At 52.6% G+C, this 55,327-nt stretch overlaps 6 protein-coding genes across 7 annotated transcripts; 3 read left to right on the top strand and 3 right to left on the bottom strand.

The window, feature by feature from the left end:
- The first annotated feature begins 3,464 nt into the window (after positions 1–3,464).
- Gpr62 (G protein-coupled receptor 62) lies at positions 3,465–5,149 on the top strand. The gene has a single exon (XM_051140781.1). The coding sequence runs from the start codon at positions 3,954–3,956 to the stop codon at positions 5,022–5,024; it is 1,071 nt and encodes a 356-aa protein (XP_050996738.1). The 5' UTR covers positions 3,465–3,953; the 3' UTR covers positions 5,025–5,149.
- Positions 5,150–5,170: 21 nt separating this feature from the next.
- Positions 5,171–13,263, bottom strand: Pcbp4 (poly(rC) binding protein 4). Its single transcript, XM_051140782.1, has 13 exons — positions 13,248–13,263; positions 9,293–9,444; positions 9,181–9,204; positions 9,050–9,082; positions 8,714–8,830; positions 8,350–8,481; positions 8,077–8,205; positions 7,758–7,832; positions 7,535–7,579; positions 7,381–7,444; positions 7,218–7,270; positions 6,961–7,130; positions 5,171–6,533 (listed from the first exon to the last, which is right to left on the bottom strand). The coding sequence occupies exons 2-13, from the start codon at positions 9,371–9,373 to the stop codon at positions 6,245–6,247; spliced, it is 1,212 nt and encodes a 403-aa protein (XP_050996739.1). The 5' UTR covers positions 9,374–9,444; positions 13,248–13,263; the 3' UTR covers positions 5,171–6,244.
- Positions 13,264–17,235: 3,972 nt separating this feature from the next.
- On the bottom strand, positions 17,236–21,339 carry Abhd14b (abhydrolase domain containing 14B). 2 transcript variants are annotated; one of them, XM_051140778.1, is made up of 4 exons: positions 21,326–21,339; positions 19,608–19,836; positions 18,197–18,438; positions 17,236–17,716 (listed from the first exon to the last, which is right to left on the bottom strand). In XM_051140778.1, exons 2-4 carry the CDS (start codon positions 19,816–19,818, stop codon positions 17,537–17,539), a joined length of 633 nt encoding a protein of 210 aa, XP_050996735.1. In that variant the 5' UTR covers positions 19,819–19,836; positions 21,326–21,339; the 3' UTR covers positions 17,236–17,536. The 2 variants fall into 2 exon arrangements, with proteins under 2 accessions (XP_050996735.1, XP_050996734.1); XM_051140777.1 differs by lacking the exon at positions 21,326–21,339 and adding an exon at positions 20,842–20,929.
- Positions 21,340–22,303: 964 nt separating this feature from the next.
- Abhd14a (abhydrolase domain containing 14A) lies at positions 22,304–31,254 on the top strand. The gene is given in 6 exon segments (XM_051140780.1): positions 22,304–22,463; positions 27,849–28,062; positions 28,211–28,326; positions 30,521–30,597; positions 30,599–30,757; positions 30,959–31,254. Coding segments are annotated over 5 exon segments (729 nt in total). The 5' UTR covers positions 22,304–22,463; positions 27,849–27,868; the 3' UTR covers positions 31,142–31,254.
- Positions 31,255–32,508: 1,254 nt separating this feature from the next.
- On the top strand, positions 32,509–38,097 carry Acy1 (aminoacylase 1). Its single transcript, XM_051140776.1, has 15 exons — positions 32,509–32,769; positions 33,179–33,283; positions 33,880–33,944; positions 34,035–34,139; positions 34,753–34,847; positions 35,115–35,191; positions 35,275–35,364; positions 35,453–35,509; positions 35,961–36,034; positions 36,123–36,172; positions 36,314–36,458; positions 36,545–36,613; positions 37,531–37,610; positions 37,733–37,793; positions 37,879–38,097. The coding sequence occupies exons 2-15, from the start codon at positions 33,190–33,192 to the stop codon at positions 38,041–38,043; spliced, it is 1,227 nt and encodes a 408-aa protein (XP_050996733.1). The 5' UTR covers positions 32,509–32,769; positions 33,179–33,189; the 3' UTR covers positions 38,044–38,097.
- Positions 38,098–39,489: 1,392 nt separating this feature from the next.
- On the bottom strand, positions 39,490–41,511 carry Rpl29 (ribosomal protein L29). The gene is made up of 3 exons (XM_051140779.1): positions 41,451–41,511; positions 41,053–41,117; positions 39,490–39,977 (listed from the first exon to the last, which is right to left on the bottom strand). The coding sequence occupies exons 1-3, from the start codon at positions 41,485–41,487 to the stop codon at positions 39,615–39,617; spliced, it is 465 nt and encodes a 154-aa protein (XP_050996736.1). The 5' UTR covers positions 41,488–41,511; the 3' UTR covers positions 39,490–39,614.
- Positions 41,512–55,327: the final 13,816 nt, after the last annotated feature.

Genomic DNA, 55,327 nt, shown 5'->3' with positions numbered 1-55,327 from the left:
GTCCTGGACTTGCTTTGTAGACCAGGCTGGCCTGGAACTCAGCGATCCACCTGCCTCTGCCTCCCGAGTGCTGGGATTAAAGGCGGGCTCCACCACACCCAGCCTGTTGTATCTCTTTTAATCAGATCATCTTTCTCAACCATTTTTTTTTCTTTCATAACTTCAACTTTTTCTTCCTATATAGCCTAGGCTGCCCTTGAACTCTCATCCTTCTAAGCGCTGCGGCTACAAGTGTGTGTCAACACTCCCAGCCTATTTTGACATTCGGAAGACTGGGGGCCGTTGTTTCATACAGTGACTCTTTAGATTTTATTTTTTGTGTATGGGTGTCTTGCCTGCGTTTTATGTCTATGTGTCACTTGTGTGCCTGGTGCCCACAGAGACCAGAAGAGGACATCAGATCTCCTGGTACTGGAGTTACAGATGGTTGTGAGGGGCCTAGTAGGAAGCTTGGCATCCTGAGTTTGAACCCACATAAAGGTGAATAGCCTCCACACATGTGCCACAGCACCCCAACATATCTAATAATAATAATAATAATAATAATAATAACAACAACAACAACAATAATAAAGAGCCTTTCTGTCCCTCCCTCACTCCCCCTCAGCTGCTGCATTCAGTTTTGGTTTTTGTCCTCCTTGCATTCCTCTGCAGATTTACATAGCCAACTGGTTACACTCGCTACAAAGAGTTCTATTTTTGGTTTTGGTGGGTTTTTGTTGTTGTCATCTTGGTTTTTCCAGGCTGGGTTTCTCTGTGTAACTCTGGCTGTTCTGAAACTAGCAAAGATCCGCCAGCCTCTGCCTTCTCAGTCCTGGCCTTCAAGGTGTGCTGCAGCACCACTGCTGGGCCGAATTCTATTGCTCTTAATAGAATCTCACTATATGGCCATTATGGCTATTATGTAGATCAGGGCAGCCTTGCACTCACAGAAATCTGCCTGCCTCTGCCTCCCAAGTGCGTGGATTAAAGGCATGCATGCGCCACCACACCTGACTTCTTTTTTTTTTTTTTTTTTTTAATTAAGTATAATGATTTGGGGCCAGGCGTGGTGGCACACGCTTTTAATCATCGGTATAGGTAGGAAGATCTCTGAGTTTGAGGCCAGCCTGGTCTACAAAGAGATTCCAGACCAACCAAGGCTACATAGAGAAACCCTGTCTTAGAAAAATAAAAAAATAAAGTCTAGTGACTTGGGAGGGAGTATGTTCCCACCCCTCCCCCAACAGATCCTGTCCCTTCATTGCCTTCTCTAGACTCCTTTTCTCATTGGCTGTTCCAATGGGCTCTGCTGAGCTTCCTCTGGGCTGTGGAGGCTTGAGATGCTGTCCCACGCCTGCAGGCTTGGCAGAGCAGAGAGAAGAGGGATGAGGACTGGCTCTCCCCCCCCCCAACCCCCCCACTCTGAATGAAAACCTCAAAGATCCAGCTGCACCCTCTGGAGGATGCAAACACCACATCCAAGGATGGGAAAGGGATGTCGGTGTGGAACGAGCTGGAGGAGGGAGGTGACCAGAGCCCTGGCTGTATGAGCTAAAGCGCAGGCCACCCTTCTCTGGACCCCCAACCTTCTCGCCTGAACGGTGGAAAAACTGGGCTGTGACCTATCAGATTCCAGGGTGGAGTGAGTCACACCGAGAGGCTGGAGCCTGATCTCTAGAGAGGAAGTGATGCTGAGCTTGTTCTTCTGATGACCTTGGAGGCACTGCTCCAGGCAAGAGGCAGACAAGGGCCCTGCTCTTCCAGCCCAAATGATATGGCGCACACGTCTATGAAACAGAATATCGGGACAGTGCCTGCAAGAGCACTAAAGCAGGGTAAACGGATTAATGTGAGCCGAATCTGGGATGCTTTTAGAATAGATGGTCAAGGCAGGCCTCTCTTGTGAGTAGAAAACTGAAGTAAAGGACAGATCAAAAATTAGATTCAGTAGCATATGTCTGAAGTCCTAGCACTCAGGGGAGGAAGGCAGTAGGGCTAGAAACTTAGTATCATCCTTAGCTACAAGATGAGTTTGAGGCCAGCCTAGACTATATTAGTTCCTGCCTCAAAAATGATAAACAAATAAACTACAGCAAAGCAGGGAGCGAGGCCCGGGCAGGCAGAGGGAGCAGCAATGCAAAGACCCGGGAGAGCAGTTTGCCAGGTGAGAGACACAGACCAGTAAGTAGCTACTGTGCCCGGAAGCATGCAGGGCAAGGAGGAGGAGGAGAGGTGGGAGGCGAGCCGAAGAGAGCTGATGGAGGCTGCCTCGCTGCAGGGAGGAGCTCGGATGCTTTGGGACAGAAGGAACAGGTTCCATGATGCCACCTGGTTTTTTGTTTGTTTGTTTGTTTGTTTGTTTTTTAAACCTGGTTTATTTTTTAAAGGATCCACTTCAGCCACTGCTAAGAGTGGACTGTAGGGAACAAGTCAGTGAAAAATCCAGTGAGCAAGACAGGAAATCGCACTAGATAATGGAAAACCAGGGGAACTAGACACAGAACAGAAACTACCCAACAGGAGACAGTGAGGCAACCCAGAGATGAGCAACAGCAGGGAAGCCATCTCCACCCACCACCCAGAGGGAGTATGGGGCCAGGTTCATCTTGCAGGAATAAGAGCACAGATGGCTGGGCGTGGTGGCGCACGCCTTTAATCCCAGCACTGGGGAGGCAGAGGCAGGCAGATCGCTGTGAGTTCGAGGCCAGCCTGGTCTACAGAGCGAGTCCAGGACAGCTAAGGCTACACAGAGAAACTCTGTCTTGAAAAAAAAAGAAAGAATAAGAGCACAGAAAAGACACCCCCCCCCCCCCCCGTGAAGGAAGCCATAGCTACAGGGCAAGAGGCTGTCTTCCACAGAGGGCTGGAGAGGTCCAGGTTTCCTTCTTCCTCCCACTCTCCAGTCTTCTGCTGCTAACTCCCATTGGCTGACTATCCCCCCACAGAGAAGCCTGGGAAGGACAGTGCCAGAAATCAGGAAAGCAGCCTGAGGTGAAGGAGCCAAGGCCAGGCCACTTAGAAGGCTGCTGTGACATTCTGGGTGGGCAGCAGTGCTGGCAGGGAGGCAGCAATGGTCTTGGTGATACGAAATGACTGGATTCCCAGGACCTTGACAAATCGGATTGGGTGTAGGAGAAAGAAAAGCTAGAGAGATAGGAAACTCTATTCTGAGGAGTTTGCCAAAATCTGCAAGGAGCCACCTCCTTGGTATGTCTATTGGGGTGGGGGTGGGGTTGGGGCCAGCGGCAGGAATGACACATACTGACTGGCCAGGACTGACTGGCTGCGGTCTGGGATCGGGAAGGAGTGATTTCCTAATGCATATGCAGAGTACATTTTAGAAGAGAGATGGTTTGCCAGCAGTGAAAATGCAAGACCAACCAAGCATCTGTTTCTCTGCTAGGGCCTCCTCCTCCTTCTCCTCCTCCTTCCATTTACTCCACAAGGTAAGGGGCCAAGGTAGCATTGGCTGAGCAGTCACTCCTTGCCATGCCAAGATTTTTTTTCCCCTTTCCTTCCTCAGACCTCCCCTGAGCAAGATGTCCCACCCTTGAGCAAGTCAAGGAACCATCTAGGCTCAGTAAGCTGTACCCTCAGGCAGTTTCACAGAAGGGCCTCCAGTCTCTAGCTGGCAGCTGCTAGGACCAAGGGGGCTGGCACCAGGCCCTGCCCCTCCCTTTCTAGCTGTGTGTGTCTCCAAAGGGAAGCATCAGAGTGACAGCCGGTACCATCTCCACAGAGGCTGAGCTGCTGGAGCTGGGCTAGGGCAGGGGGAGAAAGCCGAGCCAAGCTCAGCCTTGCATCCACCCGTAGGGCCCACTAAACCTCATAAGAAGATGGCAGCCTGGGCATCGGAGTCACCTCCTGGGCAGCCTACGAGGTGAGGGGCCCTGAGGAGCATGGGACAGGTGATGGGAATCTTGGAGTCGGAGGCTCCATTTCGCTCTCCCCAGTGAAGCCTGAGCGCTCAGATGGCCAGCAGCTCGGGTGCCACCGAACTCGCGGGCTCAGTGGGGTTTATCCTGGCGGTTCTCGTAGAGGTGGGGGCCGTGCTGGGCAACGGCGCGCTGCTCGTGGTGGTGCTGCGCACGCCGGGGCTGCAAGATGCCTTCTACCTGGCGCACCTGTGCGTTGTAGACCTGCTTGCGGCCGCCTCCATCATGCCTCTGGGCCTGCTAGCCGCGCCGCCCGGGCTGGGCAGTATGCCCCTGGACCCTTCCTCGTGCCGGGCGGCGCGATTTCTCTCGGCCGCGCTGCTTCCAGCCTGCACGCTCGGCGTGGCCGCGCTCGGCCTGGCGCGCTACCGCCTCATAGTCCACCCGCTGCGGCCAGGCGCGCGGCCGGCGCCGGCGCTGGTGCTCACCGCGGTGTGGTCGGCGGCCGCGCTCCTGGGCGCGCTCTCCTTGCTCGGGCCACCCCCCGCGCCACCTCCGGCTCCCGCTCGTTGCTCGGTCCTGGCCGGGGGTCTCGGGCCCTTCCGGCCACTCTGGGCGCTGCTGGCCTTCGCGCTGCCCGCCCTCCTGCTGCTGGCCGCCTACGGTAGCATCTTCCTGGTGGCGCGGCGAGCCGCCCTGCGGCCCCCGCGCGGAACCAGGCTCCGCTCTGACTCTCTGGACAGCCGCCTCTCCTTCTTGCCATCCCTCCGGCCACGTCTGCCCGGGGGCAAGGCGGCCCTAGCCCCAGCCCTGGCAGTGGGCCAGTTTGCAGCCTGCTGGCTGCCTTATGGCTGCGCGTGCTTGGCGCCCGCAGCGCGCGCCGCAGCGGCGGAGGCGGCTGTCACCTGGGTAGCCTACTCCGCCTTCGCGGCTCATCCCTTCCTCTACGGCCTGCTGCAGCGCCCAGTGCGCTTGGCGCTGGGCCGCCTCACCCGCCGAGCGCTGGCTCGGCCCCCGAAAACCTGCCCGCCGCAGGCCTGGCACCCTCGGACACTCATTCAGCGCCTCCAAGGACTCCGCAAGGACCCTTCCCTAGGCCCTTCGGAGGCACCAGAACAGCCCGGAGAATTCGCAGGACAGAGCTCGAGTGTATCAGAGGCCACCTGAGAGATTTCTCCCAAATTGGGGAACGGAGGTTGGGATCAGTGGGGCACATCTATCCCCTACTCAAGTTGTGGCAAGTACTCTGCCGGGACTGCTGGCTCTGAAACAGGAGAGAGTGTGGTACTCAGCCTGGGAAGGTTTCTCGGGTGCCTGATTCTGGGCCCAGCACTACCTGTGTGGTCTTGTACTCAATCCTACCTTTCCTTGGGCTCAGTTTTCCCATCTGTACCCTGTGCCTTCATCTCCTAAGGACCCCTCCCTGGTCCAGATAGGGAAAAGGCAGACATGGTCACAGAGAAGAGGGTCCTACGAGCTCACGGCCAAAAGGATGAGCCAAGCTGGACAGGGTCTGGGTCACAGCACATCAGGACGACTCTGGAGAGACATGCAGAAGATTTCCCTGCCATCTGTGCCATGGAGAAGCTGGACAGTCATCATGCAGGCTCCTCACAAAGCAGCCCGACTGGCTTGGTGCTAAAGGCTAGAGACTAACACGTGTCCTCCAAAGGGTCCTGTGATTTCACCCCAGAGCTGCCATGAGGACTAGGGCTGGTGGATTCACAGACTGGGGCTCTTTGGGGTTTCGGCTACACCCTTCCCGCCAGCACTTTTGTCACCCCAACACCAGTATTATTTCACGGTTTTCTGGTCGCTGAGAATATTTATTCAAAAACAGGGATTGAAAAACTGTACAGAGTGTCTGCTGCTGAGAACCAGGCCCCTGCCCCCAGGCCACTCCCCCGGCTACAGGCAGAGCCCTTTCTTTGGGTTGCCCCCTGACAAGCCCAGCCAGTCTATTCCAGTCAAAAGGGTAAAGCAGCAGGATCTGCAAGGGATGGAGAGAAGCTTGGCCCCAGCCACCCCTCACTCTCCTCCAATTCCCACTGGGGCAGCAGGCAGAAAGCCCAAAGGGATGGAAAGGACACGAGTGGCCCCCCCATGGCAGAGCACTGAGGAAGCCCCAGCCTTGCCCTGCGTCCAAGCATAGGTCTGAAGGGGTGGAGCCCTGCCCTGGGACTGCCATAGCTCCTAGAACCCTGGGCCAGAAACTGTCCCCTCTCTGAGGAGGAAACTCCAAAGACGGGGCAGGGTGAGGGGGTGCATCCATGCGTCTGGCATTACTGGCGCTTAAGACCCCATGGTGGAGTCTCCTTGGGCAGGAAGGATGTGGAGGCAGCCCCTGCTGGCGGTCCTGCCTGCCCCCGCCTGTGCCTCAGCCGGCCTCAGTAGGGGGAGAATTTCTGCCGTTCAGCTTTCTTGCTCCCATTGGCCGCTGCCATCTTGGCAGTGTAGGCCGCCAAGCCCGGCGGTGGCCCTGGGGAAGCAGGTGGCAGAGCCAAGAAGGGCACAGGCTTGAGGCCGATGAAGCTGGAGAGGGAGATGGCACAAGGCGTGCCCAGCAGGCCCGGGGGAGCTGTGGGCAGGGCCGTCAGGGGTGGCGAGAAAGGGGTGGGCAGGTCTGCGGGGGCTGAGCCAGGCGTCCCCCCAGAGGTAGACTTGGCCGTCTCTAGACTGGAGAGAGGGGTACGGGGGAGGGGGGGAGATGAAGGGAAAGGTGGGGGTAAGACAGGGGCCATGAAGTCAGCCAAAGGATAGGAGGGTAGATTGGAGAACAGCGGTATGGGGTGGGTGTGGTATGGGGTGGGTGTGTTTGGGGGGAAGGACAGGAAAGTCACAAGGGGAGGGAGGGCAGAAAACACAAGCAGACATATTGGGTTAAGAGGACAGATAGGAGAGAAGACCCAGGTAAAACCAACAATGGTGAGATAGGGTATGAGAGATGGATACAGAAGTAAATGAGGCAGCAGAGATGACTTGGGTAGAGTAACACCACAGGAAAAGACGAAGGGCTGAGGAGCAGCAGGGGACTGGTCCAGAGAGACAGGAGGTTATCCCTTCCTCCCCGCCTGTGTCTGCCCACTGCCCACTCCATGCTCACCAGGCAGTGATGAGGTACTGAGCCAGGGCAATGGAGACCGGTGAGCCGGTGATGGTCACATGCCGTTCCCCAGCACCCTCTGCTTGGTTCCCAATCTTAATATGTGCCCCTGACATCTGGCGGATCTCACTGATCTTGCTGCCCTGGCGTCCGATCACACAGCCAATCAGCTGGAAGGAAGGCAGAATTTAAACCTGAGCAAGGTCTAGACCCCTGGATCCCTTCACCAAGCCTCCAGCCCCTCAGCTTCTACTCACATCATTGGGAACCAGGAACTCCTGCGAGCTGGTCTGTGTGCTGGGATCCAGTCCTGAGGCAGAAGGAAAGAACTGAACGTGGTTCTGGGTTTCTATGGGCCTCCCACATCCACCGCCAGGGCTGCCCAGCTCCTGGCTGTCTCCTTCCGCAGGAACGGCTTACCTGGCACCACACTGGGAGAGGCAAAGGGAATTGCATGGCCTGAGAGCTGCTGGAGCTTGGTGACCTGGGCCAGAGAACAGGGTCAGAGGTTAGCAGGGGTGGGGGGGGGGGGGAGCAGTTCAGGATGGGGTGTCTCAAGCTGTGGGTCACTCACTTCTGCAGGGGTCACTGCTCCATACTGACCCTGGACAGAGAAACCCTATGGTGACAAAGCGGTTGAAAAGGGGGGGTCACTATAACAGGTCAGGACAGTTTAGTCAGGTCATCTTCGTTCCCCCCTCAGATCCCCCCGCCCCAATTCTTTATTCCACTCCCTCCCCCACCTTGGTTCCCCTTCTCTAGCGAGGCTTTCAAGCCTGTCATGATGTTTCCCTCACCTGGTTCGCAGAGAGGAGGACAGTACCTAGGGAGAGGCTTGGATGATATGGGATAGTGGCTCCTTTGGGTGGGGACTGGAAGGCACAAATTGAGAAGCTTTGTCAGGGTCCTCTCGGGCATCCCCAAGAACCCAACAGCCTTAAGGTATACCCATGGCTCTCAAGGGAATGTATTCCAGAAGGCCCTAAGGCTTAGAATCAACCCACGCCTGTAGCTCTGCCTGCCCCACCCAACTCCATGTTACAGCCATAACGTCTGAATGGGTTGGACAAGCACCCTGGGCCTTGGCTGCCCTCCTCACCCCACCCCAGGAAGCACCTCCAGGATAACAGCACAGATCTGGCGCACACACAGGATGATGGCATCAGGCACCCCAGACACGGTGACGGCACGCTCTGTGGAATTAGGTAGCAGGTCCCCTGCCACCTGCACCTGGGCCCCTGTAGTCTACAAACAGAAAACAGTAACCACTTCTGTGGACTCCAATAACCAAGAGAAAGGGTACAAGAGCCTAGAGCACCCTGGGAGCCCGAGTTCTCCCTCCTACTGAAGGATAGAAGACATACCCTGATGAGTGTTATCTCTGCTCACCTCTCGGATCTCCTTGATTTTTGTGCCTGCCTTCCCAATCAGTGATCCACACTGGCTGGCAGGGATGACGAGGCGCAAGGTCACTGGAGGCCTGGAGACACTGCCACCATTTGCAGGAGCAGCACAAAGGTCCTGAGGCAGGGGGACAGTGAGTCACCCAGGAATGCCCTCACTACTACCTGCCCTCCCTCAAGTACTTTCCTGAGGAAGGATAAGGAGACCACCTCCTCCCTAGACCTCCTACAGGAGAACACTGGCCTTGGACTTGACCTTCCCTCCCCCGTGGCCACGATCTGGAGACAAGACAGAGTCGGGTTTCTCACAGGCAGCCACCCTCAGACTCCCACCGCAGCTAGGCGCGAACCTCATCCAGCTTGAAGGCAATCATGGAGACCGCGTGGAAGACAGCAGCTGTCGAGCCGGTGATGGTTGTGATTCGCTCAGGGCAGGAGCCCTCGGAGATGGTGATCCGGGCACTGCTCTGCGGGTGTGGGACAAGCACTGGGCAGCAGGCATCTTCCCCACTGTGGTGGCAGGGATCTGTCTGCCCGCCCCTCTCACCAGGCCCCAGCCAAGAGTAGAAGCTGGCATCCTTCTGGACCCGTTTATCGCATAGTTGGAGTGATTCAGAGGAAAACGCTCCCCCCTCCCCTCCCATCCGCATCAGAGCCATGGGCTCCTCCCCGCGCCCCAGCTTTACCTGCTCCCGGATTCGCTTTACAGTCTCTCCCTTCTGTGGGAGACAAAACCAAGATTCCTAAGTGGTCACCTCTTTCCCAGGGATAAGACCCAAATTGAGGGAGAATATACAGAGCAGAACTTGACACCTACCTTCCCAATGATGCTGCCCACTTCCTGCAAAGACAAGCGTGGACTCAGATGGGTGCAAATGCCCCAGGCCAGTAAAGCAGGACTGAGACCTGTACCAGCCCCATCCACTCACCTTCCCATGCATCAGCATCCGCAGCGTGAGGGTGATGCTAAGCTCTGGCTCCTCCTCCAGCCCCGCATCTGAGCTGCTCATCCTGTCGGGTGGGCGGGGCTGGGGCCACAGCGGCAGCCTGGGAGTGTGTCCACGCTGTGGCTCAGCTGGCTCTGGACAGGGCGGCAGAAAGGAGCATCTGAGAGAAGCCCTATTTCCATGCTGCCACTTACATGGGAACTCCCAAGCCAGGCTAGCCAAACTCAGAGAGAAGGGAGATAGCATGGGCTTTGAGTTCCAAACGTCCCTCTGACCAGTGTATTTGTGTGCATCTTCCTGGCTGTGTAATCCTGGTCATTTAACCCTTCTTGGCCTTAGTCACCCAACCCAGAAAATAATTACTGACAGCCAGGCGTGGTGGCACATGCCTTTTAATCCCAGCACTCCCAGAAGCTGAGGGAGGCAAAGGCAGGCAGAGCTCTGTGAGTCGGGGCCAGCCTGGATTACAGAGTGAGTCCAGGACAGCCAGGGCTACAAAGAGAAACCTTGTCTCAAGAAACAAAACAAAGCAAACAAAACAAAACAAAAAATAAACACTGAATCCTACACTCGAAATTTCTGAGAGTTAGAATAAGACAGTCACATGATAGACACCCAATTTCCCTGAATGGTGTTCCTTATGCCCACCTATTAGAAGGATGGTAGGCCTGAGCACTAGAACAGGAGGAGAAACAGGTGAATGAAGAGGTCTGGATGTTTGTGAGAAACCACAGGACAGCTTCCTCCCTGACTTGGAAGAAAGGATCCCTGTGGATACTGTGGAATTAAGGTTGAAAGTTTACTCTGAGTCGGGAGGCAGAGGCAGGTGGATCATTGTGAGTTCGAGGCCAACCTGGTCTACAAAGTGAGTCCAGGACAGCCAAGGCTACACAGAGAAACCCTGTCTCGAAAAACTAAAAAGAGAAAAAAGAAAGAAAGAAATTAAGTTATTTTACTCTGGGCCAGGCATAGTAGCACAGGCCTATAAACCCAGGATGCACCCAAGCAAAGGCAGGAGGCTCTCATTCAGGACTAGCCTGGGCTATGTAGTAAGCCCTTCATCTTCAAAAATTAGAAAGAGACGTTTATTCTAAACATTTGAGGCCCCTGCTTCCAGAGGCCAGGGCTTAACAAGTCTAGAGAAGAGGCCAAAGAGGAAACTAGAGCCTGGCAAAGGTTTGGGGCAGGAGCCCTTGAGGCGATTTCCCATGGACCAGGAGTCCTTAGAGGAGAGGGTCACTGCAGACAGCTCTGGGCCTGATCTACACAACACTGACATGAGGGTAAAGCTCCACAATGCTACTTCTGATCCATTTCCTCTGTGCTCAGAATGGCCCCCTGTGCACTGGAGGTAAGAAGTGTAGACACTGGCCACTCTTCCCACCTCGAACACACCGCTATACCAGAAACGTGTCACTGGGTCTCTGGGGACTCAATTTCAATTTCCACATAGAGCAGAGGATCTGTCTCCTTGGGACTGGGTAATGGGCAAGAGGAGGATTTGGTGGGCTGCAGGAATGCCAAGGCCATTAGCTGATGGAACACGGCCTGCCGAGCCTGAGATTAGCTACCAGGATTAGCCCAGTCGCCAACCCTCCCCACCCGACCCCTTTTCATGCCTCAACTTAATCCTGAAACCTTAATCCTCCTCAGAAATCCTTCAGCGGGCCGACTGTCTCCCACCAAGGACCAGCCTTGATGGTGAGCTCACTGGGGACCAGAACTCAAGGAGGACAGACAACAGACAGGAACCAACTGGGGCCAAGAAAGGGTCTGGGCCCAGACATCACTAACAAAAGAAATTCCTTCTGCCCAGAAGGGTGTTGGGGCAGAGGATAAGTGTTCCCAATGGGAGCATTTGGAGAACTCAGAACACCTTAGCCAGCCCCTCTGACCTGTCCTGACATGAGGGCCAAGGTTTCAGAGCCCTGTCCAAAGACCTCCTCTCAAATGTCTCATGCTAGCCAGAGTTTGGGTATGGCATGGATAGGGCATTCCCAACCTTGCTTCTCTCGGATACCTGAGTGAGCCACTGTACCGAACCGCGGTCACCTTTCCTCCTTGCAGTGGGGACAATCGGGATGGCGACCTTGTTCCTAAGTGCCTTTTCCTGGATGCCCACTTCTTCTACTTGAATTCGGCCATAGACTCAGCACTGAGGGTGGAGCCCAGCAATAGATTCAGGGCCTGTGTTCTTTGGGCATCCTGGCCAACCTCACGCTGGCTGCCCTTGCTGGACATTCCCCTGGCTGCCTGCACTTCCCCCATCAAAGCGCCTGTGATGACGTGAGTTGTTTCTGTCTCCCTGGACAGCCAAGCCTGGGAGCCCCTTAGAACTGGAGCCAAAGCTGCCACCTTCTCTCCTTGTGTCCCCAGGGCTCAGTTCAGAGCCGGGCTAGAGAGGGTGCTCGGACATGCCAGTGACGGGAGCAGATGAACCTGCCCAAGGTCCCAAGAAAGAAGAAGTACAGAGGGAAGAACAGGGTCCAAGCTAGTGCAGGACTGGCCAAGGTTCCATCTGTGTCCCAACTGTACCTGTTCTAGTCTGGGTCTGCTAGTCCCTTTCTGAAGTGGAGTTTAGGCTTTGGTGGCCCAGGGGAGGCCCTGCCTGACCTGTGGATGTTTGGAAGACTGGTGGCTTTTCTGGGGCCATAGAATCTTAAGTGCCAGAATTTCGTGGACTCTAACTGAGTGATCGGAAAGCAATCCCGGTCATCTTCTCACTTCTTGTGGACCCCCCCGCCCCCAGGGAAAGCGCAATGTGGGCGGAATTGCTAGTCTTGTCACGGAGATGCCTGGGTCCGCAGCAGAAACCCACTACCCCAAACTCAATAGGTAACCCTGGCCTAGTTCTTCCCAGGCCTGGATCTGGAGTTACCCACCTGCACTGTTTGGGGGGTTGGAGTTAAGGGAGAGATGTTGGTATCTCTGTGACCCTGTTCCGAGAGATGCTCGAGTCTTTCCTATCTTTTGGAAAGAATAAAGCTTCTGCCTGTCCTCCCAGAACCCCAGGCTTAAGTGGCACCACTGGACATTCATTACCAGAGGCCCCCACCCCACCCCACTTTCCCTGCAGTTTGAAGGAGCATCTTGCTGTTTCAGTATGGTGGGCCCCAGGTCTCTGCTGGGCCACCCACGTGGCAGCCACACACATCATGCCACACTGACCTCCAGCTCACCTCTGAGGGTGCCCAGCCCCCTCTGGTCAGCAGAGCTCCCTGGCAGAACATCCCACACTCAGACCAAGCCTCTGACCTAGGGGGCAGGAGGGGGGAGGCCTTCCGTCATGCTTCCCAGCCCCCCTCCCCAGACCAAGTACCTACTCCTTCTGAGCCTGGCTTCCTGCCACTCAGGCTGGAGGGGTTAGGGAGGGTGGGGGTGACAGCTGTGTAAGCGATGGTGGCTACCCCCTTCCTGCCCCTCCCCCCCAGCTGTCTCTCTCCCATGACAGCTGCCCAATCAAAGGGCCGGGGGGCTTAGCCAGCTCCCCCCACATGCAGGGATCAAGTGTCCTCCCTGGCTTTTGTTCTAGTGCAAGAACAATCCAGGGCAGGGGAGGGCTCCTGGTGCCAGTTGAACCAAGTAGACTGGCCCGCCCCTTGGGGGATTCCCTCTGCTCTATTGCCCTGTGTGTCTGGACCACTAGATTTTGTGGACCCACCTGGGCTGCGGAAAGCTGGACGACTCCAGTCTCCAACTTCACCCCATCCTGCATGCTCACCACATTCCCCTTAGCAACCCTAACCTATAGCAGAGTCTCCTCCGATCCTTACTCCAAAAACAGTCGTACTGGCCACACCCGATGATGTTGGGGAATGGGTAAGCATCAGGCGTGGCAGGGTGTGGCAGGATGTCGGCCACTGGGCCTTGGGGAGGCGGTTGACAGCCATGAGAGCTCCCGACTCCCTTGTCCATCCCCTACCCTGGGCATGCTCACCCTTGCTGATTAGCCTGGCCTCCTCAAAACTGCCCAGCATCCTCAGACCCGTAGGCCCCAGCCTTAGCCTTTCTGCCTCCCAGGATGGCCAATCATCCTTAGTTTGGAAGCGGAGGGGGGGAGGGGGGGAATGCAAGGACTAAGGGTGCAATTCCAGGCTCTGGTTTCTTGATTCCAGCCTGTCTTATAAAACGGCAGGGAAGAGGAAAATGGACGAATTAGAAGCTGCTAAACCAGTGGGTGCCAGCAATGCTATCCCCTCCTTAGAGCCTCCCAAGAATTTCCATAGCCGAGGGAAACCAAGGCAGGCTCAGGACCCGCTCGCTGGTACTGTCTCTCCAAGTTGAAAGAGCTCTCTAATTGCTATTCTCCATGCTGAAGCCTGTAATGCTCACTGCTATTTAACAACCATCCACCCATGATCCCTAGGACCCAGAGGATAAAGCTGACCTCCACGTGCCAGCAATGGAGGCCTCCATGGTCTCTTGCCCCTGCACAAAGTCTCTTGTCGCATCCCTACCCTATCCCTCATACAAACCAGGCCACCAAAGAGGCCTAGCACCTCCAGGCCTCAGACAGAGCCTTTGCCTTGCCAGCTGACAATTCCAGCTTGAAATCCTTATCCCCTTCCCTCTCTGGCAAAATTCTCCTCAAATGCCTCCTCCTCCATGGAGCCCACCCCAATCCTTCAAATCAAATGAAATTCTTCTGGCCTCTGTGCTTCTCAAAGACATGGCTGCAAGTCAAAGGAGGCCCACTGGACATTTCTGAGCCTATCTTTCTGCTACAGGAGAATAGGAAATTTGAGACAGGATGTGGCTCTGGGAGATTCGGGGAGGAGTTAGGGCTTACAGGCCTTGGAACGTTGGAGACCATCACACCTCAGAATCCTGGGGCTGAGGGACTAAACATATTGGTAGAGTCAGGACATGCCTGGTCAGAATTGCAAGGTCCGTCTCAGCATCCCAGCCCCTGTTTTCTGGGTTTCCCAGGCCCAGAGGCTTCGGGGCACGTTGGTGAAAGTGAGGGATCTGAGAGACCAGAGAGAAACCAGAGTGGGTCCCTTAGCAGGAAGAGGAGCTGGTAGAAGAAATGCTGGAATGCTGAGATCCGTTTCACAGCACTAGGTGGGCTCAGCCAATCACAACTGGAAAAAACCTCACCAATCAAGAGAGGAACCTGGGGCCTAAGGAGGAAGGGAGTTGTTTGGAAGACTGACCGCATGGGAGGCAGAGGGCAGGTCAGCAGACCCTGTGGGTCTACCTGCACAGCTCACAGCCCCTTCCCTCAAGGGCTAAGCAATGGTGATGGAGGCTGGAGGAGATCAGTGAAGCGAGGAGGAGGGTGGACATAGGGTGGGGCAAGCCAGCGCCTCTGCGGCCTGGGCCTGCCAGGGTGTGTGGGCCGAGCTCCCAGCCCCCCACCCTGGGCATGCAAAGAGAACAATCCCCTTGTGTTTGGGCAGCCTGAGCCTGCATGCTGATGAAGGCTGGGGGTGGGGGCTGGGACAGGGGTTCTTTGAAAGTTGAGGGGGTTTCCAGGACCCAGAGGATGATAACGGTTCTCAAGTGGAGAAACAATAGACCCCCCCCCAGGTGTTGACCCCACTGAAGAGTGAAGAGCCAGAGATCAACTCCAGACCAAAGCCTGGGCTCTAAAGAGCTCTTTATATGAGCAAGACAGGACCCTGGGGGACACATGTCTTACTGGTCCAGCAAAAAGGTAACCATCCTTGGCTTGGTGGGGACTCACAGCCACCCATTCTGAGAGAAGGGGTGTGAACGGACCAAGGTACATCCCCTTGAAGACCATTCCCTTGGGGGCCAGGGTGGGGCGGGGCCTCGGGGTGCCACAGGTCTCAAGATGGCGGGCCTGGTTTAGGAGAGTGAGGAGGTGGGCACCTCCCTCTCCTGGCCATGTACGCATGAGGGCCAGGTTAAAGTTAAGTGGCAGAGCCTCTCACCTTCCCCCCCACAGAACCCCAGACAAGAAGCTAGGTCAGAGGTGGAGATAAAGAGACACAGGAGAGGGGAGAACACTTTGTGCTCTCAACTATCATCTCCATCCACCCTAGGCCTGGAGGTTTGTGTCTGGCTCCTGCAAGGACTGCAGAAAACGGTAAGGGGTGTGTGTGAGCCAGGAGCTGCAGAGGACCCGGGACATGAGGTCCAGAACTAAGAGCAAGCTCAAAGGACAGAAACTGCAAATAGGATGGGAGCCTCAAACCTGGTACCTAAGGTCCAAAAAACCCCTCCCTGAAGTGAGGTGCTCCCCTGGAAAACCAACGCCCCCCACCTGTGCAGGCCTCGGCCGTATTGGACAGGGAACGTGTTCCTCGTGGTGCCCCCAGGACCGCGGTCGGGTGCACACTGGAGCGGATTTCCCGCGCCGTCCCCCACCCCCACCCTCCGCGCCAAGCGAACCCCCAAACTTCATGGGCCGCGGTGCCCCGCCCGGCCCCGCGCCTTACCTCGCTGGGGTTGTTCTGCGGCGGCGGCGGCAGCGGCGGCTGGGCCGCTCAGTCCCACATTGTCCCCGGGAAAGGCGGCCGCTCACAACTGCGAGTGACATCAGCTGCGAACAATGAGGGGTTTGACAGACGCGGAGCCCGGCCGGCCCGGAGCCCGGCTCCGCGCCCCCCCCCCCCCCACCCCCCCGGCCCGCCTGGCCCGGCCCCGCCCCGCCCCCTCCCCGGATCCGATTACAGCGCGGCGGGCCCGCCCCAGCAGCCCTAGTGCCGCAGCCGCCCGCCCCGCCCCGCTCCGCGCGGTCCGGCGCCCCGAGCGGCCACCGCTTCCGGGAGGGAGCGTTGGACCCTTCCCCTGCGGCTCACCGGGGCCCCGGGATCCTCCCCGTGCGGCTCTCGCCTGGCCCGTTCTTCCCGCCCAGCGCTTCTACCCAGCTCCCCGTAGCCTTCATTTCAACCCAGGCTGCGCCTCCCGGCTTCTGTCCCACGGCCCTCCGCCCTGTGCCGACTCTCGCTTTCTTAGCCATCCTTTACTCCGGGGTCCAGCCCACCAAGACCGGCCACCTACGGCTTCCGCACATCCGCCCAGGACAGGTTACCCTACCGGCCGGAGGAGGGGCCTGAGAGCTGTGTGTGGCCCTTTAGCACCCAGTCCCGTGATCCCTCAAATCTACTGGCCAAATTCCTTTTGGAGCAAGGGTTGTAAGGGATGGAGCGCCATTAAATCCTTTACTAGGAAAGAGATAGGAGTTGGGAGGGGAGTAATTGAGGCTTCCCCTCCCCCATCCTAGAGCAGATAGTCTCCCCTTTTCAGTAATCGGCTCATGCGGGTCCCACTGACCTCCACCTCCCCCCTCAGCTGAGTCTCTTGGCACCTGGATGTGTGTGGGTGGGGAGGGGAATCCAATCTTCCTTTCCCTCCATCTGGCCTAGTGGACAAAGGGCAGGGGGACCATCTGGTCCCGCCAGGGTGGGGGAGGAGCCCACAGTGGCAGTCCCAAGGGGAAGGGGGAGGGGCGGCGCTCCGGAGACAGCAAAAGCATGTGAGGGTCTAATTGCATCACTTTATTTCAGGGGCCTCCACAGTCGGTCTCCCCATCCCACTCCCAAACCTCATAGCAGGAAACAAGCTTGGCTGAGAAGATTCATGCTTGATGACCCGGGGAGACGTGCAGGCACCCCCCAAAAAAGAAGGGAAAGAGAAAACTGGGGAGAACTGAAAGGCAGAGGGGTGCACCTCCTCTTCTGAGGAAGTAATTCTGGTCTGGGACCAGTTGCAACTTGTAGGTAGGAGAAATCTAGGGCTGGCCACATCTTTATCTCGGCAAGTCCAGTCTCTTACAAACCCAGAGACTGCACAGGTACCCATAGCAAGCATGTGATGCAAAGCTGCATAGCAAAGTGAGTGTCAGCCCAGTAAGGTGGACCTTGTGTGCTGCTTTCAAGGGAAGGGGTCTGTTTGGGTATGGGACGGATCTAAACAAGCATTCATACATGTATGTGTGTGTGTGTCATCTGTGGCCTGTGAGGGGTCGGGGAGCGCCTGAAGAAGGAGGCGCAGTGGAAAGAAAGGCAGAAGTGAAAAACCCAAGCAAAGGAACCTGTAGAAGTGCATGCATTACCCTACCTACAATCAGATTTCTTCCCTTGAATCCGAGGCCTTACCATTTGATTTTCAACTCCTTAATCCGATCTGCCAGTGCAAGAGAAAAGCAGAAACCACAGGAACCCCGGACAGATGTATAGACAGACCTGTTCCAGGTGATGCACAAGCCAGAGACCAGAAGACAGCGAGAGATCCCAGAGCAGGCAGGATTACGTCTCATGCTAGCCCCTGCAGGAAATCCAGCAGCCCTGTATGCCACTGGTCTGGCTTGTCCAGGTAACAGGGATGCCCCGCCTTTTCCAAGACCAGCACTCTGTGGTTGGGCAGTTGCTTCAGGTGCTGAAAGCTGGAGGAGCCCATGGGGTCCTGGTCTCCATACACAATCAGAGCTGGGGTCTGCGAGGGAGGAAAGGAGGAAAGAATCAAGGGGCTTGCCACACCAGCCCAGCTCCAACGCTCATCAGCACTTCGTGCCCACCTGAGGAGGAGAGACAAGCCAACCTAGCAGATGGGAACATGGGTTTGTACCTTCCCTGGTACAGTTTTGGTTTGGTTTGGTTTTATGAGACAGGGTTTTTCTGTGTACCCTTGGCTGTCCTGGACTCACTTTGTAGACCAGGGCTGGCCTCGAACTCAAAGCGATCCACCTGCCTCTGCCTCCCGAGTGCTGGGATTACAGGCGTGCGCCACCACACACAGCCCTGGTACAGTTTTATACAAGGATTGGCCTAGTAACAGGCTAAGTCAGCCAAAACGAGTCAGGTGGTCAGATCTCCCCAGAAACCACCCAGTTGGTTACCCAGCTCCCAGATGAAGAAGACCCAGAGATGGACCCTGCCTTGCTCCTGACGTGCCATCTCACTGACACACACAAACCTTAACACTGGCATAGTCAGCGGCACTGATCTTGTCTGTGCAGATGGGAGCCACTGGTACATAGCCCCGGAGTTGGGATCCAGGGGCCACAAGGAAGGGCAGTGCATACATGCCACTTAATGATGGGCTGATCACAACTGGGGGTCCCAGCTGCAAGGCATCCACTACAGCTGCTAGGAAGCCGCCAGGAGCCAGTTCTCCAATAGGGGCAGGAGCTGCTGCTTCCTTGGAACGCCCAAGACCTGAGGGGGATTCAGTGTAGGAGAGAGACAAAGGCAGTGAGTGGGAAGGGTTCCTTCTTCTAGCAAGTGCCCCTAAGTCAGTCTCTCCGTGCCAAAGTTCATGGAACACCCAGTGGGCGGAATTCACTCACTCCCACAGGCCATTGTATCTGTGGCAAGAATGTGACAATACTTTGTAGGACTAACAGTGTCCTGAAAAGCTCTGAAGTCTATCAGGCCTAGACCTGAGTCCCAGTTCTCCATTGGTCCTATGAAGATGACCAGAGGTAATGGCCTCCTGGCCCTCCTCAGCTGTTTAAAACGGGGACAAGGAATGCACCTGCCATTTAAACTTGTGAAAATTAAGGTAACAGTTTAAAAGGCACCTAGTCCTGAATTGACAACAACAGTGCTGCTCCACTGGGACCAGTCAGCCCCCAGCCGCCGCTGCAGCTGCCCACCCCACCCCTGCGCAAGCAACATTAGTGTAGACTTCACCCTGAAGCTCAGCCCAACCCACTGTTGGAAGCAAGCCTGGCCAGGCCGTAAACCTGAAACCATATCGGCTTTGGCCACGTGAGGGAATTAGATCCTGTCAGATAGGCTATGCCTCCAATTCCTCACGTGACACTATAAGGGGTGGGGCCTGGTGATCCAGGTTATGACAGGCAATCTGGGAGCAGTTTCCACCTCCTTCAGTGCCCAGCTCAAGGACTCTGCTTGGAAATAAGTGACCAAGTATTTAGCCATCCGTCAGGCCCTACCCATGTCTTCCAAGGCTCTGGAAGACTCAATTGTCACTGTTCCCACCAGCCTGTGAGTATGGCTCTGTCAAGGTACTTCCAATCAGCTCAGCAACCTTTACTACCTGTCCAGTGCTAGCTAATGCATCCACACAGATAACCTCGTTCCGTGCCCATCAGAGACAGTCAGCAGCAGGAGTGTGGTACCTACCGTTACAATAAGGGAAGTGAAACCCAGAGACATCGAAAGACAGGCCCAGCAACAGTGTAAAGCAGCTGAGCAGTGTATCGACCCTGCTAGAGCAAGACTAAACGAGTTCAAAGGTCTGTGCACTGTGTCCCTAACTCGGTCAAACTCAGGGCCCAGGCTGGCTAAATCTTTTCAGTCCTCCTCCATCTTCAAGTTTTGCCCCCAACCCTGGCCCAGAAGCCTACCCCGAGAAGTACCTGGCAGATCAATGGCCACGGCCCTGTAGCCAGCCTCGGCCAGCTTATGCAGAGTACCCAGGTTGTGCCAGGTTTCAGAGGAGAAGCGGATGCCGTGCAACAACAGCACAGAGAAGCGAGCGGTCTGCCCGCTGCCAGGCTTTGCCTCTCTGAAGAAGAGGCCCTGGCCCTGCACCTGGATGGTGCCCTCACGCCGATCCACACTGGCCATGCCCGATGGTGATGGTGCCTGCAGTTCAAAGGCAGGCTGATGAGGAATAAAAGAACATCCTGCCCGAGGGCAGCAGGGACCGCTTAGGTAGCTAAAGGTCTCTAGGATCGGAACTGGGGTAGGAAGAAGCAGGTGTTACTTCTGTCTTTTCCCTTCAGTGGTGTGATGATGAACTTCAACTGTCTTAACAGAAACATGGCAGACTTAGGAATGTCACTTAAGAACTTTAAGAAAAACTGCCCAGCGGTGGTGGTGCACGCCTTTAGTTCTGGCACTCGGGAGGCAGAGGCAGGTGCAGATCAAGGCCACCTATCTGCAGAGTGAGTTTCCAGCGAGCCAGGGTTTCACAGAGAAACCCTGTCTTGAAACAACAACAATAAAGGAAAAAAAAAAAAAAAAGAAAAGAAAAGAAAAGAAAGGACTATGCAAAAAAGTGAAGAATCCAGGTAGATGTCTCCACCAGTTAAGGTATCTGCTGGTATTAAAAACTAGAATCTGTGACTATTCAATACTAGTTCATAGACAGTGGGTAGGATTAAACCAGGTTATCCATGAAAAAAAAATAAGCCTGATACATGCCTAGAACATAGTAAGTGTCCAATCGAGGGTAAATACTGTCTTTCTTAGCCTCATCTACACCAGCACTATCTTACCGTGGCTGAACTAGCAATACAGGTTAAGAATGAGACCAAGTTTGTTTGGGATGAAGGCCCTTTTTCCAGAGGCAGGAACACATGCGCCAGTCGGTCGGCAAGGACTTTGGCGTTCCCGACTGCCAGGAACGCCGGGTGCTCGGCAGCGCGCTGGCCACTGGAGCGCAACCAGTTGACGCTGCGGTCATCCGCGCTGCTAAGGCTCCCTCGGTCCTCTGGCGCACCACAGTACCGAATCCCTGGGTCTGTCTGGAGGAAGCCCGGGAATAAGGGGCAGCCCAGAGAGAGGTGACCGGGAGAGCCAGAGAGGAGAAGACTTGGGGCAGGTGGGTTCTGAGTGGAGATGCAAAGAAAGAGCGCTGGGTGGTACCTGGGAATGTGCGCGGTCTTCCGCAGGGAAATGGCGCGTGCGGTTGGCGAGTGGGGGAAGAGAAGTAGGAAAGGAGCTGGGCAGGGAGGTGGGGACAGGCGTGGGCGTTCTGGGCGCCCTCTCTTGGTCACAGCTACCACTAGGCTCGTGCACGCCTTAACCCTTCGTTCTTTGATAGAACTCGTTTCCCCAAGCCCACCCCTATCCCCATGTGCCCAAGAGCAGGGTTGAAGGAGACCTTGACATCCTCAGCGATCTGCCCCACACGGAAGTGGCCTGCCTTGAGCGTGAAAGCTATTTCTGGTATCTCTGCTGTCCGGCTCCCACCCCCGCCCTCACCCCGAGTCAGGACAGTTCAGGACGAGTTGTGCACCTGTCATGAAGCTGACATCCTACACATCTGAGCATAAGGTTCTGCCAAAGTTCAGCCAGGTGGCATGGGAGTCTGTTCCGTGCCTATAGAATGAGTCCGGTTAATGCCAACCTTGGCAGGGTACCAATCAGGCTCCGGGGCCTGGTCGCAATACAGAGGCCTGAACCTGGGGCAGAGCAGACGGTGGATCACAGGTTGCCAAACAATAACAGGCATCCTGATCAGACTAGGCTCAGAGGTCACCTCCGGCTCTGACCGGGCAGGGGAATGGGCAAGTAACGGAAGTGCTTGGGGGGCCGGGCGGTGGTGGCACGCGCCTTTAATCCCAGCACTCAGGAGACAGAGGTAGGCAGGTTTCTGTGAGTTCGAGGCCAGCCTGGTCTACAAAAGAGTCCAGGACAGCCAAGGCTACAAAGAGAAACCCTGTCTCGAAAAACAAAACAAAGCTGGATGGTGGTGGTGGTGCACGCCTTTAATCCCAGCCCTCGGGAGGCAGAGGCAAGTGGATGGCTGTGAGTTTGAGCCCAGCCTGGTCTACAAAGTGAGTCCAGGACAGCCAAGGCTACACAGAGAAACCCTGTCTCAAAAAACCCAAAAAACCAAAAGGAAAAAACAAGAAAAGAAAAAAAAAGTGCTTGGGCAGAAGCCTGGAGCTGCTCGGTAACAATAACATCACCTGGCATTTACACTAGGAGACTTCTGGTGCCAGGAATTCTTCTGAGGCTTGACCCGTCCTTAAGTCCTATGCAGCGAGTCCTTTCCTAAACATTTTGAAACAAACACCTGCAAAAAGTAAGGAACCCAGTGGTTCTCGGCTCGCAGGCCTCAGGCCAACAACAATTCCGATAATCTGGGCCTAACGGGGGCGGGCCTCTGTGCTTTGGGGCACCGCCCCAAATCCTCCCTTGGTAACCAGGCAGGGCCTGCAGCTGCGTACTGCGCAAGCGCGCCTGGGTGGCCCGACTTCGGCCCTTTGATTGCTAAACTGGGGCCAGTGCCACAGCCACTGGGCCTTTTGGCTGTTGGTTCCGCCTAGGCCAGGCCCCGCCTCACCGGAGCCCTCCTGGTCACCCTGTCGACTCGGTGAGTGTCGCCGGGGAAGGAGGCCTGCAGGTGGTTCGGGGATCCGTCAACCTTGACCCCGCCGTTTGGGGCGGAGTCCTTCGGAAGGCGCAAGCGCTGAGTAACACGTGTGCAGTGTTCCTGTGCTGTGTGCGCGCCAAGTGTGTTCTTGAAGGTCTGGGTATAGGTGCTTCTCTTCGCTTTAGCGGGACGGGTGCGGGGAGGGCCGGGAATTAGGGGATGGGGTTAGTGGGGGCAGGTGTTCTCCTGTCTGCCCGCCTGCTTGCATGTCTCTTTTCTGTGTTTATCTCTGTGTATTTCTTTTGAGCATTGATGTGTGTCCCTCACCTAGTGCGTTCCTTCCCCATTTGCCCCCAGGTCCTTGCTTGCTAGTAGTTTGTCTTTCGCTGGGCTTTTTTTTTTTTTTTTTTTTTTTTTTTAACATTTATTTATTTATACTGGGGTGGGGGGCACATGGGAGTTCAAAGAGAACAAGTTGCTGGAGTCCGTTCATCCTTTTCATCACGTAAATTAAGCCAGATTGTCAGGCTTAGCAGCAGATGCCTTTACCTGTAACTCTGCCCCGTTAGTACTTTATTTACGGAGGGGGGAGGGGGCGTGGCAAACACATACAATGCAGCATGTGTGGACGTCAGAGGACAGTCTTGGGAACTGTTTCTTTCCTTTCATCCTATGGGTCCTGAATATGGCCCTTAGGATGTTAGACCTTGTCTGCAAGTGCCTTTATCCACTGAGTCGTCACACAGGCCACTTAAGTATTTTGGTTCAGAGTCTAATACATATATGTGTGTGTGTGTGTGTCTTGACCATCCAATACTCCTGCCTCAGCAGTATCACAGTTTGGGCACTTGTCTTTGTTGTTATTGTTGTTGCTGGGTTTTTGTTGTTTGTGACAGGGCCAGAGCTCTCAGGTTTGCATCTATCCCTCTCCCAACTCCACCCAGTGCTATCTCTGAGGTCAGAGCCGTGTGTGTGTGTGTGTGTGTGTGTGTGTGTGTGTGTGTCTTAAGGGTTCGGTGTGGTTTTTGTGTTTGAATACTCTGAGGGTCTGCCTGTGGTTTTGTGGGCGTTGGTTCTACCCCTCTTACTTCATTCAACCTGTAATGCCCCTGTCTCAGTCTCTGTAGCTTCCATGCCTCTGGATCGGTTGGTTTTGTTTTTTTGAAACAGTGTTTCTCGGGTTGGAGAGGTCGAGGTTAAGAGCACTGGCTACTCTTCCAGAGGTCCTGAGTTCAATTCCCAGCAACCACATGGTGGCTCACAACCATCTATAATGAGGTCTGGTGCCCTCTTCTGGTGTGCAGGCACATGTATAGGCAGAATACAGTATAAATAAGAAACAAATATTTTTAAAAAGAGAAAAGAAACAGTGTCTCTCTATATAACCCTAGCTGACCCAGAACTCCTTATGTAGACCAGGCTAGCCTCAAACTCACAGAGATCCTCCTGCCTCTGTCTCCTGGTGCTGTGATTAAAGCCATGGGCCATGATGTGTGGCTTATATATGATTTTGAACTCACATATGTCCAGTTATCTCTGCCTTCCTGATAACTGACTGTTGTGTGACAAAACTTTTCCTGGGGCAACAAAGCACACTTCTCTACTCACCTTCAGATAGGAAGCCCATGACAGACGAAGTACGGATACCACCAAAGTCCAACTTAGTGAACCACTTTTTATTGGTGTTACTTACAGCAGAAGCAGAAATGACTCAAAGACATCACAAAGCCCACCCCAGCATGGGTGACGTAATGATTAAAAATGAAATGCCACGAAACCTATATGAATGTGAAGAGATTTATTTGGGGGAGGGAGGTGGGAAGAGGAGTTAGGTTCTGAGTGGGCCATGAGGGCAGAGAAACAGTGGGAGAGAGAGAAAGGGAAAGAGAACACTCCTTAGAAAGGGCAAGAGACTAGGCACTGGGGAGGCAGAGATAGACAGATCGCTGTGAGTTCGAGGCCAGCCTGGTCTACAGAGTGAGTCCAGGAAAGCCAAGGCTACACAGAGAGACCCTGTCTCGAAAAACAAAAAACCAAAAGAAAAACCCAAAACCTAAAAACTAAAAAAGAAAGGGAAGTGCAAGAGAGTGAGAGAGGTAAGAGAAAGAAACACAAGATGCATTTACCCTTTTATATCCAGGGCAGGGGCACACATCTGGTGGTGGGTGGCCTGTGATGATGTCAGAGGTTGCTAGGCAGCCGAGAGGCAGGCCACTAATATGCCAGCCAACGGATATCAGTTCACATGAAAGCTGGGAACTTGAAGCACACTGCACAGCCTGCCTGCAGTTCAACAAGTTGGAGAGCGTCCTTAGTTGGTTTAAACCCCTTCCAGGCAGCCCCGCTGGTTTCTCTTCTTCAGGGAGCTGGTCTGCTCTCTGGGTCTTTGCAGCTTAGCTTTATCTGGTCTGAGAGGGACTCTCAGCTTTTTTTTTTTTTTTTTTAAAGATTTATTTATTTATTTATTATGTATACAGTGTTCTGCTTGCATGTACTCCTGCAAGCCAGAAGAGGGCGCCATATCACATTACAGATGGTTGTGAGCCACCATGTGGTTGCTGGGAATTGAACTCAGGACCTTTAGGAAGAGCAGGCGGCGCTCTTAACCACTGAGCCATCTCTCCAGCCCCGACTCTCAGCTTTTACTTACAGGGAAGTGTCTGCTGAATCTTGTCTGTTTTAGGGAGTTCTTAAAGCTAATTTTTGGTTCACCTGTAGTGAGAAGTCTGGAACTTTTGGTTTCTTTAAAAAACACAGAGCCGGGCATGGCCTTTAATCCCAACACTCGGGAGGCAGAGGCAGGTGGATCTCTGTGAGTTCAAGGGCAGCATAGTCTACAAAGCAAGTCCAGGACAGCCAAGGCTACACACAAATACCCTGTCTCGAAAAACCAAAATAAAAAATAAAAAATAAAAATAAATAAAAACACAGAAATGTCAAAAAACAAACAAACAAACAAAACCCACAGAAATGGGCCAGGTGGTGGTGGTGGCACAGGCCTTTAATTCCAACACTGGAAGCAGAGGCAGGCAGATCTCTGTGAGTTGGAGGCCAGCTTGGTCTACAAAGCAAGTCCAGGACAGCCAGGACTATAGAAGAAACCCTGTCTTGAAAAACCAAACACACACACACACACACACACACACACACACACACACACACAGAGAGAGAGAGAGAGAGAGAGAGAGAGAAATGGGGCTGGAGAGATGGCTCAGTGGTTAAGAGCACTGTCTGCTCTTACAAATGGACCCAGCATCTACATGCCAGCTCACAAACTCAACCAATGCACATAAAATAATTTTTTTAAAAAAACCACAGAAATGTTATAAGAAAAAGTTTTCATGTTGATCCCAGGTGTGGGGATTTGGGGCTGCTTTGAACTGACCACAGCAGCTGACTATGATTTGCCTTGTGTTCTAGCAGAGGCATGGTTTTGCCAGCTGTAGATAGTTTTTTGATTGTATGACCTTTGGAATTCTGGGAAGTTTTCAGAGGGTATTTAAATACTAGCACCCCAATAGGTGGGGTTGGTTGTGCTTTGTTAGTAGTCATGCTAAGGGGGGGGGGGGAAGAAATTAGATTCAGGGCATTCAGGGATCTCTCCCCCTCCCCTCTTACCTATCCTCCTTTCTCTCCTATCTAGTGATAGGGGGTGAAAGGGGGAATAAAGGGTGAGAAAAAGAAGAACCCACAAAGTAGCAAAGACCAGTCATATTCACCTCCCTGCTTAAGGAGCTCCCCTGCACCAAAAATATTTTGATCTCAGAGGAGATTGTTAACATAACAGGGCATGGGATTCTGTGAATGTTATTATTATAAGAGACTGACTATGCATAGGCCAGTGCGTGTGCAGAGAGGCGGCTGTACATTTAGGGGATAGTTTTGTTTTGTTTAAGATTTATTTATTATGTATACAATGTTGTGCCTGCATGTACACCTACAGGCCAGAAGAGGGCACCAGATCTCATTATAGATGGTTGTGAGCCACCCGTGTTGTTGCTTGGAGGTGGGGGGTGGGGGGAAATAATAGCTTCTTGAAAAGTGTTGGAAGCAAGACTCTTCGGTCTGTAGGAGTGTGCATACACCTGTGTGTTGTGGTTGAGGGGCATTCCAGTAACCAGAGCAAGACAGCTTAACTCCTTACCCTCCTCCACCTGCAGAGCAATCTGCATCAGAACTCCTACCATTGTCTAGTCTTGGGCACCCTGGGTTGCCATGGCAACGAATGACCATCCCCCCCCCCCTTCCTGAAAGCAACACTGGTTCACCTCTGGTAGACCACTAAGAGTGGTCTGTCCTGGATGCTCCACCCCTTGGGAACCTGAGCTAAAGGTGCGCTGGAGGCAGGCATCCTCCTCGGCTGCTCCAGGTTAGGAAGAAAAGCGTGCTCTCTCTCCGCCTGCCTCCTGATTTTCCATCAGCACTGGAGGATCTGCAGCTGCCCACATACTGCCTGCCCTCGGAGCTAGAGAGTGAGGCCTCCAGAGGAGCTCCACAGAGTCCACCAAGGTGGGTGTGGCCCAAGGCGGGGCCCCAGCTCCTTGCCCTACCTACCATACACTCAGTGTACACTCAATAAAAATGCACCCAGAATCCCAGAACAAGACAGGCATGTTCACTGTAGGCGCGATAAATGATGATAGGGACATCCCATCCCCACCGGCACAGGAAGCTCAAACAGGCACCAGGAAGTTATCTCAAGTTACAGACTCATGGCAGAGGGGAACCCTCCAACCAAGACCACCGGCCCGGCTAAGAAAGGCCCCACACTGGAGGAGACCACAAAGAAGATCCGTTAGCAGAAGGGAGGTGGGAGGTGGCAGGTTGGGGAATATTCTTCCTGGCCTTCGAGCTCCCCTCCTGTTTCTAGGAGCTCCTTCCTCCCAGCCCCCGACTCTCTCACACCTTTGCCTCAGCCTCAGCCTTCTCTGTGAACTATCCCATAGTGGTCGGCGGACCGTGACCTGTCCCCTCCTATTGCACAGCACATTCTGGTTTTAGCAGTAGTTTATTCATTGTGAGGAAAGAGAATCATTTGCAGGCACGCCCTCAGTGGGGGTCTCTTTGCGCACTTTGACCTTTTAGCAGCCTTCCCTCCTCCATCCACCACTGAGAACCCAGCCCATCCATCTCCTGCCAATACACTGTTTTCTTCCAAAAACACATGTGGCCTGGTGTTTGAGGAACTAGCCCCGGGTCCCAGTTCCCTTACTGTTGCTGCAGCGGCAGAGAATTCACCCAGAGCCTGAAATCCTTCATGTCAGAGAACTTATTTTCTGTGGCCTCTGAGTGGTTAATGTAGAGAGCCAAGCCCAGAGGCCATGGCTAGAAGAGCTAGTTTAGCTAACACAGAGATGATGGTGGCCACTAAATATGGCTATGCCAGATGGACCTCTCGTGCACTTCTTTCCATAGTGGGGTGTCCCAGACCTTTGCCCTGGCCTAAGACTTAGCTGGGGATGAGGATATAGACACTCTCACAGGGCAAGAGAAAGGGGAGTGGGGGGGGGTGAGGTCTTTCTCGGCCTATCTCTTCCTTTTTCTCCTCCAGGCTCTGCGGTACAGATCTTCATGAGCCGGTACCGGGCTGCCCTGGCGGGGCTAGGCCTGATACTCATTGTCCTACTGTATGTGGGGCTGCCTGGCCCACCTGAGCAGACTTCCCAGCTCCAGAGAGGCCTCAACGTCACAGTCCTAGCAGGACTCACCAGAGGCAACTCTCAAATCTTTTACCGTGAGGTGCTGCCGATCCAGCAGGCACGTAGGTGAGGGATCACCCAAGGGCTCGACGGAAGGGACCCTTGGTCTACCTCCCGAGGCTGAGAGCCTAGGAGGGCAGTGACAGACGCCTGGGAAGAAAGGATGGTGGCTGCTCAGGATCTCATACCACGTGTTCTCCCATGTGGTCTGCAGGGCACAAGTCGTGTTGCTCCATGGAAAGGCATTTAATTCGCGCACATGGGAGCAGCTGGGCACACTGCAGCTACTGTCAAAGAGGGGCTACCGGGCTGTGGCCATTGATCTTCCAGGTAAGTACTCCTACATTCAAGTTTAGAGGGGGTAGGCAGCCAGCAAGAACAGTCACCCGAAGGGAGAATTGGAAGAGTGGCAAAGCAGGGGCATGTGGCTCTCATGTCCAGACAGACCAGTTGCAGGTCACAGGAAGGCACCACAGTAAAAACCTGTTTGTATTTTCTACCTTGAAAACTACAGTGTGAGTTATTGCATGTCACAGAGAAAACAGAAAAGTGATTCGTTTTATGAGCAACCATCAGAGGGCATTTCACTGTGCTTTTTGTGACTATAATTCTTTTTTTTTTTTTTAAGATTTATTTATTTATTACATATACAATGCTCAGCCTGCATGTACACCTGCACTCCAGAAGAGGGCATCAGATCCCATTGTAGATGGTTGTGAGCCACCATGTGGGTGCTGGGAATTGAACTCACGACCTCTGGAAGAGTAGCCAGTGCTCTTAACCTCTGAGCCATCTTTCCAGCCCGTGACTATAATTCTTGTGGCTTTTTTTTTCCCCATTTGGGGGGTACACCTGCGGAAGTCGGCAGATAACTTGTGAAAGTTGGTTCCCTCCTTCCACCTTGTGGGTTCCAGGAATCAACCTCAGATCGTCAGGCTTGGCAGTGACCCCCATTACCCACTCACTAAACCGCCTCCCAGCCTCTTTCCCCTTTACCTGTACACACGGGCTATGCAACCCTCTGGGTTTGTTATTTCTAGTACTGTGGATTGAACCCAGGGCCTCAAGAATACTAGGCAGGCACTCAACCACTGAGCTGCACTCCTGGCCCCCGTGCTATCATTCTTCTAATTAAAACTGAAAAGTGGGAGCTAGAGCGGGTGGTGGTGCACACGCCTTTAATCCCAGCACTTGGGAGGCAGAGGCAGGTGGATCTCTGTGAGTTCAAGATCAGCCTGATCTACATACGAGTCCAGGACAGCCAAGGCTACACAGAATAACCCTGTCTCAAAAAAACACACACACAAAAAGTGGGGGTTGGGAGGGAGGTCTGTGGGTGGGTGAGTAGGGAGTGCCCAGGGACTAGAGAGATGACTCAGCAGTTGAGCATGAGCTTTCTTGCAGAGAATTTGAGTTTGTTTTCCAATACCCCTGCCAGGCAGCTCACAACAGGCTGTGATTCCAGCTCCAGAGGACCCAATGCCCTCTTCTGGCCTCGGAGGGAACCTGAATTCATATACATAAACTCTATACATGCAGGAATACACATATAAATTAAAAATAATCAAAACAAGTTTAAAGTGATGTCCTTAGACAGCAATGGCTCCCCTCTTTCCTCTCTAAACAGCTGAGAGTGACAGCCCCACTTCCGAGCCTTTCCATGTACACATGGGCCTGGTACTACAGACCTGTAATTGCAGCTACTCAGGAGGCTGAGGCAGGAGGATCCCAGATTTAAGGCCCGCCTAGACTACAGAGTAAGTTCAAGGAAGGCCTGGTAACTTAGTAGAGACCCTGTCTCAAGATAAAAAGGGGGGAAAAAAAGGCCTGGGAATATAATTCAGTGGTAGAGCTTCTGGCCTAGCATATGCAAGGCCCAGGCTCTTACAGAGGCTGGCCTATAAAAAGACAGACAGACAGAGACAACATTCCGGTTGTGTAATGGGGTTGGGAGTATTAGTGTCCTGTCTCCTTAATGAATAGATTTACACCTTAACTTCCCTGGCTAACATCATGGCTTGTGGATCAAGCCAGGTCCTGCAAACCTTCTTCTCTGCTGTTAATGCTGCAGAATGGACCATGGGAGGCATGGGCAGGCTTTGCCTGCTCATTAAGGACAATTGATGGGTCAGGGGCTATACTCTATATAAATACTATCTTACCTTTCGGAAGGCTCCATGGACTTACTCGTCCATGAGTCACTTAGGTGTCCATTCCTCGCATCTTTCTAACACTGGTTGTTAGCAGCTTAAAAGGTCAAGTGAGTCAGGTGGGTTCCAGGGACCAGATCCCGGTCATCCAGGTAAGTGCAGCAGGTGTTTCTTATCCACTGAGCCAAGTCACTTGCTGGAAAGACGGTTTTTCTAATGGGCCTATTATATTATAAAACCTTGCTTCTGGGAGTAGCTGGAATAGAATGTGCTATGTCTTCATCTCCCCCCCCCCCAAGCCCCCCCACTGTGGTAGGCAGGAAGTCCTGAGCACTTCCTAGCTCCTCTCAGGTAGTGCCTGCTGCTGTCCCCAGGTTTTGGGAACTCAGCACCTTCAAAGGAGGCGAGGACAGAGGCAGGGCGAGCAGAGTTGCTGGAGCGAGTGCTGCGGGGACCTACATGTGCAGAACGCTGTATTGGTGAGCCCCTCGCTGAGTGGCAGCTACGCCCTACCCTTCTTGATGCGAAGCCACCACCAGCTACGTGGATTTGTGCCCATCGCACCCACCTCCACCCGGAATTACACACAGGAACAGTTCTGGGCTGTGAAGGTACTTAGACAATGATCTGCAAAGTTCCTGGCATCCTGCCCCTGGCTTGTGTCATGTGGGGGTGGGGGTGGTCTTAGAGGGCTGGTCCCTGCAGTTGGATGGAAGAGGTAGAGTGTGGAGACAGGGCTCCACAAACGAATAGCTTGTGGGTCGGGTCCTCACCAAGCCCCTGGATCAGCAAGTTCTGGCCTTGCCCTGCAGACCCCAACTCTTATCCTGTATGGGGAATTGGACCACACCTTGGCACGGGAGTCACTTCAGCAGCTCCACCACCTGCCCAACCACTCTGTGGTAAAGCTACCCAATGCGGGGCACGCCTGCTACCTGCACAAGCCGGAAGCCTTCCACCTCGCCCTTCTTTCTTTCCTTGACCATTTGCCTTGAATGGACTCACTTCCCAGGACTGACCTTGAAGGGTCTAGACCCTCTCTTTCCTCTTCCAGGGTGGCAGTCCCTGGCCGGCGGTTGGGGGACGACAGAAGATCAAGGCCAGCCAGGACTTTGGATTTCATCCCACAGGCACAATAAAGAAAGGCCTTTTTTTGTCTTGCCTGGAAAGCGACATTGTTCCTGACTTGTATGGGGAAGCTGGGAGTGAGAGCCAAGTCTGTATAAATGCGAGTGTACTGCTTCCTCGTAATCTGTGCTCCCTTCTCTGTGACAGTATCTGCAGGGGAAATGGTTTTGGGTTTAGATGCGATTAAGTGTAATGCCTGGTGACATAGGACTGAGGGTGCTAAGAGGTGAGTGTTAGAGAGGAAAGCAGAGTACGTGAAGGTGGAGATAGGGTGTGGTTTAAGAATTAAAACAGTATCTGTTGTTGAACCATCAAACCAGTTTGTTTCCTTGTTCCCCTAATAATAAGGACTTCAACCCCAGGAGGGTGGGATGGACCCCTCCTTCATCCTCCCCGACTGCTCCCTTGGTCCCAGGGTTGAAGTCTTCTGCCCCTTCCCCTCCCCAAGCTGGCTCAGCCTCTGGAACAGAGGGCAAGTCTTGCCAGGAGTACAAAGCGCAGCTAGGTGCACAAGTGGGCAGCTACAGTTACAAACTGCTTGCTGGTGGCCAGAGGAACAGCAATGCCTCTGTTTCTCTCTTTGCTGGAGGCCGAGGAGATTAGGGTTCGGCGTAGGGTCAGCCAAGGGTGCTCTTTCCCCATCTCCCATACCGAGAGATGTCACAATTATACTTGATTCATCCGGTAGGACATGGCGCCCGGCACCTTCACCATCTCAGACTCTTAAGTCACACACATGGTTGTATCCACCGTTACACAGATTTGGCCACACCGAATCACGTTCACAGAGTCACACATTCTCCCATCCAGGCAGTTATCTTTCATTTATGGTTATGGCACCTTGCCGAGATGTCCACTCTCCTGGCCAGGGTTAGAACCCCATTGGCACACTGGCATCCTGGAACTCACAGGGTGGGAAGAGCAGACATTAAACAAAACCTCACTACAGGAGGAATGAGGCAGCCTGGGAGGGCCTCCCATAGGAGTGGAGGCAAGAAGAAGACGGAGGGGACAGGATGCATTTTACAGCTCGACACCTAGAGAGCACATGAATATCAACGCAGCTGCGGCGGCGACTTTTAGCGCCAGGCCCCGCCCTCGTTTTTCGCCCTATCCGGAGGCTTCAGGGGAAGGCGGGTCCTCTGGGGGCGGGACTATCCTGGGCTTGCTGTCCAGGTTGCAGGGCGGGGCGTGCGGAGGGAGGAGCTGGCCTCAGCAAGGAGGACCCAGGAGGTGGATCCCAGATCCAAGCTTCCAGTTACCCAGCACAGGCCCCACGCAGAGCCAGGCAGGGACAACGGCGCCGACTCCGCCTCGGGAACTGGGACAGCCCTTACAATCCTCAGTCTCCGCCCCTCCACCCTGCCCTGACCACGTGGTGGGTGGCCCCGGGTGGTTTTGAGATTGCGACCTCGGTGGACTCTAGAGTCCCGGCCACAGTTTCGAGAGGGCCCTGAGAGAGGACAGCACAGGACCGAGACCTGGAGAGAGCAAGGTTAGGGGACGTTAGGGGAGGGGTTGTTGGGTCTGGGGCTCAGTGACTCTGTGGCATGAAAGCCCGGCCTTTGGGAGAAATATTTTGAGGAGGTGTAGGGAGTCAATGTCTCGTTCAAATCGAGTTCTACTTCCTTAGCTGGCTCTGAGCCTTAGCTTTGTCTCATACCAAGTGGGCACTCAGAGGCACAAACTTACTTCCTGGCACTCTTTTGGGCATTACATGAGGAAATGTTTAGAAAGCAACCAGCACAGCGCCTGGCACAGAATAGGGGAGTCAAACTAAGGGATCATCCTCCTATTAGGAACAACATTGCAAAAGCCAGGGTGCAGGCACAGTCCACTGGGCCCCAGCTGCTAGGAGGCGGGAGAGGAGAGTAGTAATTAGCTATTCACTTTGCCCATGCCAGCACGCGGCGCCATGACCACCAAGGGTCCCGAGTCCGAGCACCCCTCCGTGACGCTCTTCCGCCAGTACCTGCGCATCTGCACTGTGCAGCCCAATCCTGACTATGGTGAGAATGCAGGGGCTTGTGATGGGGCCTCACAGGCTGGGAGGATGCTATGCACTGTCTTTAACAGCTGCCACCCTCCACTCTACTGTTTCTTCTGCCTCCCTTCCCATAGCTGCAATGGGTTCCACTGTTCACCACCAACACCCCTTATCCTATGCTGTGGAGCTTAGCTTTCTCATGGTTACTCCTGGCAGCTGGTTAAGGAAGGAATGGCTTTACCTCACCCCTCAAAGGCCAGAGTGGTGTAGGGAGACTGAGGCAACCAAAAAGAGATACCTCATTCCACCCTCCGCCCAATCTACCAAAGTTAGACAAAGGCCACAGGCTTAGGGAATCGAGCTTGGTGGCTGGGAACCTTGTGCTGTATGTGCATGGGTCGCAATCCTGTTCTACGATTTTACAAGCTGAGGCACTTTGGGTGAGCCTCTTTATCTCTGAGTTCTCTATCTTTAAGGGAGATAGCACCCGCCCTTCCCGGAGTATCACTGCCAGGCCAAGAACACCGCGTTCCTTGGGGACACAGATGTCTTTGGGGCTAACATCTCTGGGCTGGCAGGTACCAGCAAACGCTGTACCAAGGCTCTTTGTTTTCCCAGGAGCTGCCATCGCCTTCTTTGAGGAACAAGCTCAAAAGCTGGGGCTGAGCTGTCAGAAAATAGAGGTGAGTCTGGGGCCATGAACAGAGTGGGGTCACCGGCTGGGGCCACCTGGCCACCTGGTGCTGACTGCTTCCTGCCCTGACTCTCTGCAGGTGGTGCCTGGCTATGTGATCACTGTGCTGACCTGGCCTGGCACCAACCCTTCACTCCCCTCCATCTTGCTAAACTCCCACACGGATGTGGTACCCGTCTTCAAGGTATGCATGGAGGCTTGTGTGCAGGCCTGGAAGACAGACACAGTGTAGATGCATGATTTCCCGGGGACCCATGGTGCCGATTCCACCACTCTTTTTTGGCTTTTTTTTTTTTTTTTTTTTTTTTTTTTCTCCTTCCCCTGAGACAGAGACAAGATCTCACTATGTAGCCCTGGCTGTCCTGGAACTCACTCAGAGATCCCACCTGCCTCTCGAGTGCTGAGTGCTCTGCCATGCCTGGTTTATCCACCAGTAACTTAACACTCCTATGGCATGGTTCCTTACAAACAGCCTTTGTCCAGTAAAGGTTCTGTGCTAGGAAGCGGGTAAAGGCAGGAGGCAAATAGGGGGTGGAAATCAGGTAGCTGTTTTCTTTCTTTCTTTTTTTTTTTCTGAGATAGGGTTTCTCTGTATAATAGCCCTGGCTGTCCTAGAATTCTCATTGTAGACCAGGCTGGCCTTGAACTCACAGGGATCTGCCTGCCTCTTCCTCCCAAGTGCTGGGAGTAAAGGTGTGTGCCACCACACCCAGCCAAGTAGCTATTTTCTTTAGCCTTCTATCTCTCTCACCATTTCAATTCTATGGCGGGTCCCCTCTTCCCACCTCTGCCCCCAGGAACATTGGCATCATGACCCCTTTGAAGCCTTCAAGGATTCTGAGGGCTACATCTATGCCAGGGGCGCCCAGGACATGAAGAGTGTTAGCATCCAGTGAGTATCCTGTATCCCCAGACCCCTGCTGGCCTTCTGGGCTCAGCGAGAGCATGGAGATAAGTTGAAAATAATCCCAAGCCAAGCAGCAATCATCATGACTTATATCTAAAGCAGAAAGTACTGTCATGACTATTTATGGATGGGGAAACAGGCCCAGAAAAGGGCAGGGAATTCTCTGGGGGCCCTGAAATACATGGCAGGAAAGGGTCTAGGCCATAAGACTACACCATGCGCAGCCTTAGCACTTGGCCTCTGCTCCCTTAGGTACCTGGAGGCTGTGAGGAGGCTGAAGAGTGAGGGCCGCCGCTTCCCTAGAACCATCCACATGACCTTTGTGCCTGGTAGGAGTGGTTTGGGGAGGGGCGTCTTTGAGAAGGAAGCTGTGTTGTGCAGCATCTCACCTAACCATCCCTGGCTTTTACAGATGAGGAGGTCGGAGGTCACAAAGGGATGGAGCTGTTTGTGAAGCGGCCTGAGTTCCAGGCTCTGCGGCCAGGCTTTGCCCTGGATGAGGGTGAGCAGGTTGGCAAGCCTCCCAGGTGTAGGGAGGCTGCAGGGGGAAGCTGAGTCACTCCACCCTGTGTACCTACTTTCTCCCTCAGGCCTGGCCAACCCCACAGATGCCTTCACTGTCTTTTATAGTGAGCGGAGCCCTTGGTGTAAGTATGGGTTTGGTGTGTGGGTGTGGGTGCAGGGGGTAGGGGTGGGTCACTTGCTGCCTCTGTCCCTATAGCCATCCCCTAGGTCAGCTGACCAAAGCAACGAGTCCCACTGTGCAGCACCCTTTCCCTATGATATGTAGCTTTCACATGGTCACTCCTAGTTAATGGCTTCATCTCACCCATCAACAGCCACTTCTAGCCAGGTGGAAACTCAGCCAGTAAGACCCTGGCACAGCACAGGGTCTCTTAGAAGTTGATGCCTGAGGCATCGAGACTTTTGCCTCCCAGCTCTGTCCTTCCTGGGTTCTGAGGGCAAGCTTTTAACTGTTGCCAGGATCCTGCTCTCTGCCATGGGCTCGAGAGTTCAGAATCTGGAAAAGACCTAGGCCCACTGGAGGGCTGACGGTGTCTCCAGCTCTCTCTTGCTGAAAAACTCTCTCCCTCCCAGGGATACGGGTTACCAGCACTGGGAAGCCAGGCCATGGCTCACGCTTCATTGAGGATACAGCAGCAGAGAAATTGGTGTGTAGCCCCTGGGGAGTCTGGGCATTCAGGGGAGGGGGTATTCCGTCCCAGGGCCACTCTCACATGTCACCTCATACCCTCCCAGCATAAGGTTATAAGCTCCATCTTGGCATTCCGGGAGAAAGAAAAGCAGAGGTAAGGCAGCCCAGGAGGGGGGCGGTGTGTGTGGGTAGCTCCCGAAGGCTGTGTGAGCCAGGAGGGAGCCTTGCCTTGTGCTACCTACCTTCTCTTATCTGCCTGTCCTCTGCCTCCCCGCTCCCCGCTGCACCAATGCAGGCTGCAGGCAAACCCTCACCTGAAGGAAGGGGCTGTGACTTCAGTGAATCTGACTAAGCTAGAAGGTGGCGTGGCCTATAATGTGGTACCTGCTACTATGAGTGCCAGCTTTGACTTCCGAGTGGCACCGGATGTAGACATGAAGGTACCACCGCCTCCACCCTGGTTTGAGGGAGAGGGCCTGGGTTCTCAGACCTGTCCTAGAGGCTCAGCTCATGTCCCTTCCATCAGGCCTTCGAGAAGCAGCTGCAGAGCTGGTGCCAAGAAGCGGGCGAGGGGGTCACCTTTGAGTTTGCTCAGGTATTGACTTGGGACCTATGGTGAGGGAGCATCGGGGCCACAGGTGTCTGGGTTTACTGAGGATGGCAACAAGTATGTGCCTGGTGCTGCTACATACATGTGGCTCTTTCCTTAGCTGTAAGAGATATTTTGTGAGGGATAAAATGGGGGTCTTGCCTCATGTTCCCTATAGCGTGGAGTGGGGGAGGCACAAATGTTTGTGTGCTTTGTTGGGAGATTTGGAGTGTGGCTCCATTGGTTCGGTATTTGCCTAGCGTGCCTGAAGCCCTAGGTTTGATTCCCAGCACCTCATAAAGCAGGAAATGTGGCACGTGCCTATAATCAATCCTAGCACTCAGGTGGAGGTGGGAGGATCAAGGCCAGCAAGGCTACAATACAGTACAAAGGCAAGGGGTTGGGGATTTAGCTCAGTGGTAGAGCGCTTGCGGGCAAGCGCCAGGCCCTGGGTTCGGTCCTCAGCTGGGGGGTGGGGGCTGGGGGGAGGACAATACAAATGCAAGGTGGAGGGAGATGCACTTTTAATCCCAGCACTCTAGAGGCAGAAGCAGGCGGATCTCTGTGAGTTTGAGGCCAGCTTGGTCTATATAGTGAATTTGAGCACTGATAAGATTATGCGATTATGCACACATGTGGCCTAGGAAATTGGATCTTGTATTCCGAGAAGAGATATTCTGCCTCTCTGAGGCCCAGGGCACCTGAGTAACAAGCATTTGGGCTAGGATCTGAAGCAAGAGTTGAAGCAAAAGACCCAGACCTAGGGCATTTGAAAGACTGGAAGAGGACCCGGGGCTGTGCTGGCCACTGGGAAGCCTGGCAGGTGGGTGGGTGGGTGGGTGTGCCGTGTGCCAAACACAGCACATTCTACAAGTAGAGCCTCATGCCCTAGTCCTTACCCTGCCATTTCCTCCCCTCTGCAGAAGTTTACAGAGCCCCGAATCACACACACCGACGATACAGATCCCTGGTGGGCAGCTTTCAGTGGGGCCTGCAAGGAGATGTGAGCATCGACCAGTAGCCCAGATCCCAGACCCCTCTTCCTCCTGTCGTCTCCCCGCTTTCCCACCATCCTGTGTGCCCTCCTCTGGCTTCCTCCCCATTTACCAGGCTCTTCCCCTGCAGGAACCTCACTCTGGAGCCAGAGATCTTTCCTGCTGCCACTGACAGCCGCTATATCCGAGCGGTGAGCTACTCACCCACAGGGCAGTGCCAGCAGCGGGGAGTCTGAAGGTTGCCTTTCCCCTAACAGTGCCTTATCACCCGTGCAGGTGGGGATCCCAGCGCTGGGCTTCTCACCCATGAACCACACCCCCGTACTGCTGCACGACCACAACGAGCGGCTGCACGAGGCGGTGTTCCTACGCGGGGTTGACATATACACACGCCTACTCTCTGTGCTGGCTAGTGTGCCCGCCCTACCTGGTGAAAGCTGAGCCCATGCCTTCCAACCCCAGCAGCCTTTAGCCCAACCACTGCCAAGGCCCTGTTGCCCCTGCCCAATAATAAAGCCAGTGTTGGATGGGGTGTTCTTTATACTGTGGACAATCACGGATGGAGACTTTTCTCTGGGGATTTGTTAGCATCTCCAGTTCACAGGGGGAAAAGTGAGCCTGGGTTTGGGACCTCTCCTATTGTCCTAAACTGCTCTGTCCCTCTTGGCATGGCACAACATTCAGTACCACACATCTGTGCACAGCTGGAGAGCCCAGCTCCTGTGTCAAGAGGATACCAAGGGGCTGGAGAGATGGTGCACTAAGCACCGATCAAAATCCCGTGAGTACAAGACAGGCGAGATGGAGCTTTTTATGTAGTTGTAGAAAGAAAATCCAAACCCTGGTGTGTAGCCTACCAAGGGCCAGCACTTTGAACCCTTACACACTGAACCTTGCCTAAGGTCCTAAAAGACAAGGCTGCCTCTCCGGCCCTCCCCACCTATGTGATCAGATCCCATACATAGGTAGCAAGGAGACCAACATACACCTCAGAGAGACCCTATCATGGGCTAAACCTGCAGCATCTCAGCATCCCTTGGAGTCACCAAAGGGCCCAAGGTTGGAGTAAGGCTAGTTGTGAAGGTTAGCTGTACTGGAAAGGACCCACTGTTTTACAGAATGCCTCGGAAACACCAGCCACTTACTTTTTGCACTGAAGGCTAAGATCCTACCAGATGGATCAGGCAGTGGTGGCACATCTCAATACTCAGGAGGCAGAGGCAGACAACCACTTAGACTATCCTGGTCTAGAAAGTGAGTTCAGGACAGGCAGGCTACACACAGAAACTGTCTCCAAACCCAAGACCCTACAGGAAGCTGGAATAGTGGTTCTTGCACCCTTGGAGGCTAAACCACAGCAGTCACGGCCCAGCTGGCTCAGTAGGCTGGTAAAAGCACTTGCTAATCCTGATTGCAGTTGAGTTCTAATCCCAGACATCCTCTCACCTACACTGCATCACAGCACCCACACACCAAGAAATATAAAACAGAAAGGTCCCGTGCCAGGCTGACAGGACGGCTTAAACACTTGTAACCCAGGAACCTTCCCCAGGATGGTCCTAACACAAGTTGTCTTCTGAGTTCCACTTAGGAATCCCCATCCAGAACACTAGAAAAGATTTTAAAGGGCCAGGCCACTGAGGCTGTAAGGCCCATCACAACCCTCATCCTCCCTTCCCACATCCAGCAGGACCCAGCAGTGGCCCTGCCCTACCCAAGAAGGTTATTTAAGACTTCTTCCATTCCCTCAGTTCTGAGGTGCCCCTCCCTTGCAGCTCAGGATCCTACTTCCTGACTCCACCCCTTCCTGACCCCTTTTTATTCAAGAGGCTGAAATCTTCCCCCACACCAGAGGGCAGCAATTCTACCCTCGGCCCATGACAGACATGCGTTAACAGAGCTTGCCTCAGGTTTATTTGTAAAAACAGCATAGGACACAGGTCATCTGTAAATAGTGTGTAGGTGGGTGTGTCACACCAGTCCATCTGTCTTCACATAGGCAGAAGCCTTTTCTATGGGGCCTTCACAGGGGCCTGGGCAGCTTTGGGAGCCTGAGCTGGGGCTGCAGCCTGGGCCTTAGCTGCTGCTTTCGCCTTGGTTTGAACCTTGGGCTGTGGTTGGTACAGCCGACGGCCCTTGCTCATGTAGCTTCGAATCTTCTTCCCAAGCTTGGGATGAGCGATGAAAGCGAGCCGGCTGAGTTTGCAGCTGGGGCCCTTTGGCATCTTGGGCTTAATGGCCTTAGGCTTCACAAGGGCCTTAATGGCCTCTGCACGGGCACTCATTGCCTTTGCGTTGTTTGCCTGCATCTTCTTCAGGCCTTTCTTGTTGTGCTTCTTGGCAAAGCGCATGTTCCTCAGGAACTTGGGGTCAACCTGGCAAATAGAGAAGATGTATGTGGCAGCATGTAACAGGATCCACAAGGGCGACACTGTAAACCTTACCCAGGAAAGGGTTGGAAGGTGTGAAATTCCCATATGGCCACCTCACCTCAGATATCAAGCCCACTCCATCAGAGTCACACCAGAAAGCAAAGATGCAGGCAACAAACAGACCAGGTGCAGGCTTAGCTATTCCCCCCAGAACCCACCTAATATGCAGAGAAGTGGTCCCCAGTCTAGTACTAGGTGGTATTAAATGTACAGAACTAGATGGCACACAAAAGAGGCAGACCATAAGGTACACAAACCCGCCCCACCCCCATGGGTTCTGCTAAGCAAAGGAAGCAGTTTTCATTCTCAGGAGCAAATCACACCAGGGACTGGGAAGGTCAAGGAAAGCTTTGCTATGAGTCTGGCAGCAGAAAAAAAGGAGCAGAAGGTACTGGGACATCATTACATCAAAGGGCAGCTAAGAGTAACCAGAGGGCTGGAGAGATGCCTCAGTGGTTAAGGGCACTGACTGCTCTTCCAGAGGTCAGGGGTTCAAATCCCAGTACCCCCATGGCAGCTCACAACTGTCTGTAATTCCAAAATCTGACACTCTAACACAGACACACATGCAGGCAAAACACCAATGAACCTAAAATAAAGGTTAAAAAAAAAAAAAAGTAATCAGATGAGCTGGACAGTGTAGTCAATGCCCTTAAGACTAGCAATCCAGGAAGCAAGCAGAGGCAGGCAGATCTGAGTTCGGGGACACCCAGGGCTCCACAGAGAAACCCTGTCTCAAACCCCCACTCCCTCCAAACAGCCAGAAGCAACTGGGTGTGGTGGCCCACGCCTTTTATCCCAGCACTCAGAAGGCAAAGGAAGGTGGATCACTTTGAGGTCAAGGTCAGCCTTGTCTACAAAGTGAGTCCAGGACAGCCAAGGCTAACATGGAGACCCTGTCTTGGAAAACCAACCAACCAAACAAAAAACCCAATTACCCAGAAGCTGAAGTGGGTAATATCAGGCCCATACAGCAGGCCCTAGACCGTGGACCTGCAGACCCAGTGTACTCACTCACCCCCTTAAGAGACTCGTATCTTTGTGACCGGGGTTTCTTGATGCCATTTCTGTGCCATTTGCGGGCTGTAGGGTAACAAGAAACATTTACAGATCAAAGAGCCGTCTTCTAATAATTCCGCCTAACATCACAGCTGGCACAGTCTTGTGAGTTTTGAGAAAACACTCAGGGCCCAGTGCAAAGCACTGCGGGCTTAAGCAAGCTCCTGCCTCCCCAAATGTGTAATCTCACAACTAGCTAAATACAAAATCAGCTTCATCCTCACCTGAAGGGAGAAAAGTGTGTGTGTGTGTCTGTGTGTGTGTGTGTGTGTCTGTCTGTCTGTCTCGCTATCATCTAGCAACGGTAAACCAAGCCTTGCCAGAGTCCGGGCACCAGTTGGAGCCCAAGCAACTTACACTGGTTGTGTGTGGTGTGGTTCTTGGACTTGGCCATGTCTGCACCTGGAGGAGAGACACGAAATGAGGTCAGGATGGGGCTTCCCCACACTGGGCCACCTCTGCCGCCCTGAGCTGCCTAAACATCATCAAGAGAACAGAGTGAGGCTGCAACAGACGCTTTCGATTTACGAAATCCAGCGGCCTCGCCGCAGTGACAGACCGCGACCCCACCTCTCACACGCGAGCAATGAGGTCCTGAGACTACGCTTGCCGGTAGCCGGGGTGGCTTTCCCCTCCATCCATACCCTGCGGACGACCGGGAACCACCCCCCGCCCCCGGCAGCCTCTACGTCCCACAGCCAAGCAGCCGTCCGCCCTATCCTCATGCCCCGCGACCCGCTGCCGCCCAGAAGTCACCGATGGCATCGGATGCCGCTCGGCCAACACTCACGGTAACCGGCGGCTCCCGCAGCGCCTGAGACCGGAAGAGAAAGAGAAAGGCCCGCAGTGCAGCATGGGAAATAGGGCCGACGCTACCGGAAGGTCCCACGGAAAAGCTTCCCTCAGTACTGGCGCGGGGGCGGGGAAAAAGGTTCCCAGGCTGGAAAGGGCTCAAGCCTAGAGAAGGGATGGGTTAGAGCCTGGCCCCGCCTTCTTTAGCAGCACAATTTCTTTGTTTTCTTTACTCCACTTCCCTCTTTTTGACAGAGTCTTTCCTGTTCTGTATCCTTGACTGGGCTATAACTCGCCATCCTCCGGCCGCAGCCTTCTGCTGCTGGGGTTAAGAGCATGGTGCTGAGCTGGTGCTGTGGCGCACGCCTGTAATCCCAGCACTCACTCGGGAGGCAGAGGCAGGAACTCCAGCCTGGTCGACGAGGCGAGTTCAGGACAGCTAAGGCTACACAGAGAAACTCTGTCTCGCAAAACAAAACAAAAAACAAAAAACGCGAGGTGCTGACATGGACCACGACTCCGGCCAGCCCCGGATCTGTCTTTTTTCTTCCTTCTCTTCCTCCAGTGCCCTACTTCGCTCTTGGGGCTTGACTTCTACAGACCCAGAGAGCTACCGGAGTCTTTGAGGGATGAATGTTAGGGAGCAACGAATCTGTGGGGGGTTTTGTTTGCTTGTTTTTGTTTTTGTTTGGTTTTTTGAGACAGGGTTTCCCTATGTTATCTTGGGAGAACTGTGAGTTTGAGATTTGCCTGAGTAACTCAGCTAGACCTTGTCTCCAAAAAATGTTATACTACCCGGATATCCCAGCACCCAGGAGGCAGAGGCAGGCAGACCTTTGTGATTCAGTCTATGTAGTGAGCCCAGGATAGCCAGGGTTATGTAAAAGGACTTGTCTTTAAAAAAACAAAATAAAAATCCGGGCGTGGTGGCGCACGCCTTTAATCCCAGCACTCGGGAGGCAGAGGCAGGCAGATCACTGTGAGTTCGAGGCCAGCCTGGTCTACAAAGTGAGTCCAGGATGGCCAAGGCTACACAAAGAAACCCTGTCTCCAAAAAACCAAGCCAAACCAAAACAACTTTTTCCCCTAGGCAGGGTGGCTCACAACATCCACCCAGCACTTAGAGCCTAAGTGTTAAGCAGAAGAATGAGGCCTTCAAGGTCATCTTCAGCTACATAGCTGAGACTAGGCTGGGCAGCATGCTACCCTGTCTCTAAACACAAAAACAATGTGCTGCTCAGATAGACAGCTCAGCAGATAGGAATGCTTGCTGCTCTAGCCTGAATGCAAACTCTGGGTCCAATTGTGGAAGGAAGAAACTGATGAAAGTTGTCCTCTGACTGCCTTAAACACCCTCATACAGACTCACGATAATAATTTTCTTTCTTACTTAATTTTCCTTTCTTTCTTTCTTTTTTTTCTCCCCCTCCCCCAAGACAGGGTTTCTCTGTGCAGCCTTGGCTGTTCTGGACTCAAGTTTGTAGACCAGGCTGGCCCAAACTCACAGATATCCCCCTGCCTCTGCCTCCAGAGTGCTGGGATTAAAGGCATGCACCAGCACGCCTGGCGATAATAGTGCTTTGTTTGTTTGGTTAGTTGGTGGGGGTTTTTTTTTTTTTTTTTTTTTTTTTTGAGACAGGGTCTCTCTGTGTAGCCTTGACTGTCCTGAACTCGTTTTTTGTAGACCAGGCTGGCCTCAAACTCACAGCAATCCACCTGCCTCAGCCTCTTAAGTGCTGGGATTATTATGTATACAGTGCTCTGCCTGCATGTACACCTGCAGGCCAGAAGAGGACATTAGATCACATTATAGATGGTTGTGAGCCATCATGTGGTTGCTGGGAATTGAACTCAACACCTCTGGGAGAGCAGACAGTGCTCTTAACCTCTGAGCCATTTCTCCAGCTCTAATATTATTAGGGCTGATTTTTAATTTTTTTTTTTCATTTTTTGAGACAGGGCTCCTCTGTGTAGCCTTGGCTGTCCTAGACTCGCTTTGTAGACCAGGCTGGCCTCGAACTCACAGAGATCTGCCTGCCTCTGCCTCCCTGAATGCTGGGATTACAAACATGTGCACCATACCCAACTGATTTTTAAAAAAGGAAAGATTGGAGCTGGGTGTGGTGGCGCACGCCTTTAATTCCAGCACTCAGGAGGCAGAGGCAGGGGGATCACTGTGAATTCGAGGCTGGCCTGGTCTACAAAGTTAGTCCAGGATAGCCAAGGCTACACAGAGAGACCCTGTCTCAAAAAAAACCAATAAATAAATAAATAAAGGGAAAGAAAGAAAGGATTGGATGGTTTACAGTGGCAATCTAGCTGTGTGGTAGCATGGTACATGTACATGTTTGTTTAATATGCAAGAGGTTCTCGATTCAATCCCTGAGCCAGAGAAAGAAACAGACAGAGACAGGGAGAGATCTAGAAAGTGATGTTTCCCAGCAATTCTTTTCTCTGCCTCTTTCCCCTACAGTGAAGCTCCGTGTAGCCGAGAGCTCTGAGGTCCCTTTATATCTATTTAAAAAATTATTTATTTAAGTATATGAGTGTTTTGTCTGCGTGGATGTCCACATCATGTGCATGCCTGGCTCCCAGGGAGGCCAAAAGAAGACACTGGATCCTCTGGGACTGGAGTTATAGATGGTGGGAGCCGCCATGTGGGTTCTGGGAAGTGAACATGCGTTCTCTGGAATAGCACCAAGTGCTCTTAGACACCAAGCCATCTCTCCAACCTATCTAACTCGTGTGTGTGTGTGTGTGTGTGTGTGTGTGTGTGTGTGTGTGTGTACACATGCTACCATGGCATACATCTGGAAGTCAGAGGATAACTTACAGGAGTCAGTTCTCTTCTTTGCACTGTTTGGATCCTGGGAAACAAACTTGGGTTGTCAGGCCTGATGGCAAGGGCCTTTACCCATATATTTTAAACCTTTTCAGTTTTACTTATTTTGAGATGAGGGCCTCATGTGTCCCCAAGCTGCCTTCAAACTTGTTATGTAGTTAAGGATGACCTTGAATTTCTGATCCTCCTACCTCCACCTCCTGAATGCTGAGATTTTTGGGACGAGCCACCACCCCTGGTTTCATGCAGAGCTGCAGATCAGAAGCCACAGCAACAAGCACGCCAGAGAGGCCCTGTATGAACAGAATCACATCCTCAGCCTCTGCGGCCATCCCTTTTAAAGACTTGTAGCAAATATGGTCTCTCTCTCTCTCTTTCTTTCTTTCTTTCTTTCTTTTTTTTTTTTACTAATTTGGTTTGGTTTTTTGAGACAGGGTTTCTCTGTGTAGTCCTGGCTGGCCTGGAGACCAGACTGACCTCAAAGTTGGAGATCCGCCTGCCTCTGCCTCCTGGGTACTGGGATTAAAGGCGTGTGCTGCCCCCACATAGCCCCAGATACTATCTGGGGTTTTTTGTTTGGTTGGTTGGTTGGTTTGGTTTTGTTGGTTTTTAAAAACAGGGTTCATCTGTGTAACCTTGGCTATCCTGGAACTCTCTTTGTAGACCTGGCTTCAAACTCACAGAGTTGCCTCCCCGGTGCTGGGATTAAAGGCGTGCCCAGCCTTACGGTTCTCCAGACTCACCTCTTACACAAATCCTTTACCTTCTTGACCTTGGCAACTCTCCTTGTCATGTATTTGTCTCCAAACACCTGGCCTTCCCCGCCAGCCACAGATGTCTGGTCTGCCTCAGAGCCTGCGTCCATCTCTCCCTGGTTTTTGGATGGTGTGCCCATCCCTTGGAGTACCTGGTGTCAAATGGAGAGCCTCTACCCCGTTCCCCCAATGTGTCCTCTCATTCTGTTTCCTTCATGGAACTTTTCTGGACTCTACTTACATCATTAGTCCCCTGGGTGTTCCTTGCCACATCACTGAGTCTGGGACCACGTTTGCCAGCCTCATTGCTCCTCTGCCTGGCAACATAGGCGGAGAGTGGTAGGGTGGTGAACACCCGCTAAAGGAGTGGTCCCAGGGAAGGCATGTTTGGGGAATCGCAGAGGTTAAGGAGAGGTTGGAAAGGAGTGGAGGCAGGACAGGCAGAGGGAAGCTTACACAGGCCATTTCTGAAAAGGAAGGGGATGCCGTGGGCAAGTGGAGAGCAAGGCCTTGGGCTAAACAGTAACTTAGTGCCAAGAAGTTAGTGGTTGAGGCCAGACAGGAAGATGTCTCTGCAGGAACAGAGTCCATGGGGCTAAGCACGGGTGAAGGGCTTGCGAGCAGAAGCAGCACTGGAGGAAATGGGAGTCATATGGCTGGCTACAGTTCAGGGGCTCATGCGAGCCAGGCTGGCATAGTGCTGCCTCAGCAACCCAGGACCGCACATGGCTCTAGCTACACATGTGCCTTTCCCCAGCGAGGCACTTAACTTGCATCAGCGACATCCACACCTGTCTCTAAACGGCTCGATGCTCTAATAGCTCCTCTGCAGCCTCCTAGTAACTCCTTTTTTTTTTTGGTCAAAAACATCTTGAAACATGTCCTAGAATTAGAAGCAATGATGTAGTTTTGAGTGCAATAAGGTAAATGGTGCTTCAAGTGGATTCTTTTATTTTTTAAGAAAAAAAATTTTTAAATTTAAGTATGTATAGGGCACCAGATCTCATTGTGGATGGTTGTGAGTCAAAATGTGGCTGCTGGGAATTGAACTCAGGATCTCTGGAAAAACAGACAGTAAGCTTAACCTCTGAGCCATCTCTCCAGCCCCTCCAAGTGGATTTTAAAGGAAAACTCCTATTCTCCCACCCCTTTTATTTTTTTGTGACAGTGTTTTCCCTGTGTAACCTTGGCATTCCTGCACTTGCTTTGTAGACCAGGCTGGCCTTGAACTCACAGAAATCCACCTGCCACTGCCTCCCTGAGTGCTGGGACTAAAGGCCTGGTCACCACCCTATGTCCCATTTTATGCCTATGTATGATGGGACATGCGTATTATGAATAACAAATATGTGGGCTCGAGAGTTGGCTCAGAGGTTTAAGAGCACTGTCGGCTCTTCCAGAGGTCCTGAGTTTAATTCCCAGCAAGCACATGGTGGCTCACAGCCATTGATAATGAGATCTGGTGCCCTCTTCTGGCCTGAAGATGAGTAACAAGCATACCATGTGAAAGAACAAGCTCAGCACATAAAGGCGGTACAAATCACAAACAGATCAATCAAAACAAAACAAACCCCTCAGCACTCCGGAGGCAGAGGCAAGTGGATCGCTGTGAGTTCGAGGCCAGCCTGGTCTACAAAGCGAATATAGGACAGCCAAGGCTACACAGAGAATCCCTGTCTCAGAAAAAAACAAAAACAAAACACAAAACCATTGAGGTTCTAGAGAGAAGACTCAGGTGCACTGGTTACCGTTCCAGGGGGCCTGAGTACTACTCTCAGCACCCACATTTTGGCTCAGAACTTTCTGATACCCACCACACATTTTTTTAAATTTTTTTTTTGTTTGTTTTGTTTTTTTGTTTTGTTTTTGAGACAGGCTCTCTGTAGTTCTGGCTGTCCTGGAACTCACTATGTAGATCAGGCTGGCTTCACATTCACAGAGCTCCACCTGCCTCTGCCTGCCAAATGCTAAAATTAAAGATGCGCAACAGCACACCTGGCTATCAACAGTTTTGTTTGCCTGATTGCTTTTTTTTTTTTTTTTTTTAAATCAAGACGAGGTTTCTCTGCATAGCCCTGTTTGTTTTAGAACTTGCTCTGTAGACCAAGAAGTGAATTCAGAGATCTGTCTGCCTCTGCCTCTGAGTGCTGGGATCAAAGGTATGCAACACTGCTTAGCCCTTTAGTTTTGTTTTGTTTATTCAACTTGTCTTGGTTTTTTTGGGGAGAGGGTTTCTCTGTGTAGCCTTGGCTAGTCTGAACTTGCTTTATAGACTAGGCTGACCTTGAACTCACAGAGATTCACCTGCCTCTGTCTCCCAAGTGCTGGGATTAAAGGTGTGCGCTACCACACCCAGCTGTAACTTTTTTAAAAGAAGGACCCACACCCTGCCTTAGCAACCAACTTCTCCTACTCCTGGACCCAAAACAGGAAGCCCTGGGCATCTCTTGGGCTTTAATTCTTTTTTTGTTTTGTTTTGTTTTTCAAGACAGGGTTTCTCTGTGTAATACCCTAACTGTCTTGGACTCACTTTGTAGAACAGGCTGGCCTCAAACTCACAGCGACCCACCTGCCTCTGCCTCCCAAGTGCTGGAATTAAAGGCGTGCGCCACCATGCCCGGCTTTCACAGCTTTAATTCTTTAAACAGGACATCAAGAACCTAGAAACAGCCATTGCAAGCAGAAACCGCCGTCAACAGGAATGGGAAGGCCAGACATTGGAACAAAAGGATGAAAGGTAACTATTTTTGGTGGGGTTTAGCAAAGAAAATTGCGAGGGCTTTAAAGGAACCAGGCTGGGACGGGCAGGTAAAGCCCTCTGCACAAGCCTAAAGCCCTGAGTTCAAACCCCAGATCCAACGGTGAAAGGAGAGAAGCAACTTCCCTAAATTATCCTCTGACCTTCACACGTGCACTCTGGCATGCGCACATCCACATTTATCTTCCAGGTGAGCTGGTGGTCTTTCTAACACCTCCTTAAAAAGTAAGCAGTCGGGACTGGAGAGGTGGCTCAGTGGTTAAGAGCACTGGCTGCTCTTCCAGAGGACTCAGGTTCAATTCCCAGCATCAGTACTTAACAACTATCTGTATCTCCAGTTCCAAAGGATCTGATACTCACATGCAAGCAAAACACGAATGCACATAAAATAAAAAGAAATATTAAAAACATTGGTAGTAGTAGAATGAACAGTATGGAAAAGCCACAGTCTGATGAAGAGGCAGATTCAAAGATGGTGGATGGCTATGCATACCACTGGGCTGTGACAGGAAGAGACTAGGGTGAAAGGCCCACTACCAGCCTAAGAAGGCAGAGAAGGAAAATCTTCCTTTGACTATAACTCAATGATACCTGTGCAAGGGACTCGTGACTTGATAACACTAACCGGCCACATCTTCCTTCCTTCTTTCCTTCCTTTCTTTCTTTTTCCTTTTTTTTTTCTAATTTTCTTTCTTTCAGATTTATTTATTTATATATATATTTATTTATTATCTATACAGTGCTCTGCCTGCATGTACACCTGCAGACCAGAAGAGGGCACCAGATCTCATTATAGATGGTTGTGAGCCACCATGTGGTTGCTGGGAATCGAACTCAGGACCTCTAGGAGAGCAGGCAGTGCTCTTAACCTCTGAGCCATCTCTCCTGCCCCTCTAATTTTCTTTATACCGGGTGTGGTGGTGCACACCTTTAATCCCAACACCTGGTGCCCAGGGAGGTCAGAAGATGGCACCAGGTGCCCTGGAATTAGAGTTAAAGATGGTTGTGAGTGGCCATGTGGGTGATGGGAACCGGATTGAGAGTCCCTGGAAGAGCAGCCAGTGCTCTTGAACCATTGATCTGTTTCTCCAGCCTGACCATAGCTTTTAGGGGAGACCTATGATAAGGCTAGCCATGTGTGCAGGAATAGTTTCCTTTCTAGGAACAGTTTATTTTTTTCATTCTCTACTCCTGTGTATCTTCATAAGGGAAATCTTTTTTCTTTTTAAGAGTTATTTATTATTTATACAGTGCTCTGCCTGCACTGTGAACTTGCAGGCCAGAAGAGGACACCAGATCTCAGTATAGGTGGTTGTGAGCCACCATGTGGTTGCTGGGAATTAAATTCAGGACCTTTGGAAGAGCAGACCAGGGCTCTTAAATAAGGGAAATCTAATTGGGAACCCCTTTGTCATTCAATTTGTTACACCTTGTCATAATGTGTACACATCTTTGCAGGCCATGAAATCCCTTTGTAACAGCTCTGATGAGCTGGTTCAGCTATAAAAGAGAGCGCTTGTTGCTCTTGCAGAGAACCTGCTTCCTAGCACTCACATGATGCCTCATAACTATCTGTATTCCAGCTCCAGGGGAGTCCGATGACCTCTTCTGACTCCTGTGGGTACCAGCCACGCACATGGTACACAGACAAGCAAAGCATTCATCGTACAAATAAATCTAAAAATTTTAAAATTGAAAAAAATCATTTGTGAGGCTGGGCGGTAGTGGCACACACCTTTAATCCCAGCATTTGGGAGACAGAGGTAGGTGAATCACTGTGAGTTCCAGGCCAGCCTGGTCTACAAAGCAAGTCCAAGACAGCCAAAGTTAACATAGCGAAACCCTGTCTTGAAAAACCAAAAAAAAAAAAAAAAAAAAAGTCCTTTGTGGGCTCTGAGGCTAACAGTACTGACTGCTCTTCCAGTACTCAATCCCCAGCAACCACATGGTGGCTCATAACCATCTATAATGAGATATGGTGCCCTCTTCTGGCCTGCAGAACACTGTCTACATTAAAAAAAGAAAGAAAGAATCATTTATAACCTCATTTTATTTTACACATATAAAAACACAATTCTGGGTTGGAGGGTGGAGGTCAATATTAGAGCATCAGTCTAGAATATGCAAAGCCCTGGGTTCTAGCCTCAGCTTTACAGTACATAAATACATTGATAAATTATTGTAAGAAGAGGTCAATAGAGCTAGGTGTGGTGGCACACACCTTTAATCCCAGCACTTGGGAGGCAGAGGCAGATGGATCACTGTGAGTTTGAGGCCAGCCTGGTCTACAAAGTGAATCCAGGACAGCCAAGGCTACACAGAGAAACCCTGTCTCAAAACAAACAGCAACAACAACAACAACAACAAAAAAAAAAAAAAAAAAGGAAGAAGAGGTGAATTAAATAATAACAAAGGTGCTTCAGGCACAAAGACAGAACTTTACCCATCCTCTAGGGCCCTCTGTGGTCAAAGCCCTTCCATTCTATTTGTGTCTTGTTTGGGGCTTGTTTCACTTATTTATTTATTTATTGATTGATTTGGTCTGTCTGTCTGTCTACTTGAGACAGGGTCTCTCTATGTAGCCCCAGCTGGCTTTGAACTCGATATTTAGGCTAGATTGGCCTCAAACTCACAGAAACAGGCTTGCCTCTGCCTCCCAAGAGCAGGCATTAAAGGAGTGTGCTACCACGCCCAACACTATCTCTGGGTAAGTGGTTTCTGCCTTGACTCCGGCCCGTGTAGATGGAGGCCTGGACCATCGTGCCTCTCTCTGAGCTATAGTCTTTGAGCAGCACACTGGCCGAGCTCAGCAGTGCATAGACCCGTCTGTCTCTTCTTAGACATAAAATGGAGAGAGAATAAGGCACGACAAGACACGCACCAGACAAACGTGGACTGAACAGTCTGCACGCCAACTGTCTAAACCACACACACGGCCTTCTTTAGCCTTTCCTCATCCACATCTCATGGAGCCGGCTCAGCCAAGTAGCCTTAGCAGTATCTTCCACAGAGGCTGGAGAGATGGCTCAGAGGTTAAGATAAGAGCACTGTCTGCTCATCCAGAGGTCCTGAGTTCCATTCCCAGCAACCACATGGTGGCTCACAACCATCTATAATGGGATCTGGTGCCCTCCTCTGGCACACAGACATACATGCAGACAGAAACACTGTGTATATAATAACCACACACACAAAAAACCTTTTTAAAAAGCCAGGCGTGGTGGCACACACCTTTAATCCCAGCACTCAGGAGGCAGAGGCAGGTTGATCGTTGTGAGTTCGAAGACAGCCTGGTCTACAAAGTGAGTCCAGGACAGCCAAGGCTACACAGAGAAACCCTGTCTTAAAAAACAAAAACTAACAAGCAGTATCTTTCACAGTCCTGGGTGTGTGTGGGCACCTGGTAAACGTCTGAAGAACTAAATGCACACATTTCACAAATGCTTGGTTGTCACTGACTACACAAGTGATCCTGGGTCACCTTGGGGTAGGAAAGACCCTGACCTCCCCCAAATTGTTTCCAAGCCACTGTCTGCTCCTACATGCAGTCAATGTCCTAATACAAGAGATATGAAACAGCAGCTGAGACTGCAAAAACAAAAAACAAAAAACAAAAAAACCCCAAAAACCAAAAAATAAGAATAGGGAATTAAGAGTTGGAAATGCAATTTTAAATTTTACTTCCTGACAAGAGCTTGGATTTTCAAAGTCCCTAGGAGAGAGAGAGAGAGAGATGCGCTGCATGCGATACTGCCCTGGAGCTCAGCATCTGCCAGTGCCAGCAGCCCAGTCCATCGCTAGGTCACCAGACCCTTCAGTTCCTGGCTGATTATCCCTATAGACATCTGGCTCAGGGCTAATGTATCCCACGTGGGGAATGGAGCTTGTCCACAAGGGGGCAGCATGGGACCACAGATGAACTTCAGCAGCAGCAGCAGCAGCAGCAGCAGGCAGGCTGACACCAGCTGGGCTCCCTCCCTGAGGAAGATGCTGCAGCCATCTAGGCTGAAGAAGCCTCTCCTCATTCCTTTCTGGCTAGCAAATCTGCCCATACAGCCCCTGGATTTTGGGTTAGTTCAGGTCTCCCCGGACCTAAAGACTCCTAAGGTGGTGGTGAGATGTCTTCCTCCAGAGACGAAAAGGTCAATCCGTAGGCTCCTCTGGGCACAGCTTCTCTGGGCCACTTCCAGGTTTCCCAAAGCCATGGCTTCCCACAGTTAAAGGGACAGACTTTAACCGGAGACATACTTAGGTTTAAATTCTGATGTCCACCGTCCACTGGCTAACAGCGTTTCCCCTCACCGAAGCTCAGTGTGCGGCAGCACCCAACTCTGAATGAGCAGGAAGCTTCCCAGAGCCCAGGCTATGTGTCTTGGAGGCTGAGGGTGGGCTCCGGAGACAGCACAGCAGCTGGGGGCTCAACAGAGGTGTTCTGGTCACCCACAACACGGCTGCAGGAAACAGAGTTCTTCTAGAGAGCCCAGAGCCCTGAGGAGAGTTATTGTGGTCCAGGCACATACTAGGATCTAGTGGGACACAAAATGGTTTGTCTTCCATGAGGCCATGCAAGGATACCAATGACAAAGATATTCAGGTGACATAAAAAGTCCCTGGCTTCTTTGGGCAGTAGACACTTGGAATGTCTGGAGTGGGTTGTGTGTGTGTGTATGAGGGGATATCTCAGACCCTCTTGTTAGCCTTCAGCAGGCTCTGAAAGGAGGTATTCCTGTCTCTGGGAGGGGGACGGGCTCCCAGCTCAGGTCAGGGCCATGTTTCTGGTCTGGGAAGACCAGCTGGCAGGTAAGCACCAAAAAGCTCAGAGTAAGACACAGAGCAGTCAGGAAGGAGGGGAAGAGGGTTGGACTAGGTGAGCTCAGCTGGGCAGACTCCATCCCCGAAGTGGCTCCCCACTCCCACCCCCCACCAGACACAAAAGGAGGCTAAGGCCGATTCTTTGAACAAAGAACATCAAAACAGGAAGAATGAAGCTGAGGGCTGAGAGGGACACCCCTCTTCTTTCCCTCCCCAGCAGTCTCCACTGGCCCCAGCAATGCCACGTTGCCTTGGCAACCACAACCCTCTTCCAGTTCCCCTTTCTCTGGTAACCCCTTCTTGCCTGGATTCCCCTCTTGTCTGTCCTGTCCCGCCCCCGCCACCCCTCCCCCCCCCCCCCCCCCCTCCCCCCCCACCTCCAACGTCTAGCTCTGGCCCTTCTTTAGCCAGGGGCTGGGGGAGGGAGGACCCTGCTAACCAAGCAGCCCTGGAGATAAAGCTCTGACTGCCTCCCAGGACCGCCCCTCCCTGGGGATCTTCTAGAAGGCTTCTTGCAGGGGGAGAGAGGGCAGGATGAAGTGACCTTTCAAAGAATTCCTCTGAATGGATGAGGGGACTGTCATGGCCCAAAGACTTCAAGCCCTGACTCCCTGAGTCCCCACTCTCTTCTACTAGGCCTTGTAACCTGGGAGCTCCCCCTTGCCAAGCTTAGGGAACCAAGGCCTGGAACAGGGGGCTTGAAGATCAACAGGCTTATGGGTGGGGAAACTGAGGCAGGCGAGAAGGCCCTGGTCTCCTGGTATGTGGCAAAGTTAGGGAAGAAAGGGCTGAGGCCCACCAAATGAGGAAGGCCACAGGATGAAAACAGCAGGGCAAAGCCTCCTCTGGCAGTTCCTCCTAGGGAGCCCCAGAAAGCTTGCCATATCTGCACCAGATCCGGGTCTCCAAGAGGTGCTTGCCTCTGACATCTACCCAAAGGCATTATGGGCTGAATAAAGGAGAACGAAACCTGCCTCTGGTCACGGAGGCTACCGTATTGTATTTTTCGGACCATAAGACCCACCTGACCATAAGACGCACCCAGTTTTTAGAGCAGTAAATCAAGAAAAACAAGCCGGGTGCGATGGCGCACACCTTTAATCCCAGCAGAAGCTGGCGGATCTCTGTGAGTTCGAGGCCAGCCTGGTCTACAAAGCAGCCAAGGCTATACAGAGAAACCCTGTCTCAAAAAACCAAAAGAGCAAAACAAAACAAAAAACAAATAAGAAAAACAGTAAAAAACAGCAATCGGACCATAAGGCACACCCTAATTTCCACCGCCCACTTTTGAGGGGAAAAATGCATCTTATGGTCTGAAAAATACATACGGTACTTGATACAGGAAAAGCAGGGGGTGTGTGGGAATGCCCCTAAATGTCTCACGTGTCCCCTAACAGAGGGGATGTGGCAGTGGGCACTGAGTTTCTCATCCCAGCACACTCATGTTCCAACTGGGTGACACTGGGTAAGACACTCAACTAACTGCCCAGGGGCTGCTAAACCTCCCTTCCTGCTTCTGTATTTCCCTCACACAGGCTGGGGACACAATGGGGCCACCCTTAGGCTCCACATGCCCAGTCAGCAGCAAGTCCCAAATTTGCGTCTGTTAGGTCAGGGTCACTGCCGTCACTACCTAGAGTGCTGTGAATAGAGGCTGGGGGCTGCGAAACACAACACTCAGAGTGGAGCAGTTGAGCAGAAAGGGACAACAGCGGACAGAGAAGAGGCCTGGGGAAACCCTCTTGGGAAAAGGCAGGCCTGGTGGGATCAGAGGGAGGAAAGACATAGCAGGCTGGACAGGACGTGGGGCAAGTGGTCCCCACAGCTCTCCCAGCTGATCTAGACTTCCTTGAATCATCACTGCTCTTCTGAAACTCCGAGGAGCTGGTGTTGTGCGTGTGTGCGTGCATGGGAGAGGTGTGTCTTTTAGCTCCTGAGCTCAGCTATAACCTAGGGTCAGGCAGGGAAAGGAGCCTTTCTGTGGGACAGCATCCAGGAAGCTTTGGGTGGTTAAGCTCAGATGTAGCTATATTCTTGCCAAGACTTTTTGTAATCCCATGATGCAGATGAGAAGACTGAGGTTCGTTTCTCCTCTGTTGAACTACTCCTGGGGTCTCTTCCGGGCGTGGACACTGATGGCAGCATCAGGAAGGAAGCTGCTGCCTTTCCTGTAAATGGCTCTCAGGTAGAGGGAGTTGAGGCATCAGTGGTACTTGGGATGTGCAGGGTCCTCCTCACCCCCAAGATGTCCTCCCATCCCTGCTACTAGGAATTT

The sequence above is a fragment of the Acomys russatus genome, chromosome 32 (genome assembly GCF_903995435.1).
Source record: "Acomys russatus chromosome 32, mAcoRus1.1, whole genome shotgun sequence".
NCBI lineage: Eukaryota > Metazoa > Chordata > Mammalia > Rodentia > Muridae > Acomys > Acomys russatus.
The sequence above is the reverse complement of the archived record's forward strand: the minus strand, read 5'-3'. Positions and strand labels throughout refer to the sequence as shown.

Bases quoted from the DNA above. Each gene is read 5' to 3' on its own strand.
- Pcbp4 (XM_051140782.1), bottom strand. From the start codon at position 9,373: ATGAGCAGCTCAGATGCGGGGCTGGAGGAGGAGCCAGAGCTTAGCATC. The intron at 8,482-8,713 runs GTTCGCGCCTAG...CCCCTGCCTCAG, and splicing joins TTGCCTTCAAGCTGGATGAG to GACCTTTGTGCTGCTCCTGC. The intron at 7,580-7,757 runs GTGAGGGAAACA...TTGTCACCATAG, and splicing joins TCCTCCTCTCTGCGAACCAG to GGTTTCTCTGTCCAGGGTCA.
- Abhd14b (XM_051140778.1), bottom strand. From the start codon at position 19,818: ATGGCCAGTGTGGATCGGCGTGAGGGCACCATCCAGGTGCAGGGCCAG. The intron at 18,439-19,607 runs GTACTTCTCGGG...AATCCCCCTCAG, and splicing joins CGTGGCCATTGATCTGCCAG to GTCTTGGGCGTTCCAAGGAA. The intron at 17,717-18,196 runs GTTTGTGTGTGT...CCTCCCTCGCAG, and splicing joins CTGACTATGCCAGTGTTAAG to ACCCCAGCTCTGATTGTGTA.
- Rpl29 (XM_051140779.1), bottom strand. From the start codon at position 41,487: ATGGCCAAGTCCAAGAACCACACCACACACAACCAGT. The intron at 41,118-41,450 runs GTAAGTTGCTTG...GTTACCCTACAG, and splicing joins CCACACCACACACAACCAGT to CCCGCAAATGGCACAGAAAT. The intron at 39,978-41,052 runs GTGAGTGAGTAC...TCTATTTGCCAG, and splicing joins GATACGAGTCTCTTAAGGGG to GTTGACCCCAAGTTCCTGAG.
- Acy1 (XM_051140776.1), top strand. From the start codon at position 33,190: ATGACCACCAAGGGTCCCGAGTCCGAGCACCCCTCCGTGACGCTCTTC. The intron at 33,284-33,879 runs GTGAGAATGCAG...TTGTTTTCCCAG, and splicing joins GCAGCCCAATCCTGACTATG to GAGCTGCCATCGCCTTCTTT. The intron at 36,173-36,313 runs GTAAGGCAGCCC...GCACCAATGCAG, and splicing joins CGGGAGAAAGAAAAGCAGAG to GCTGCAGGCAAACCCTCACC.
- Gpr62 (XM_051140781.1), top strand. From the start codon at position 3,954: ATGGCCAGCAGCTCGGGTGCCACCGAACTCGCGGGCTCAGTGGGGTTT.